A 71405-nucleotide genomic window follows, 5' to 3' on the forward strand; every position below is an offset into this window, starting at 1 on the left:
AGGGTAGATTTGAAGGGAAAGGGCCAGTAGTACATACCCTAAGTCTCTAAAGGAGTACTGGGGTTGTACACACAGCCTGGCCACTGCAGTGGTTTGACACGTCACACTTTTTGTCCAGGATTGAGTGTGCTACATAACCTAAGTCTGGAAAGTACTGGGGTTGTGTACACACACAGCTTGGCTTACCACACCGTTGGTAACTCCACCATGGCCGGTCCCAAGTCCGTGCTGAGAAATGAGGAGGGTAGATTTGAAGGGAAAGGGCCAGTAGTACATACCCTAAGTCTCTAAAGGAGTACTGGGGTTGTACACACAGCCTGGCCACTGTAGTGGTTTGGCACTTGTCAATTTTTTTGTCCAGGATTGAGCGTGCTACATAGCCTAAGTCTGGAAAGTACTGGGGTTGTACACACACAGCCTGGCTTACCACACCGTTGGTAACTCCACCATGGCCGGTCCCAAGTCCATGCTGAGAAAGGAGGAGGGTAGATTTGAAGGGAAAGGGCCAGTAGTACATACCCTAAGTCTCTAAAGGAGTACTGGGGTTGTACACACAGCCTGGCCACTGCAGTGGTTTGACACGTCACACTTTTTGTCCAGGATTGAGTGTGCTACATAACCTAAGTCTGGAAAGTACTGGGGTTGTGTACACACACAGCTTGGCTTACCACACCGTTGGTAACTCCACCATGGCCGGTCCCAAATCCGTGCTGAGAAAGGAGGAGTGTCAATAACCATTGTTCAATGAGCTTTTAGGCAGTTATCTGTGCAAAGGGCTAAAAAGAGATTGTACAGTCCACTTTAGGACTACATTACATGACAGTAATGTTTACTGTACATCTTTTCTCTGCTGTCCTGTCTGGTGTGCGTAGTCTCTACTGTAAAGTGTGGGAAGAGGGTATACCCCTTTACAGAGGACAGACAGCAGTACCTGTTCGCTCAGTGTGATGAATTGTCTGGAAGACCTTACAGTTAGAAAACATACACATGAGGGAACACAAACTTATTTTTTTTGTCCAGGATTGAGTGTGCTACATAACCTAAGTCTGGAAAGTACTGGGGTTGTGTACACACACAGCCTGGCTTACCACACCGTTGGTAACTCCACCATGGCCGGTCCCAAGTCCGTGCTGAGAAAGGAGGAGGGTAGATTTGAAGGGAAAGGGCCAGTAGTACATACCCTAAGTCTCTAAAGGAGTACTGGGGTTGTACACACAGCCTGGCCACTGTAGTGGTTTGGCACTTGTCAATTTTTTTGTCCAGGATTGAGCGTGCTACATAGTCTAAGTCTGGAAAGTACTGGGGTTGTGTACACACACAGCCTGGCTTACCACGCCGTTGGTAACTCCACCATGGCCGGTCCCAAGTCCGTGCTGAGAAAGGAGGTATGTACCCTAAGTCTCTAAAGGAGTACTGGGGTTGTACACACAGCCTGGCCACTGCAGTGGTTTGACACTTGTCAATTTTTTTTGTCCATGATTGAGTGTGCTACATAGCCTAAGTCTGGAAAGTACTGGGGTTGTGTACACACACAGCCTGGCATACCACACCGTTGGTAACTCCACCATGGCCGGTCCCAAGTCTGTGCTGAGAAAGGAGGAGGGTAGATTTGAAGGGAAAGGGCCAGTAGTACATACCCTAAGTCTGGAAAGGAGTACTGGGGTTGTACACACAGCCTGGCCACTGCAGTGGTTTGACACTTGTCAAACCCTTTGTCCAGGATTGAGTGTGCTACATAACATAACAGTAGGATCTTATAGGCCATTGGACATTTACATTTTTGTCACGTTTATTCCTGGTCAGCTTGGCACGGGAATCTAAGTAAAAAAAGGGAACATGTTCCTTCCAGGCCATGTAATATATATAGCTCAGCCGTCTGCCTGCCTTCCTTATATACAGCCTGAGCGGACCTGATGGAAACCTTCCGGTGATAGAGTCATACCCATTTATTATTAAAAAACAAAAGAGAGGGAATGTCATTCATTTATAAGGCTCCTATATATTCTATTGCACGGAGAATGCGAATCTTTAACACTTCATAACAGAAAAAAACAATCAGCAGTTCCAATTGTTCATAGTAATTTTATATTTCTAAAACATAATTTTGAAAACGAAACAAAGAAACACATTGCTTCTGACGTCTCTCCTTCCTAAGGATGAGCGGACCTGATGGGAGACAGGAGGAGAATGGGCGGGTCTAGTCATTTATTACCCAGCATAGAATTTCATTTAATTAGAAGCTTTTCAATAGTTTGCTGAATGGAAACTGATGTGATCCATCAGACGCACAACATTATCTTAATTGATTAATTGTACATATTTGTCTGGCATGTCATGATTATTACCTATTTTTATCAATAATATCATATTTATCGATCTTTGTATAGGAAGTGTAAAATATGTGCAATTTGCTATATGTATAAATTATATATCAGACAGTGAGAGAAGGAAAAAAAAAAAAAAAAAATATATATATATATATATATATATATATATATTACAGTTCCCCATTTAGTTTTCTGAATTCTGAGGACTTGGAATAAAAGAGCACATATGGAAATGTTTTATATTATTATTCAATAATCTTCGGACTCCATTTTTATTTATTCCGGACTAATGGATGAAAATAAAGCTGTGTTAAGTTTTTTTGCAGCCTATGAGTCAAGGCATGTTTAGGCTTTAGGTGGATGGTCAGGGGGCGCTAAAATGGTGGCTCAGCTGCCTGTTTTTACCACCTCTGTAAAATGCCCATAGGAAGGAAGGGCTGGGGTACAGGATGTCCAAAAACAGCAGAAAATGCCCCTCCACTCAGTAGTATCCACTTGTATAGCCATTCTCAGCCAAGGTTCCTCCAGAGGTTGCTAGGGGTTCTAGGAGCCATAGCTGATCGACCTCCCATTTGATGGTACAGTTCCAGGACCAACGTCACTCTGTAGAGTCAGTGGCATGATATCAATTTTTTTAGGGTGGCATTCTGGCCACCACTGTAAGGGGGTAATTTTTCCCACTGACCAACAATGTAAAGGGCATTGTTTAAGTCATTTTCACAGGTGTTCCCCAAGACCTGGAAATAAGCTTAAAGTGGGGTGCCCCCTAAAAAAATAAATAAAAAAAATAAAGTCAGCAGCTACAAATACTGCAGTTGCTGACTTTTAATAATCGGACACTTACCTGTCCTAGGGTCCAGCGATGCGGGGGAACGAAGCCCCCCTCCACTCGCGGCGTCGGCATTCTTACTGTGAAGCCACAGCCGGGCACCCACTGCGCATGCACGAGCAGCACCGCGTGCCGTGATACACCACACAGTCATCTGGGACACATGACAGATCCCAGATGACTGTGCGGCGCTGAGGGGAAATGTTACTAGCCTGGGCACTGAAGGAGGCAGACTACGAGGGACCCCCTAGCAACAGGCATTTAGAGAGTGAGTAATTTTTTTTCCCAATTATTTTTTTTTTTACATTTTGTTTATGAATTTTAAGCTTTTTTTTTTTTTGGGTGGCAACACCACTTCAAGGATTCAAAGGTTTAGTTAGGGCAGTGGTTTCCAAACTGCAGCACTTTGTTTGCTTTTATCCAGCCCTTGGGGCACTATTCCCCCCACTGACACCAACATTGGGGCGTCATTTCTGCCACTGACACCAACAATGATGGACTAACCATTTCTCCCACTGACAACAAGAATGGGGCACTATTCCTTCCACTCACACCAACAAAGGGGCATTTTTTACTTCCACATTTTCATAGTTGCCAACATTGGGAAAAAAATGTAAAGGGATGCTTTATTTGTTTGTAGGCGGAGTCTTATAATAAATAGGGAGTTAGGCATTTGTGTGTAGGTGTGACGTAGTGGGAATAGAAAAATATGGTGTGCAGGGAAATGGGCATGGTTGGGCTTGGAGGGGGCGTGACTCAAAGGGGTATGGTTAGAGTCTTAGCTGAATGAGGGATGGAGGGAGAAAACAAAGGGAGAAAGAGAGGAAGTGAGAGAAGGAAGGAAAGAAAAAGGGATGGAGGGACAGCAGGCCAGATCCTATAACACAATAGAAATATGTGTATTCCAGAATTTAACAATCAGCAGATAAAGATACTCCAAACCTGATGTTAGTGTTTCAATCATCACGGCACCATGGTTCTATTGGTGTCCGGGTGATTGAAGCGCATTATTACATTGTAATATAAAATGAAATAGTTCAACTCACCATAATGTAGAATCAGTGGGAGCTCTGAGTGTGTCACTTTTTACATCACTTCATCAGGTGTTCCCAGCAAAGTCCCTCCTTACATCAGGTGTCCCCAGAAGTCTCTCCTTACATCAGCAGTCCCCCAGCAGAGTCTCTCCTTACATCAGGAGTCCCCCAGCAGAGTCCCTCCTTACATCAGGTGTCCCCAGCAGAACCTCTTCTTACATCAGGTGTCCACCCAGCAGAGTCTCTCTTTACATTAGGTGTCCCCCGGCAGAGTCTCTCCTTACATCAGGTGCCCCCCCTGCAGAGTCCCTCCTTACATCAAGTTTCCCCAGCAGAGTCTCTCCTTACATCAAGTATCCCCCAGCGGTGTGTGTCCCCTTACATCAGGTATGCCCCAGCGGTGTGTGTCCCCTTACATCAGGTATGCCCCAGAAGTGTGTGTCCCTTTTACATCAGGCATGCCCCAGCGGTGTGTGTCCCTTTTACATCAGGTATGCCCCAGCGGTGTGTGTCCCCTTACATCAGGTATACCCCAGCGGTGTGTGTCCCCTTACATCAGGTATGCCCCAGTGGTGTGTGTCCCCTTACATCAGGTATTCCCCAGCGGTGCGGCATCCCCCTCTTAAACAAAGAGAACTACCAAGAATGTTACCTTTCTGGAAGGTCAAGACTACAGCATCTAAAAAGAAGGAACCAGCACTTTTTAAATATTTTTTGTACGTTATATTATGTGATTGGGGACATGTGTCAAATATAAAGTAGGTGTTCTCTCAATTTGGCTGAAAAAGTGGACATACATTTTAAGATCTTTAGTAATGATTATTCTTCACCGAAGTGGTCATCCTTATCCCTAAAGTGCAACAGCTGCAATAGATTATAGATCTATTGCAGCTGTTGCACTTTAGTAATATATTTATTTTGTTGTTTGGGTAGCGCCGCATCTATTTATTTATTTATTTATTTTTTTTCAAAATAGTTTATTGTGGTTTTGAAATATAACAAACAGAGCATACATAAGCAAAAAGATAAACATCAATGTATCATCTCAGAGACATACAATGCAAATACATAGTCAATGTAATACCTAAGCCTAGAGATTTGGTGAGGAAGCATACCTGGAACAATTATTGTTTATAAAAGGGGAGAGAACAAATAATTGAGCAATATAAGTGGGGTAATGAATTACATGGGGTCCACTACTGTCTATCATGTTGCTTAGAAGACTGGGACATAAGAGTAGTGGGCGTAATAGTGATGGATATGAATACCCCAAACAGCAGTAGCTACTAAAACCCATTACAGGTCAAAAAGGATAAAATGTAAACCTAGAAACGTGCATCAAGTCTCTGGTAACAGCATCCACCCCATATGGGAACTAACTGTGGATGAGAGTAACACACCCGGTAGAACAACCGAGGAGTTTGTGTGGAGACTTGATGGAAAACAGTGTAAGGGCCGGTTCACACTGCGAGCCGCGGCGAGGCGTCTCCGACTTCCTCGCCGCGACTTGCAGGGGGGGTCAGCGGCGACTTGCAGAGGACTTCTGCATAGAAGTCAATGCAAGTCGCCCCCGAAGTCGCCCCGAAGTAGTACAGGAACCTTTTTTCTGAGTCGGAGCGACTCGAGTCGCTCCTCTCAGAACGGTTCCATAGCACTGTATGGGGGCGACTTGCGGGAGCGAGGCGAGGCGAGCCGTGTCGCCTCGCCTCGCGTCGCAGTGTGAACCGGCCCTAACTGAACAAACCATTTTTGTTTTTAAAAGAAAGATTTAAAGGATAACAAAAGTTAGAGCCCATGCATCTATTTATTTTACCTATATTGTTTTGGTGTAGAGATCACTATTTTTTGCTGGCTGCTTCCTTATTAATATATTTTATTAATATATTTTTTTGAGATACTTAGTAGTAGTTAGGTGGAGCGCATTAGTACCTTTCGTTCATCCTTATCCCTGCTTTACCATCCAGTGAGTCCCTAACCTGGAACAAGCATTCATACACCGACATCTGAAAAGCCATCCTTCAAGGTTGTACCAGCTCAGCAACTCACTGAATAGTGAACTAGGATCAGGATGACAGTCAGCAATGGCCGCACCCATATTTCTGCACTGACAAGTCCTTTTAACTACTTGCCTACTGGGCACTTAAACACCCCTCCTGCCCAGACCAATTTTCAGCTTTTAGTGCTCTCACAATTTGAATGACAATTACTCAGTCATGCAACACTGTACCCAAATGAATTTTTTGACCTTTTTTTCCCAAAAATAGAGCTTTCTTTTGGTGGTATTTGATCACCTCTGGGGTTTTTATTTTTTGCGCTATAAATAAAAAAAGACCCAAAACTTCGAAAAAAAACCCTGCATATTTCTTTGTTTCTGTGACAAAATTATGCAAATTATTAATTTTTCTTCATAAATTTTGGCCACAATTTATACTGCTACATGTCTTTGGTAAACATAGTGGATATTAGATAATAGTGGCAAAAATTAGTGGATATTATTTGGTCTTTGGGAAAATTAGAGAGTCTACAAGCTATGGTGCGAATCATACAAAATTGATCACATCTGATGTACTGGTGGCCTATCTCACTGCTTGCGAGCCAAACAAGTCAGGGAAGTACAAATACCCTCCAAATGACCCCTTTTTGGAAAGTAGACATTCCAAGGTATTTAGTAAGAGGCATAGTGAGCTTTTTGATGCTGTCATTTTTTCCCACAATTCTTTGCAAAATTAAGATTTTTTTTTTCCCCACAAATTGTCATTGTAATAGGTTATTTCTCTCACATGGCATGTGTATACCACAAATGACACCCCCCCCCCCCCAAAAAAAATTCTGCTACTCCTCCTGAGTATTACAATACCACATGTGTGGGACTAGGAGCATAAATTACACATCTAACTTGTTGACTACCTATTACACTTTTGAAGGCCCTGGAGCACCAGGACAATGACACGTGACACTGATGACAGATGGCACTGATACGTGGCACTGATGACAGATGGCACTTATACGTGGCACTGATGACAGATGGCACTTATACGTGGCACTGATGACACGTGGCACTAATACGTGGCACTGATGACAGATGGCACTAATACGTGGCACTAATACATGGCACCGATGACAGATGGCACTAATACGTGGCACCGATGAGTCGTGACACTGATGACAGATGGCACTGATAAGTGGCATTGATGACACGTGACACTGACAACAGATGGCACGTTACACTGACAGGTGACACTGATGACAAATGCACTGATACATGGCACTGATGACAGGTGGCACTATGTGGCACTGATGACACGTGGCACTGATGACAGATGGCACTTATACGTGGAACTGATGACAGATGGCACTGGGGACAAATGGCACTGACAACAGGTGGCACTGGGGACAGATAGCACTAACAGGTGGCACTGGGGGCAGGTGGAACTGGTCAAGGATGGCACTGGGGGCAGGTGGAACTGGTCAAGGATGGCACTGGGGCGGATGGCCCTGTGGGAGGATGGCACTGGGATGGATGGCACTTTTTTTTTACTTTTTTACTTACGGCTACTGCAGCCGTTGATCTCTCCCTTCTCACACGCTCTGTGTGAGGAGGGAGAGCGGCGCTGAGAGATGATCTCATATGTTAACATATGAGATCATCTCTCATTGGACACGCCGATCACGCAGTAAACGGCCGCTGTGATTGGCCGTTTACAGCGATCTGTGACTGGCTGTGTCCAAGGGACACGGCCAGCACAGAACTTCCCCGATGCGCACCCGCGGCGGCGCGCAAAGGGGAAGTAAATAGGAGGGCGTCCGGGGACACCCTCCCAGCAGTTAGCATCCGTGCTGTAGCCGTCTTTCGGATATAGCGCAGGCGGGAAGTGGTTAAAGGATATGTTCACCTTTCATAATATGTTACACCTATATTTGGGATGTACCATGTTATAAATATACATCACCCCCCCCCCCTCCTCCCCCACTGTGATCGCAACCAGGGAATCTTCTCCACCCGCTAGCTGTCAAATGTTTTTTTTTTAATGTGTCTGTGCATGGCTCCACCCACCCAGACTCGTCAGTAAAGTACCGGGTATTGATGTGGTTAATCGCCACGGTTATAATTGTGGTAGTTCATTGATTCTTCCGGGAAGAATGAATCAGCTTCTCTCATACGAGGTACAAGCAAGCCGATACACTGACAGGTTTGCAGGAAACCTGCATGGCATCAGCGATCTTCTGATCATTATTACAATGCTTTCCAGGATCCTGCAACAAAAAATAATAAATGCACATTTTTTTACCTGCAGAAAAAATTTGTATTTATAATTTTTTGTGAAAAGGTGAACTTATCCTTAAACCACATCCTGCCCGGCATATAGCAAAATGATAGCCAGGTGGTGGCTCTCCCGTTCTGACTGGACAACATATGACGTCCTTCAGAACGAGCCACTGCAGCCTATGACGTAGGCTCTTTACCATGTGATCAGCTGTGTCCAATCACCTAACCAGGAAGTGCCAGTGATCGGCATTCCTCTGTTCACACTGACAGGACGTGAGAAGGAGTACCGATAAGTGGCTCTCCTGACAGGGGGGTCTGTACTGATAATCAGTGAAGCCCCATCAGCGATCCATATCAGTGATTCTCATTCTGAAGGGCATCATATGTTGTCCAGTTAGAACGGGAGAGCCACTACCTGGCCATCATTTTACTATAGGCTGGGAAGGATGTGGTTAAAGGATAAGTTCACCTATTCACAAAAAAATAATAAAATGCAAATTTTTTTGCATTTATTCTTTTTTGTTGCAGGCCCACCAGTGATGCCAATCAGTGCTGCATATTAGTGCTACCTCATCAGTGATGGAGAAAAAAAAAAAATATAACCAAAACAAAGAAAACTTTTTTTTCAAGAATTTTCAGTCTTTTTTTCATTTTTTTAGCGAAAATTAAAAATAAAATCGTGGGGATTAACCACAGCAATACCGGGCACTTTCGCCCCCTTCCTTCCCAGACCAATTTTCAGCTTTCAGCGTTCTCGCAAATTCAATGATAATTGCGCGTTCATGCTGCGCTGTACCCAAATTAAATTTTTATCATTTTGTTCACACAAATATAGCTTTCTTTTGGTGGTATTTATTCACAACTCTGTTTTTTTTTTTTTTGTATTTTTTTTCAATATAAGCACAAAAAGAGTGGAAATTTGGACCAAAAAAATATATATTTTCTTTTTTCTATTTTAAAAGAAATCCAATAAAATCAAATTTTGTCATAAATTTAAGCCAAAATGTATTCTGCTACATGTCTTTGTTAAAAAAAAATCCCATTAAGTGTATAATAATTGGTATGTGTGATCACGGGCAGATGTTCGCAGATGATCATGGACATTTGTGTGCAGATAATCATTGAGACATGTGATTTTATTGCTACGTATGTGAGGACATGTGTTTTTACTGTGTAGGGACGTGTGTGGGGACACTATGTGTTTGCATTGTGTGGGGACACAAATTTGGGGACATTGTGTGGGCACTAGGGATGAGCAGAACACCCCCCGGTTCGGTTCGCATCAGAACGGACCGCAAATTCGTACAAACTTTAGAACCCCATTGAAGTCTATGGGACTCGAACGTTCGAACTAAAAAGTGCTAATTTTAATGGCTAATATGCAAGATACTGTCCTAAAAAGGGTTTGAGGACCTGGCTCCTGCCCCAGGTGACATGGGTCAATGCCTAAAATGTTTTTAAAATAGCCGTTTTGGCGGGAGCACTGATTTTAATGATGATTAAAGTGAAAAAACAAAAACAAAACTGAAAAATTCCTTTAAATGTCGTGCCTGGGGGTGTCTATAGCATGCCTGTGAAGTGCCACGTGTTTCCCGTGTTTAGAACAGTCCCTGCACAAAATGACATTTTAAGGAAAAAAAGTCATTTAAAACTGCTTGCGTTTTTAATGTAATATCTGGTTCCGGCAATATGGATGAAAATCATTGAGGAAATGGCATGGGTAGCCCCCCTGCCCATTACCACCCCCTTTGGGTCTTGTACGGATATTCAGGGGAACCCCGTACCCATATTAAAGATGTGGGGCCCCCAGGCCCTATATACTCAGAACAGCAGTATACAGGCGGTGCAAACAAGACAGGGACTGTGTAGGTTTGTTGTGTTAAGTGGAATCTGTATGTAATTTTGAACTGGTACATTTTTAAAGTGTAGCTCCAGTCAAAAAATCTATTTTTAAGCATTTTGGAAAACATAGGGAAGGGTTATCACCCCTGTATAATTTGTTTTGCCGTCCGTCTTTTTTCATCTCACTTCCTGTTGTCTCCTTCCGTTTGCAAGTAGGAGACATTTGTAAGTTGGATGTTTGAAAGTGGGGGCCTGTCCTATATGCTCTGCAGAAATGGCGGAACAAGGTGTTGGTTTTGCCACAACATTGTAAGCCCTCAAAGTGACTCTTGGTGGACGCTGGAGCGCCCTGCTGTGAACGATTATATCAAGAATTGTAATTACATGCCATTGTTGAACAGTGGTAGAAAAATTGGGCCTTTGGTGGTTGTGGTGCTGGTGCCACAACACTACAAGTCCCCACAGTTACTCTCGGTGGGCACAGGAACGGGCCCTGCTGTGAAATATCATATCAAGAATTGTAATTACATGCCCCTGTTATACAGGGGCTGAAAAATTGGGCCTTAGGCACTGTTGCTGGTGCCACAACACTGCAACCTCTCCCATATACTCTAGTTGTAGTGCAGGAATGAGCCCTGCTGCAAAGCATTGCATCAAAAATTGTAAATAAACGCCCCTGTTAAACAGGGGCTGAAAAATTGGGCTGGTGGCATCACCCAGAACCAAAAAATGTTCTTCCAACATATCAGTGGAGGAGGAAGAGGACAATCAACATAACAGGACAGTCACTCAGCATCATCATAGGCAGTCTTGAAGGGATGTGATATTTAAAAAATAAATAAAAATATTCGGTTACATCAGCTTCAGGTGCTTGGTAGCTGTGGGTGATCCAAGACTGATTCATCTTTATGAAGGTCAGTCGATCAACCGAGTCAGTGGACAGGCGCACCCTGTGATCGGTAACAAAACCACCAGCAGCACTGAAGGAGTGTTCCGAAAGAACGCTGTATGCAGGACAGGCCAGTAGCTCATTGCATACTGTGCAAGCTCTGGCCAGTGATCCATCCTCAAGACCCAGTAAGCCAGAGGATTTTCGGTGGGAAAGGTGTCCAAGTCTGACCTTGCCCCTAGGTATTCCAGCACCATGTAAATCAGACGCTGGCCATGGTTGCTGGAACCGATCATACCTTGGGGCTGCGGACTAAAAAATTGTCTGAATGCATCAGTCAGACGGCCACCTTCTCCACCGCTCCTTCTGACCGATGCCTCAGCAACACGTTGTCCAGGACCAGGAGTTTGTAACCTCCCAGTCTCTGGGAATGCGTTGCACAGACCTTTCTGCAAGGCCTCCCGGAGATGTCTCATCCTCTGCGACGGCAAGATAAGGTCGGCAACCTTACCCTTGTAGGGTGGATCAAGGAGAGTGGCCAGCCAGTAATGGTCCCTCTCCTTGATCCGAAGAATACGAGGATCCTTCTGCAGGCTTTGCAGGATCAGGGAGGCCATGCAGCGTAGGTTAGCTGAGACATTCAGTCCGGAATCCCCTGGGTCACTAAGGACAACATGATCCGCAGCTATGCCCCACTGGCGTGGTGAGAAAAAACCCAGCTCCCCTGACCCTGTCCTGGTGCCGTAGTAGCACAGGTACTCATCTGATGGCCCTCTGTTGCGTGTGCAGCTGCTACATCATGGCCAACGTTGAGTTCCACCTGGTGGGCATGTCAATATGCACCTTACCGCTGACCGCCCTGTCCAGCGAGGCAAGGACATTGCCTTCCACATGCCGGTAGAGAGCCAGAATCGCCTTCCGTGAGAAAAAGTGGCGCTTGGGGACCTGCCACTGAGGAACCGCACATTGTACAAACTCACGGAAGGGGGCCGAGTCTACCAACCGAAAAGGCAGCAGTTGAAGTGCTAGCAATTTAGCCAAGCTAACATTCAACTGCTGGGCATGTGGATGGCTGGGAGTGAACTTCTTTCGACAGTCCAGCAGCAGGGGCAGGGAAATTTGCCTGCTATAATTGGACGTTGGTGTACTGCTAGCAGAGTGCCTGCAAGCACTTGGCTGTGACACACCTAATTCTACACCTTCATTCCTCTCAGAGCAGGTTTCAGAGAGGAATGAAGGTCTAGTGGGGTTGAAGATCCCAGCTGATGAGGAGCAAGGAGAGGTCCGCTTTGTTTTTTGGTGTGGGTCTTTGAGGTACGCTTGCCAACGAGCTGCATGGCAGGTCAACATATGTCTGGTCAAGCATGTGGTGCCCAAGAGGCTGATGTTTTGGCCACGCGAGATACGCTTGAGACATATGTTGCAAATAGCAGCGGTGCGATCTGATGCACTCGTCTCAAAAAAGGCCCACACCAAAGAACTTTTAGAATAATGCGCAGCTCCCTGAACAGGCGGAGGTCTGCAGTGTGGGTGTGCTGCCCCTAAGCTGGCCCCCGGAGGGCATCCTGCCTCGTTGGACATGTGCCGCCTTCTCCTCCCTCCTACCAGGCACCCACATGGAGTCAGTGCCCTCATAACCCCCTCCCTCTTCATTGCTGGAGAAAACCTGGCAGTATGCTGCAGCTTGTGGAACATGACTGCCAGATTGCTGTCCTTCTTGAGCATCCCCTCTCTACTGCCTTCCTCTAGCTGAGTGTCATCATCAGAGCCTACAAAACACTGGGCATCCTCCTGGAGCATGTACCCAACACTGTGCTCAAAGAGTTCAGGGGACTCCTCAGGAGGACGTGGTGGGTCTAGGGAAGGAGTCACTGATGATGACATTGAGACGAGGGAAGACAATGCGTTGGCAGCTGCTTTGCTAGTACACTGAGCCTGGGTGACAGAGGATGAGGAGGGTGAAGAGGGCTGGGTCATCCACTCTACCAAGTCTTCGACATGATGCGGCTCAACAAGTCCAGCTGCCGAAAAGAAGGACAAGCATGTCCCATGGCCACATGCTGATGATGACGAAGCACCGCGTCCACGACCAGCACTGGTGTCTCTAGACACAGAGCCTGCTTGCCCTCTTTTATCGGCTCGCGCCTGTCTGCCTCTCCTTGTTGGCCTACCAGACATGGTAATGGCCTGAAGGGAGATGGGAAAACCAGCAATTGGGTAGTGTATATTGTGCTAGAGGCACACAACACCCACTAACTCCTGCAGATGGCTCAATTAGAGAAGAGGTATATAGGTGGATATAATGGTGTATACTGTGGTCATGGCACGCAGACAACACGCACAATCTCCTACAACTGACTGCAAGCTCTATTACAGAAGAGCATATTGCTAGCTATATAGGTGGATATAATGGTGTATACTGCGGTCAGGGCACGCAGACAACACCCACAAACTCCTGCAGATTGCTAACAGCTCAATTACACAAGAGCAAGAATGCAAAATTGGCCGATAACGAACGGTGTATACTGTGTTGAAGGCACACAGAGAACACCCACTAACTCCTACAGACGCCAACACACTACACAAGGCTGTCGCGCTGGCGGCCTTATATAGTGTGGGTCGTGAACTACACAGCCTGAGCTATGATTGGCCACTGGCATCCTGCCTGTGGCCAATCATGGCTCTCCTTGCTGCTGGCGCTGTGATTGGCCAAGCATGCGGGGTCATAGTGCATGCTTGCCCAATCATGAGCCAGCAAAGCACTGCGATGGCGCAGTGCATTGTGGGCAGTGAGTGCCACACGAATTTGGCGCGAATGGCCCATAACGTTCGGTATTCGCCGAACATGCAAACAACCGATGTTCGAGTCGAATGTCTGGAACTGGAGAAAGTGCAGAGAAGGGCAACCAAACTGATAAGAGGCATGGAGGAACTCAGCTATGAGGAGAGATTAGAGGAACTAAATTTATACACTCTTGAGAAGAGGAGATTAAGGGGGGATATGATCAACATGTTCAAATACATTAGGGGTCCATATAGTGAACTTGGTGTTGAGTTGTTCTCTGTACGGTCAACCCAGAGGACACGGGGGCACTCTTTACGTCTAGAGGAAAAGAGATTTCATCTTCAAGTACGGAAAGGTTTCTTCACAGTTAGAGCTGTGAAAATGTGGAATAGACTCCCGCCAGAGGTGGTTCTGGCCAGTTCAGTAGATTGCTTTAAGAAAGGCCTGGATACTTTCCTGATGGTACATAATATAACTAGGTAACTAACATAGGTAAAGTTGATCCAGGGAAAATCCGATCGCCTCTTGGGGGATCAGGAAGGAATTTTTTTCCCCTGCTGTAGCAAATTGGAGTATGCTCTGCTGGGTTTTTTTTTCGCCTTCCTCTGGATCAATTGTGGGCATAAAATTGGGTATCTGGATTGTACGATTATTTTTTATTTTATTTATTTGTTTTTAAGGTTGAACTGGATGGACTTGTGTCTTTTTTCAACCTGACTAACTATGTAACTATGTAACTATGAATGTATGTTCGACTCGAACATGAAGGTCATCCCTATCGATCACATCACACAAGGTTCTCATGGCACCGGCTGATGTTTTTGTTCCCGGCTCCTTCTACTCAGCTATAGATGAGCAGAGTTCTGTATTAGAGGGAAATGTTCCCTGATCTTCACTCATCTAATGTGAAGACAATTGTAGTGGGAGATGTGAGAAGATTGTTTTCTGATGAGAATGTGTGTAGAAAAGCAGGTAGAAGGAAGAATGGGACACACACTCAGGAGGATGGATGTGTTTGCAGCCTTTGTGTGCAGCCTCCTGAGCAGATCATGAGAGCGGTAAGTGACAGATCGGTAAGTGACAGTCCAGTGAGCAGATCGGGTCCCCGATTAAGATTGGACATCCTTTTATTTCTTATTATAATAATTTTTCTGTCTGCCAGAGAAACACAACAAGCGAGAGAAGATTCCCCAACACTGGAGTGACAGTCAGTGGGCGTGTTTCTAACGTGTAACCAATAGCAGTGCAGAAAGCAAGTTCTATATCAACCAATAGAAGTGCAGAACGTCTCTATATAAGCCAGAGCACCACACATACACTGTGTTGTAGTGATGGGAAGTCCGGATTTTTAAAGAGGAGGGCCGGTTAAAAAAAAAAAAAGTCAGCAGCTGAAAACACTGCAGCTGCTGACTTAATAAACACACTTACCTGTCCAGGGCGCCCGCGATGTCGGCCGCCCGAGGCCAACCCGTCCCTCGGCTCTCGGGTCCCGGCGCCGCCATTCCCTCTAAGGGAAACAGGCAGCGGAGCCTTATGGCTTCACTGCCCGTTTCCTACTGCGCATGCGCGAGTCCCGCAGCGCTTTCTGAATGGGACGCGCTGTGTTCTGGAACACACAGTTCCCAGAACACAGCACGACCCATTACCCAAAAGACGCCGCGACGAAGAGAGAAGACAGAAGATCTCCACGGAGGAGGAAGATTAGGATAAAGTGCCTAGCAACAGGCATTTCTGGTAAGTAAAAAAAAAAAAAATTCATTTTTTTTTTTTTTTTGATTTTTTTGTAATTTTTTACATTTTTTGGTTTTCAGGTCGGCCCTCCACTTTAAAGTGAATCGGTTCATTTCGAACTGCTCACTGAAATGAACCGATTCAATGAATCGATTCTTCGGTTCTTCGGTTCACTTGCTGAGTCTACTGACAAGCAAGTGAACTGAAGCTCTGATTCAACCTTCCTAAATGATTAGAATCAGAAGACTGATTCACACAGAAGGTTGGCAGGTCCTGGGGATGTTTACTTTGATTTTGTTCATCGGCGCAGAGCACAATTGTTGTCAATTGACAATTGTTCTATTGTCAGATTAGCGCAGTGTCATGAATTTTGGTGATGCACAAACAGCTGTGTTAGGGTGGGTTCACACTTGTGCGATGCGGGAACCCTGCAATTCCACTACGGGTTCCTGCATCGCACCCGACTCGCACGACAGTTCACAACGACATATGCGAACTGCTGGGGAGTGTCATACAATGTTAATGACATCCCCATTTCAGCTCGCATGTTGCACTGCAAAGTGTCAGTTTGGACATGAATCGGATCACATGGGTGCTATGCGATCCGATTCTGGTGCGGACCAAAAAAAGGGTCCTGTTGCGAGTTTAGTCCGAATGCGATACGATTTCAGCCATACTATCTGTATGGATGAAATCGCATTGCACGGACATTGCATGCGATTTTGCACTATGCAGCAGTGTGAACTGGCCCTGAGCCTAGGTTTCTGCAAATTTGATGGATAGCAATGTTACCTGTGAAGTTGCCCCAGAATGCAGTTCACATGCACACAAACCCCCCTTTTCATGTAGGCTCTGTTTCCACGTGTGCAACTTGTCCTGCGACTTGGGACTGCATAGTTGCATGACAAGAAGTACCCGATTTCCAATGAGTACCATTCATATCTGTGCGACTTCAAGTCACAGCGACTTCAAAGTAGTCCCTGCACTACTTTGGTCCCATTTTAATGTGACTTGAGGTCCATAAACCTCCAGAATACACAGGCATGGCTTCAAGTCGTGGCAGAATCGTGCAACTTTCAGGCTTTTCAGGCTAACGCAGCCTGAAAGTTGCACAATTCTGCTGCAATTTTGATGCAACTTTAAAGCAATGCCTGTGTATTCCGGAGGTCTATGGATCTCAAATTGCATCAAAGTGGGACCAAAGTAGTGCAGGGACTACTTTTAAGTCGCACAGATACGAATAATACTCATTGGAAATCATAGAGTACAAAGTCGCAGGCCAAGTTGCACAAGTGGAAATGGAGCCTAAATGAAAAGCGGGTTTTTGTGCATGTGAACTGCATTCTGATGGGCCAACTTCACAGGTAACATTGCTAGCCATCATATTTTCCCATAGTCTTTACAGCGCATGCGCAGGAATGATGATCAGATTTTACTACCACTACCATGGGCGAAGTACCCCTGGTAGTAAAATTCAATCGTTATGGCTATTTTCACACTTGTGCGACTTGAAAGTCAAGTGCTTTTGCCATGATTTTTGCCACGACTTGAAGCAATGTCTGTGTAATCTGGAGGTCTCTGCCACAAGTCGCATCAAAGTCGGACAAAAGTAGTACAAAAACTACTTTGAAGTCACACAGATATGAACTGAACTCATTGGAAATCACGGGTTATGACTTGTCATGTGACTTTGCAGTCTCAAGTCGCAGGACAAGTCGCACGAGTGTGAAAGGGACTTAGGCTGTCCGTACCACCTGATCACTGCTGCTACCTCATTGGTTTAGTGTATTGTTTTACTGGTGGTGACTTGTGGTTCTTTCAGTGTACTGGGTTCTAAAAACTGATCTGATTCTTTAACTCGGTAACTTGTACGATTCTTTAACTCGGTAACTTGTACGATTCTTTAACTCGGTAACTTGTACGATTCTTTAACTCGGTGTACTGTGTACTCCTTGCTCTTGTTTTAAGTTTGTATCCAGTTCCTGAGTGTCACTGTGCTTGGAGTCAGCTGATTGGTTGCAGGGAGGGGCGGATTACCACTGCCAGCTCTTCTATGTACTGAGTGCAGAGTGAACTGTTTCAAACGAATCAGTTCACTGAAAAGAATCGATTCATCCAGTTCACTAAAAAGAACCGATTCATAAGAACGATTCGTTCATGAACTGGACATCACTACTGTGTTGATCTATTTTCAAAACCTCATCATTGAGAATCATGACTGAGACTGAGACTGCCCCAGCCGCCGCTCCTCCAGCGGAGCCCGCCACCAAGAAGAAGGCGACTAAGAAGGCGGCAGCCGGAGGAGCCAAGAAAGGCAGCAAGAAGCCGCCCGGTCCCAGCGTGTCCGACCTCATCGTCACAGCCGTGGCCGCTTCCAAGGAGCGCAGCGGGGTCTCCCTGGCCGCCCTCAAGTAGCTCCTGGCCACCGGAGGATACGATGTGGACAAGAACAACAGCCGCCTGAAGATCGCCATCAGGGCGCTGGTGACTAAGGGGAGCCTCGTCCAGGTCAAAGGACATGGAGCCTCCGGATCCTTCAAGATCAACAAGAAGCAGCAAGAGGGCGACAAGGCCAAGAAAGTCACCATCAAGAAGAAGCCATCGGCTGCGGCCAAGCCCAAGAAACCTGCAGCCGCCAAGAAGCCAGCCAAGTCCCCCAAGAAGAAAGTCCCCAGCAAAGCCGCCAAGAGCCCCAAGAAGGCCACCAAGAAACCGGCAAAGGCTGCAGCTGCTCCCGCCAAGAAGGCGACAAAGAGCCCCAAGAAGCCCAAAGCTGCAGCCAAGCCGAAAAAAGCCGCCAAGAGTCCGGCTAAGAAGGCGGCTAAAGCCAAGACAGCAGCCAAGCCCAAGAAGGCCGCTCCGAAGAAGAAATAAGAATACCTCCCTCATCTCCACCCCCTCAAAGGCTCTTCTCAGAGCCATCCACCTCCTCCTAACAGAGCTATACCTACCTACACCCACCTCCTCCTAACCGAGCCACAGCTACCTACCAACACCCACCTCCTCCTAACAGAGCCACACCTACCTACCAACACCCACCTCCTTCTAACAGAGCCACACCTACCTACCTACACCCACCTCCTCCTAACAGAGCTACACCTACCTACCTACAGCCACCTCCTCCTAACAGAGCCACACCTGACTACCTACAGCCACCTCCTCCTAACAGAGCCACACCTGCCTACCTACAGCCACCAGGGGCCGCATAGCTTTTACACACGTGAGATGTTCCCATCACACATTGTACATTTGTCCCTTGCAGGGAATCCCCGATTACATTTTATGATAAATCCCACAAATGATCACTAGAGATCCTGTAGATCGGAAATCCCTCCTGCTATAAAGGATCGTTTCAGGGGCCCCATCCCACCCACATCTGTCATGTGAAGATAGGAGACCTGGAGGTTTTCCCGCACACTGGCTGTGGGGTCTCCCCGGGGGAGAGACATTCACACTACAATATGTCATCTGATCGGTAGAAGGGAAATCATTGTACTGATCGGGAATGTTAGAATGATCAGCAACAAGAACATTGTGTTATGCGGAGAATGGACTCTCCACTGTCATAGAATTCCATATTTTTTACCCAAATTATGAAGAGGATTAGCAGCCCCGATGTCACATTCAGGTTAGAAATTTTATCTCCCGGCTCCACTTTTAGAAAGTTCCCCGTATGATGATAATAGTCTTATTGGCTGATCGGAATATATGTAATTTGTCGCAACAGATAGTGGAGGGTGTTTCGCACACACTATCTGCTGATTGGCTGACATAAAATAATTTGACGCTTGCAATGAGAAATGTACAAATCTCTGCAGGGTGCCAATAATTGTCTTCTGTAGATAATGAATGAGAATAAAGAAGAGAGTGTAAGATGTGCTGATGGGAAGGTGTAACAATGTGATCGGTGTGTGTGTGGGGGGAAGAGATTGGAGAAAGTTGTAGAATAGCAGAGGAGAGGTTCCTGATAGATCGGGGAGAGGAAATGTCTTCTTCCTACAGAAGAATGAATAGTGAGTGAGATTTCTTACTAGTCATTTGTATGATTTATACACCGGAGTGGAGAAAGAGGTGATCCTGGGATCTGTGTACAGGAGGGAGGAGGTGACTTCTTATTTATCTTGAACACATTTCCTTTCCCCGATCTGGTAATGAGATAAGTATAGAGAATCTTTCTAGGAACTTGTCTTCCTCTCCTATATATTATTACATTGTATTATGGTGGGAAAAGATCGGCAGGAGAAAAGCTCTTCTTCCTAGAGAAGTGAGAATTGTTACTTTGTAATCGTCTTAGAAATGTTAGAGATCAGCGTGCAGAGAAGAGTGAGAAGAATGAAGAGATGTGGTGGGAAGGATTTGTATGATGTAGTGGCGATGAGATAGTATGGAGCTCTCTGAGGAGGATGTGGTGGCTCTGAGAAGAGCCTTTGTTGTGTGGGGTGGGGTGGCGATGAGGAGGTCGGTGGGGGGTGTATTAGGCCCTCTCTCCGCGGATGCGGCGTGCCAGCTGGATGTCTTTGGACATGATGGTGACCCTCTTGGCATGGATGGCGCAGAGGTTGGTGTCCTCGAAGAGTCCTACGAGATAAGCCTCAGAGGCTTCCTGCAGAGCCATGACGGCGGAGCTCTGGAAGCGCAGGTCGGTCTTGAAGTCCTGGGCGATCTCTCGGACGAGGCGCTGGAAGGGCAGCTTGCGGATGAGCAGCTCGGTGGATTTCTGGTAGCGGCGGATCTCTCGGAGAGCCACGGTGCCGGGCCTGTAGTGGTGAGGCTTCTTCACTCCGCCGGTGGCCGGGGCGCTCTTGCGGGCGGCTTTGGTGGCCAGCTGCTTGCGGGGAGCTTTCCCTCCGGTGGACTTACGAGCGGTCTGCTTGGTCCTTGCCATGGCCGATCAATGCTTCCAATTTCCACAAGGAATACATTACAAGTGTGAGAACACAGGCTGTGCGGCGTCTATATACATCACTGCCTTCTGATTGGACAACTAAAACACACCCCTTTTCATGATTGGTTTACTTTTTTTTTTAAAGCGGCATTTTTAAAATGTCCGCCATGATCTGTCTGTTATCTGTGTTAGTAGAGTTACCTTCTTTGTGTGGGGTGGGGGAGGGGAGTTCCTCCACATCATACAATGTGTAAGAATTAGGAGCTCTGACATTGGACTGCTTGTCTCCATAATAAATGAGATGACAGAAAATTCTCACTGATCGGATTATTCCGTTCTTAGTGAATAACAAGTAGAAAGGTGACTTGTACAGCTTGTTCCGTCCAGCACAATTCTGTACTAACATGAAGGGACAGATCGCTGAGCAGACAATGAATCGTGTCCCCGCAGCACATCTTGGATCGGTCGGTGTTCCCATTGGTTTCCATCAGATCCATGTGGATACAATTCAACTAATCGGCTCCAATGTATCCTCTATGGAAGAGCAACACTGACATCTGCTGGTGACAAGAGAAATGGCTTCTGTGCTGGGATCTAGAAAGCGCTACAATAAGATTTCATTATTTTCTTTCCGAATCCCACTTATAGGAAAAATAGATGATTACAACGTGATCTTTGGGAACAGAATTAGAACTCATACCGGGAAATTGGAGGGAATGGACACGGGCGACATCTAGATTGCATAATTAATCTGATGAATTTGCATTAAGGTTTTGTCAGAAAATTCACTAAAAACATTATTTGAACCATATTGCTCACCATATCTTCATCATGTTTACTTTACAATGAAATCGCAGCTCTGATATGGTGTATGTGTTCTACAAGAACCTTTTTGTCCTGTTGGGATGATGGGGGGTGTCGGGGAATTACTTGGCGCTGGTGTGTTCGACTTTAATACGAATTATTCTAACATTAATATAATACAGAATATATATATATATATATATATATATATATATATATATATATATAATGCCAACTGTTTACACAACTCTTTACAATAAAAATGGTGATAGTTCAATCACAATAGATTTCAATACACAAGTAATAGGAGGGACCCTGCTCATGGAGTTTACAATCTAAAGAAATGTTTTTATAATGAAAGATTAGAAATCCTTATCAGTGTAAGCTTTAGAAACATTGAGATTGCATTATGTTTGCCCATATCTCAGCAAATTAGATGACAGAGGGAGGGAGTTAAGAGGGTTAAATGTTCCCTGTAACCGTCACTTTCCAATCTGAGTATTGTAATCTGAGGCACCTGATATTTACCAAATACTCCTTTTTTTTTTTATTAGAGAAAAGACACACACACACACACACACACACACACTTATATACATAGAGAGATACACAACAGGAAAGTCAATGTGTGCCCAGCTGATGATCTAAATCCCCCACCCATCTAAGGTGAGATGATCATGTATAATAGTTGGACTCCCATGAAGAAAATAAATGCTATATGACACATTTGAATCAAACACAATGTGATGTATAAGTAATATTTCTAAGCAGATGATCCCTAAACGATGTCGTAAAAGTAAGCATCCCCTTTTATGTGTCTCTGCAGACATTAGCATGCCTTGTACAGTCTTACATAGTCCATAAAACAAAAAAGTAAACGTGTAGGTGAAAATGATGTATACAAAACGGAAAATTGTATACTCACCTTTCCGTAATTTTCCTTTCCTGTTGCATCTCATGGCAGCATACACCTATGGGTTGTGGCTCCGCCCCCGCAACCTGATAGGACCGTTTAACTATTAAATCTTGAGAGGGCCCCTGCTTCAGCATTCTCAATATATAGATACCTCACCTTAGACGGGTGGGCATCTGTATGCTGCCATGAGATGCAACAGGAAAGGAAAATTACGGAAAGGTGAGTATACAATTTTCCGTTTTCCTGTCGCATCATGGCAGCATACACCTATGGGGAATAACTCGCAAAACTGGGTGGGTCTAAGCAGAAAAAGTTTATTTACAAGGAATGGAGGAATTGGACTGAATAATCGCTCTACCAAAATCCACCGTGGACAACCTAGCGGAGTCCACTTTGTAGTGGGATATAAAAGTACTTTTTGAAGACCATGTGGCTGCCTTGCAGATGGTTTCTGAGGACACTTTGCAGAAGGCTGCCCAGGAGGTTGCCATTGCCCTTGTAGAGTGCGCCTTTAAGCCCTCAGGTATCTGAGCTTGATTAGAAGAGTAGGATTTCTTTATGATTTTCACAAGCCATGCTGCGATGGTGCGGGAAGTAGCTGCCTGTCCTCTTCTGGAGCCATGAGGGATGACTAGGAGGTTTTCCACTTTCCTGAAGTCACTGGTCTTCGAGAGGTAGGCCAGTAAGTTAGATTTTACATCCAGTGGATGAGGGCCGCCCTGCTCTGTAGAAAGAGTGGGAAGGCATATTTCCTGATTAAAATGAAAGGAGGAAGCCACTTTGGGGACGAAGCGGTCTGAAGGTTTCAGAACTACCTTGTCTGGGTAGATGGTAAGGTATGGTTCCTTTGCCATTAGTGCATGCATTTCCGACACCCTCTTGGCTGATGTAATCGCTATCAGAAAGGTGATTTTGAGGGTTAGATTCCAAAGGGAAGCTTTTTCAACTGGAAAGAATGGGTCATGGGATAGGAAGTCCAGTACTATCGAAAGATCCCAAGTTGGAAATGAGGGCTTTCTGGGAGGTCTCAATCTTAGACAAGCCTAATTGAGAAATTGAGAAATTGAGAAATTGAGAAATAAGAGGTTCTTGAGCCCATTTCACCCCCGTAATGGCAGATAGAGCTGATACGTGTACTTTCAAGGTGCTTGAACCAAGACCTTTGTCAAGACCTAGCTGAAGGAACTCTAGGACCTGAGCAAATGTAGGGGATGAAGGGTCCCAGGCTTGTTGTTGTGCGACCGAGAGGAACTTATCCCAGATTCTCTTGTAAGTGTTATTAGTGGTAAACCTTCTGGCTTGGAGAAGGGTGTTTATCACTTTGTGGGAACATCCGTGAGCTATGAACCTAGCCCTTTCAGTCTCCATGCTGTTAGGTGTAACTTCTCTGGGCATGGATGGAGGAATTGACCTTGAGAGAGTAGATCCGCTGTCACAGGGAGCGGCAATGGTTCTGCTGTACTCAATTGGAGTAGGGTCGTGAACCACGGCCTCCTCTGCCAAAAGGGCAGGACTGCTAAAACTGTGGCACTTGATTTCCTGAGTCTGAGTAGAAGCCTCGATATGATTGGAGTTGGTGGAAACATGTAACCTAGGTGGAAATTCCAGTTGTGTTGTAAACAATCCGTGCCTTCCGCCGAAGGAAAGGGAACTCTCGCCAGGTACCTCTGACACTTTGCGTTGTTTGGAGTTGCTGCCAGATCGATATCCGGAACCCCCCAAGTCTTTGTTATCAGAGAAAAGGCCTGACTGCTTAGGGCCCATTCGTGGTTGCATACGAACTGTCGACTCAAGGTGTCTGCTATCTAATTCTGGACACCTGGTACGTATGTTGCCCTGAGACTGGTTAAATTCAGTTGCGCCCATTGGAAGACTGGTTGGACTTCTTGCAACATGGAGCGACTCCTGGTGCCTCCTTGCCTGTTGATATAGGCCACAGCCACTCGATTGTCCATCTTTAGCAGGACATCTTTTCCCTCCAGAAATGGGCTGAAGGCTAGTAGTGCCTGGAATGCTGCTTTCATCTCCAATAAGTTGGAAACCACATCGTGTGTCCTGAATGGCCAACAACCTTGGGCTGCGTGGTGACGATAGTGTGCTCCCCATCCTTCCATGCTGGCATCCGAGGTGATTACTTCTTGAGAGAGAAGGACTAAGCGTTTACACCTCTTCAGATTGTGTGGTTTTGTCCACCATGATAGCGATTGCTTCACCTCTTCCCGGATCACTATCGGCTGGGTCATTGACACGCCGTTCCATTGTTTGAGGAATGATATTTGAAGAGGCCTGGCATTCCACTGGGCCCATTGTACCATTGGGATAGTCGCCGAGAATGACCCTAAAATACTGAGACATTCCCTGGCGGGGATGGTAGTGGCCACGAGTAACCTCTTTACTTTCTGGATTAGGATGGGAACTTTCTCCTCCGGGAGTTCTACTGTATTGAGTCGGGTATCCAGCTCTGCCCCCAGAAAAATCATTCGCTGTGTGGGATTTAGACTGCTCTTCCCCCAATTTATCAGCCACCCAAATTTTTGCAGGGTGGAAATTAGGATTGCGCGGTGAAGTAGGAGGGAATCTCGGTTGTCGGCCAGGAGAAGGATATCGTCTAGGTAGTGGTGCACCCTCAGGCCTTGCTCCCTTAATAGGGCAATTACTGGCAGTAACACTTTTGTAAATGTTCTTGGAGCAGTGGATATTCCGAACGGGAAACTTTGGAATTGGAAATGTTGATGACCTACAACAAAACTGAGAAATTTCTGAAATGAGGTGTGAATGGGAACGTGCAGGTAGGCGTCTTGTAAATCGATGGAGAGCATCCAATCTCCTATGTTGATGGCCTGGAGGATTGTCTGCAGACTCTCCATTTTGAATGCCTCCACCAGGATTCGGTGATTGAGTTTCTTTAAGTCCATGACAGGACGTAAGTCTCCTGTCTTCTTTTTTACCAGAAATAGAGGAGAATAGAATCCTCTCCCTCTCTGTGGTAGAGGAACTTCCCTTATAGCTTGCTTCTGGATTAGGTCCTGAACATATCCGTTCAGTAGTACTCTCTTTTGGTGAGATGATGGTATCCTTGTTATTCGGAAATGGTCCCTTGGGTGCTTTCGGAACCTCCATCCGTGTCCGAATTGGACAGTCGCCACTGCCCATGGATCCTTTATTGTCCCCGCCCATACCTGCTTGAACAACCTTAGCCTGGCTCCTACTACAGCTGGTTGGGCGGGCGCACCTTCAAAAAGACTTTTGATCCCCTGAAGTAGGGGTCTTGGCTTTCTGGAGCTTGAGGAAGGATGATTGAGGGTTCTTCCAGTTTCTCCTGTACTCCTTGCCAGGTCTATAGGATCTTGCCTCCCTATATTTGTCTGGGAGGTTACGTCTGGGGGCTGACGGTCTTTGCTGTTTAGATCTTCTATCTGAAGGGATCAGACCCGATTTTCCCCCGGTAACTTTAGAAATCGCAGAATCTAGCTTTTCTCCAAAGAGATTTGCTCCGTCAAAGGGAATCTTGCACCAGTTTGTCTTCGAGGATGGGTCTGCAGACCAGGGTTTCAGCCAAAGTGCCCTTCTGGCCATTACTGAGCTCAGCATTGCTCTAGATGTAGATTTAATTATATCTACAGAGGCTTCTGCGACAAAGTCGCCTGCGAGAGATCCTGTAGGGCTGAGATTACCTTCTCTTGTTCCCCTCCTTCTGACACCAGTCTCTCGGTATTGGCGGACCAGATGGAAATGGCTCTACCCACAGCTGCTAGGGCCACAGCTGGTCTGCATGCGCCTCCTGCTGATAGGTAAGATCTTTTCAGATCTAGGTCAATTTTCCTATCTAGTACATCTTTAAATGTAACCGCATCTTCGATTGGAAGTGTCACATGTCTGGCAAGACGCATCAGAGAAGAATCCACCACTGGCGGGGTCACTAATGGAGTGACACTAGGCTCCTTCAGGGGATAAAGTTTTGCTAACCTGTTAGTTAGACTGATCTTCTTATCCGGCTTTTGCCATTCCTCTTTAATCAAATCCTCTAGTTCCTCAATAAATGGGAAGGTCTCAGGATCTTTCTTGAGATTTGGAAAATATTTCCTCAGCTTCTGAGGAGTTTGTTTTTCTTCCACCCAATTGATCGCTTCCTTCACTGATTTAATGAAGGGTTCAACTAGTGCAAAGTCGAAGCCGTTAGAGGCGTCAATGTCATCATTATCTGACAAAGGATCTGACATCCTTGAAGTGGAGGGAACAGCAGATGTGGTGCCTTGCAAAGGTCTGCTAGTTTCCGGTCCTGCGATTTGGAGGGGCAATTCAGTAGCTGGAGTACTAGGATCTAATTCCCTGTCTTTTGTTGCTTCATTGAAGCATGAACGACAGGCCAGCTTATCTGGGAGTGCTATTGCGCCACAAACCCAGCATGAGTTTCCAGAGGGATGGAGACTTTGAGCGCGAGAAGAGTGTCTGCTAGTAGGGGATCTTCTGTGGTAGGAGTGTCCATGTCGGGAGTAGGACCTTGATCGCCTCCTCCTGTGATCTCCGCTCTCTCTGCGCCTTGAGCGGCTTCTGCTATGGTCTCGGTCCCGTCTATGACTTGAGCGGCTTCTTCTTGAGCGCCTTGAGTGCGACGATCTGGATGACCTGATAGGGCTGTGCAATTTAGACAGCGTTAGTGACAGGCTCTCTTTTTCCTCTTCGTACTTACCATGTTGACCCCACTTACCTAATAGGCTGGCGATGGTCTGCTGGGGCAGCGGCCTCCAAGAAGAGTGAATCCTAAAAACTAACGGAAATCAGTGTGCAAAGACAGGTAGGGAGATATGCCAGTTGCAGAAAAATAACTTTAGAAACGAAGAGACTGACCTGAGATCCGAAGGAAACGATATGTAAGAAACGATCGGAATGACGAAGACGATCTTGGTCGTGAAGCAGCAGCCACGGTACACAAAGCAAAAATGCAATTTTTAAACCCCGCGCTAATGCCGTCGTAACGCCGACGTCATCCCGCACATGCGCAGAAATGTCCCACGACGTTCGGCTCCATTTTGGAAAGTGGCGAACCGGCAATACAACGAGGCACTGAACGCCAGCGCATGCGTAGAGGAGATCAATCATCGGCGCCCGAGGAGCGAGGTTCTACAGAGCTTGACAGGAAAGGAACAGAAAATACCTAGAAAGCACAGGTTAGAGGCCGCTGCATAATAAATCTGTTTAAGATTTGTAAAGATAAATAACGATACCCCTGAGACCATCAGAGTGGGGATTCCTCCATTAAGCTCATTTAGAGGCTGTACAGGTAGGACTTCCACCCAGGAGAGGCTTGAACCTGGCTGGGGCGATAGCGGTAAGGGGTGATGTCCGGTCTTCTCAGGTGAGGAAAAAAAGGAGAATGCTGAAGCAGGGGCCCTCTCAAGATTTAATAGTTAAACGGTCCTATCAGGTTGCGGGGGCGGAGCCACAACCCATAGGTGTATGCTGCCATGATGCGACAGGAAAATAAGATTATATACGCATCATCCTTATATAAATAGATATCCGCTTTCAATTTACGAAAAAAAAAAAAAAGTTCCCATGTGTTCTCTACGTCTCTTCTATGTCTTCTATACGGAGCTATGGAAAGATATGCAATGTGATTGGATGGAAATAAAATGTCAGGAATTTCTGAATAAAGGGAATCTGCAACACCAGTTTGTACTGGGATTATTATTATATATAGTATATATAGTATTTCTTACTATAACACAGCTTCAAATGTCCAAATTCATTAGATTTTACAATCGGTATAATCGGTTGATTTTTCATTTAATGTATTTAGAATTTTTAATTGCGATAAAATGTGATGAGAGCTCATTGATGGAAATGGTGGGCGGCTCTTAGAAGAGCCTTTGTGTCTTGTGTTGGGATGATGATGATGGGGGATTACTTGGCGCTGGTGTACTTGGTGACGGCCTTGGTGCCCTCGGAGACGGCGTGCTTGGCCAGCTCTCCGGGCAGGAGGAGGCGGACGGCGGTCTGGATCTCCCGGGAGGTGATGGTGCGGCGCTTGTTGTAATGAGCCAGGCGGGAAGATTCGCCGGCGATGCGCTCGAAGATGTCATTGACGAAGGAGTTCATGATGCCCATGGCCTTGGACGAGATGCCGGTGTCGGGGTGGACCTGCTTGAGCACCTTGTACACGTAGATGGCATAACTCTCCTTCCTGCTCTTCCTCCGCTTCTTGCCGTCCTTCTTCTGGCTCTTGGTCACGGCTTTCTTGGAGCCCTTCTTGGGTGCTGGGGCGGACTTGGCTGGTTCAGGCATGATAAGGGTTAATGTGATCTCCGCTGTGTGGAGGGAATGTGTGCTGGAGCCGCCCTCATGTGCTGCTTTTATAGGCGTCCTATGCAAATGAAGTCTCTTCCCTCCTCACGCTTCTATTGGAGGATTCAGTCATGTGGTGGGGAGGAGTGTTTTGCTTCCCTTGCTCGTTTACTGATTGGTGTAGAAACAAGTCAGAACATAATTGGCTGGCTTGGAAATTAACCAACCACAGTGTATGATGTCAGAGCATTGACTGTATAAACATAAGGAAGCTGCAGAAATGAGCGATCTTTAGCAGAGTAACAGAAGAATCTCACAATGTCTGGCCGTGGAAAACAAGGAGGCAAGGTTCGGGCTAAGGCCAAGACCCGATCATCCCGGGCTGGTCTGCAGTTCCCAGTTGGTCGTGTTCACCGTCTGCTCAGGAAGGGCAACTATGCGGAGCGGGTCGGGGCCGGAGCTCCCGTCTATCTGGCCGCCGTCCTCGAGTATCTCACGGCTGAGATCCTCGAGCTGGCCGGCAACGCCGCCCGCGACAACAAGAAGACCCGCATCATCCCCCGACACCTCCAGCTGGCCGTCCGCAACGACGAGGAGCTCAACAAGCTGCTGGGCGGCGTCACCATCGCCCAGGGAGGAGTCCTGCCCAACATCCAGGCCGTGCTGCTGCCCAAGAAGACCGAGAGCCACAAGGCCGCCGCCAAATCCAAGTAATCCCGACAACTCCTTTCTACTCCCAAATCCATTCATTTCTACAACACAAAGGCTCTTCTCAGAGCCCCCCACATCTCTCTACAAAGAGCCCCCCACACACCCCTCATTGTGTCTACCACATCGCATGCAATCAGCCCTCAATTGTCTGCATAGCTTTACACGGGAAATACATTCTTATTTATTCACACTTCTAGTACAGGAGATCTGTACAGGGAGGACAATTACTACATATAAAGAGCCTGCAATGTATTATTGGAGGACCTGGTTCTCTTATAGGGACTGATCGGCATTGTCCTTCAAACTAGTTCTGCTGAATCTAATACAGATCAGAAAATTGTAGTAAAACAATCATCCTCCGACTGATCGGGAACACAGATCTCAGAATGTTCCTATTATGCCGGGCGGGGTATGGAACGGATTTCACTTCATTTTAAATAGAACCTCACAATCATCTCAGATCGGCTAACCTGACACAGAAATGTAATGAAACAAAATTTAAATTCTTCCGGGGAACATTCCAGACACTTGATAAACGTGCTGACATATTATATTTCCCGGGGTTTACAGAATCCTAGAGAATGTTTTCTATAGAGATCAATGAAAAGTCTACAGAACAAGCATTTTCTGGGCTGAAAACGGAGAAAGATCAGAACACATTTCTTTGGATTCCTCATCAAAAACATCATTGGCTGATGAAGGAAACGCCGACAGTTCTGATTGGCTCATATTTCAAACTGCTACATTCCCCATTTGCCCGCTAGAATTCTTTAGAACGTTACAGACAAATAATCGGTCATTTTATACCGCCAAATCCGACACTGAGACCATCAGATGAGACAATTATCTGAGAAATATCATCAGCGCTTTGTTCCCAAACTGATTCATCGATTAGTCTGGAATAGAAATCGATTCAGAAGATTGTTGAATGATGTAAAATATGTTCTCTGTTACTAGATTTCTAAAAAGTGAAAGGACTGGTAGAAAACATGACACTCCCAGATACATATTTACAATGAATCAATAAAACAAACAGATCGTTATCCACTGTAACGAGAAATCAGCAAAATATTAACAATGTTTCTAAGTAATTATCTTAGAAACATTTCTTTACTAATCTTTTATAAATATTAACAATAGTAACTGTTGATTTGTGTTCTCTCCGAAAAAGAATTGGAAGAATAGGTTTGTCATGAGATCTGTATAGGATCATGGGATTGGCCTCTATCAGATGTAGCAGTAACAGATTTCCCCCATATTACATTTAGAGAATATATATATAATGTGAATGGACTGGTAGAAATCATGACACTGCCAGATATATAACAGTATGTACAATACATAATCAGATCTGCATAGGATTATGTACCGGTAACTGAAAAAAAGATACAAATATGTACTATGAATCAATACAGACAATATTGCGCTTCTGATGAATTACATCGGTTTCCATTCAGCAAAATATTTAAAAGCTTCTAAAATGAATAGAGCCGCCCTTCTCATCTCCGCTCAGCTTTACACCCAGGAAGGAGAGATGTAGGAATAAAATACATTTCTTTGTTTCCTTTTCAAAATAATCTTTATAAATATGAAATATTGGAACTGGTGTTAGGGAGTGTTAAAGATTCATGTTTTCCATGTAATCTCCAGGTACACGTGAGATCTGCTTTACCAAAGAGTCGTAAGAACACAACAAAATGATCTATCCAATGTTGTATCCAATTGGGTAGAGAGTTGATCTTCAAGACTGTACAATCTGTACTCCGGATGAAATATGAAAACTTCTTCCACCCTAACAAATGAACGAATCCGATGATAATTGTACAGAAATCCTCCATCCGTTTCCTGCTGAGATTTGGCGCTACAATAGATCTGGTTCTCTGGATGGAACGTTCTTAGGAGCCATACACGCTATTCGATTGTTTATCAAAACCATATAATAAGAGATTCAACCTCAAGTTTCAATTTGTAAACAATCAGGCAGGCCCTTACACTGCGTGGTTTAGGTAAATCTGAAGAGAAATATCTGCAGAAAATCGAATCGTGTGTATGGGGCTTTAGACTTAGGGGAGAAATGTCCAGCTAAAGCTGATCCGATCCCAGTTCTGGACGTTTCCCAACAAACCCAAACGGCTGTTTGCGTTGAATCTTTAATAGGCCAATTAAAAGCAATCACCCCTTTCATCTCCTAGTGTGATCACACTTAGATCGCCTATATAGGGCGAATGTCACGTGTCCAAACCCCAGAACAAACCCTCCCGCTACAGAAGTGTGTACGACGCGTCATTTAGATTTCATTTACTTCTCCTGATAACGTAAATAGCGGTATGTAGTTCTTTGTACGAGAAGGTGGGTGGCCCTGAGAAGGGCCTTTGTGTAGATGAAGTAGGTAGGTGTCTATGAGGGTTTAGCCTCCGAATCCATAAAGCGTGCGCCCCTGGCGTTTGAGAGCATAGACGACATCCATGGCGGTGACGGTCTTCCTCTTGGCGTGCTCGGTGTAGGTGACGGCATCGCGGATGACATTCTCCAGGAAAACCTTCAGCACTCCGCGGGTCTCCTCATAGATGAGTCCGGAGATGCGCTTGACACCCCCTCTGCGGGCCAAACGTCGGATGGCGGGTTTGGTGATGCCCTGGATGTTGTCCCGGAGCACCTTCCTGTGCCGCTTGGCGCCTCCTTTCCCCAGACCCTTCCCTCCTTTACCGCGACCAGACATGACGACTATTTCCTGCACAAACAGAAACGGAGCTCAGCCGTCTGCCTGCCCTCCTTATATACAGCCTGAGCGGACCTGATGGAAACCTTCCGGTGATAGAGTCATTCCCATTTATTATTAAAAAACAAAAGAGAGGGAATGTCATTCATTTATAAGGCTCCTATATATTCTATTGCACGGAGAATGCGAATCTTTAACACTTCATAACAGAAAAACAATCAGCAGTTCCAATTGTTCATAGTAATTTTATATTTCTAAAACATAATTTTGAAAACGAAACAAAGAAACACATTGCTTCTGACGTCTCTCCTTCCTAAGGATGAGCGGACCTGATGGGAGACAGGAGGAGAATGGGCGGGTCTAGTCATTTATTACCCAGCATAGAATTTCATTTAATTAGAAGCTTTTCAATAGTTTGCTGAATGGAAACTGATGTGATCCATCAGACGCACAACATTATCTTTATTGATTAATTGTACATATTTGTCTGGCATGTCATGATTATTACCTATTTTTATCAATAATATCATATTTATCGATCTTTGGATAGGAAGTGTAAAATATGTGCAATCTGCTATATGTATAAATTATATATCAGACAGTGAGAGAAGGAAAAAAAAATATATATATATATATATATATATATATATATATATATATATATATATATATATTACAGTTCCCCATTTAGTTTTCTGAATTCTGAGGACTTGGAATAAAAGAGCACATATGGAAATGTTTTATATTATTATTCAATAATCTTCGGACTCCATTTTTATTTATTCCGGACTAATGGATGAAAATAAAGCTGTGTTAAGGGGGGCGTGGCGAACGAGCGCTAAGATGGACGCTTAAGTCTACTGCTCCGCTCGTCCACCGGAGAGATTCGCTTACAACCGAGCGCACCGACACATACTGCGACCGTACACCCCTCGATCGAATCACCGATCGTCGCAGGAATGTCGCGGAGGAGAAAAAACACGCCGCAACCGCACAAACTTAAAGATTTCTTCTCAACGAGGCCTCGTGATCAGCCACAAGATGGCGGCGGCGCGCGCAAACAACAGCCAGCTAACCAGGCCGTGAGGCACAGCGCAGGCCAGGAAGATCAGGGCTCGTCAGTCACGCTACCGGGGGGACACAGCGGATCCTCTTCTGGAACCTCTAGCCCTTCCACTCGGAGCCCGGCCAAGTCGAAGCCACGAATGCATTCCCCGGATGGTCACACAGAGATGGAGGTAAGCGGAAGGCAACACACTCCAGCCGCTCAGGCCTCACACTCCCCGGACCCCATAGCGGATTTCCCCACAGCGGATAGGCCTGTGTCTGACACTACACTAAAAGAGATGCTGATTTCTCTCAGATCTGCCTTACATAAGGATATGGTACAGGAGATTAACCTCTGCCGCTCAGAAGTACATGCTATGGGATCTAGAGTGGATAGGATAGAATGTGCATTGGAGGAACATGCGGCCTCATACAATCTAATGGTAGACACACAAAGGGCTCAGGAGGAGGAACTGACATGGCTAAAAGACAAGATCTCTGACCTCGAGGACAGGTCTAGGCGTAACAACTTGAAGCTGAGGGGTATCCCTGAATCGATTCCCCCGCAACAACTTTTACAATATGCCCAAACAATGTTCTCCACCCTAGTGCCGGACCTAACAGCACAAGATTTGCTCATTGACAGAATCCACAGGATTCCCAAGCCCTCCTTTCTACCAGAAGGAACCCCGAGAGACACACTAATGAGAATACACTTCTTTCATGTTAAGGAACGCATCCTTCAGGCTGCACGAGGTTCTGTCAATCTACCCTCACAATACGCTGATATAATTCTGCTGCCTGACCTCTCTAGACATACTCTAGAAAGACGGCGTAATTTGGCTACCGTAACTAAGGCCCTGAGAAACCATAAAATTCTCCATAAATGGAAATATCCAGCTACGCTGGTCATAACCCACAATGGCGTTTCCAAAACTGTTACCAAGCTTGAGGAGGGTATCAGTGTGCTCCGGGAATGGGGGATTTTGCCCGCCCAACAGCCTCAGCGCTCTCCTACACAGACCCCCACACCGATCCCTCCAGAATGGCAGGTGGTATCTCGCAAACGCCACAGCAAACTAAACACTGGTGGCAGCTCATAATACTACTACAATGACACTGATCTCTCTCCGGAGATAGGAGCCTATATCTGGTCTTCTTCTACCCCCGTTCCTAAGTTAGCAGCTACGTCTGCACTTGGATCAGCTATGAGATCCCTTTTTATGACTGTTTGTCTAACGTTTTTTGTTCCGGTTTGTTTTTCCTTTTTAATTGACGCACGCAATATCCAGCCTTTCCATCACCCATCTATAACTGCCATCTCTCCAAGCTACAACAGCCGCCCAGAGGTTCACTCCAGCAGGATTGAAGCAATTATTGTGAGTACTTCCGCCACGCCTTGCACACTCATATTTTTTTTTGTCTATAGCAGATGACCATTAAGTGTCTATCACTGAATGTTAAGGGCTTGAACCATCCTGCTAAGCGTTTCTCTATGTGGAAGGAAGCCCGCAAACATGGAGCTGACATACTTTCCATACAAGAGACCCACTTCCAACAACAAAAGACCCCCACATGCACTCATAGAGATTACCCACATATCTTTCTTGCTTGCAATCCGAACGGCAAAAGAGGAGGAGTGATGCTAGCACTGAGAAACACTATCTCTTTTCAACTAAAAGAGTCCTTCATTGATGACGGAGGAAGATACCTCATAATAGCTGGAGACATTAATTCTAAACCATACACTATTGTTACTTTATATGCTCCAAACACGCACCAAATCCGCTTTCTAAAAAAAGTGTTCAAAAAGACCGCCTCCATGTTGTATGGTCAGCTCCTTGTTAGCGGAGACTTCAACTTAATAGTAGACCCTAAATTGGATACTACGTCCAACATGTCTAAGAGGATGTCCTTTTTACAAGCTCTTTTACACGCTCATGATCTATTCGATGCCTGGAGGTGTCTACACGCTAATGAGAGGAACTACACTTTTTTTTCTCCAAGACATTGCTCATACTCACGTATAGACATGTTCTTAACCGATAAATGGTTGCTACAGCGAGTCCAGGAAGCTCGAATTCATGATATTACTTGGTCCGACCACGCTGCTATCACTTTGTCTATTGCGGAACAGGGTGTCTCCCCCTCCTCCCCCATCTGGCGTTGTAATGTAAGGATTTTACAGGAACCCACACTTACCCATGTGGTCTCTCAGCATATCAAGGAATTCTTTCACTTTAATGCATCTCCTGATACAGACCCATTTACACTCTGGAACGCCCATAAAGCATACATGAGAGGTATTTTAATCCAACTAGGAGCTAGGGAGAAAAAGAAGCATAGGCTTAAACTCCAATCTACTTTAGATGAATTACACACACTAGAGAATCAGAATAAACTTGCACCAACACCAGATCTAGCCGGTAAGATTTCTACGACAAGGGAGACCCTGAGGGAACTTCTTACACAACAATACGATACGCATCTTAGGAGATTGAGACTTCAATCATATGCGAATGCCAATAGAGCTGGGAAATACCTAGCTAATAGAATTAAAGCGGCCCGCTCCAAAACTAAAATAGCATATCTTTTGCACCCCACGGACCACCATAAAAATACCAACCCGCAAGACATAGCCAACCAATTTGCTGATTACTATGAGTCCCTGTATAATTTACATACTGATACATCTATTACACAACCCAAACATGCCGATATACAAAAGTTTTTACACAGTATTAATCTCCCCTCGCTAACCGAGGACCAGCTCCTCTTATTAAATGCTCCACTTTCTAGCCAGGAACTACACCACACTATAAAATCCTCACCTACCGGTAAATCCCCAGGACCGGACGGATTCAGTAATGAGTACTATAAGATTTTCAATGAAGCTCTAGTCCCTCACATGTTAGAAACCTTTTTGAAGGCCATAGAATTATCCTCTTTTCCTCCTGATATGTTGAGAGCCCACATTGTGACACTACCTAAACCGGGAAAGGATCCCACTACTCCAGCCAACTTCAGGCCTATCTCGTTGCTCAACTCAGATATAAAATTCTACGCGAAGATATTGGCCAAACGATTGATGCATATCATTCCACACCTCATAAATAGAGACCAGATGGGCTTTGTGAGAGGGAGACAGACCTCCGATGCTACTCGTCGCATTATTAATATCATTCACCATGCTGTTAAATCCAGAACGCCTTCTCTGCTTCTCTCTATAGATGCAGAGAAGGCGTTCGACCGGGTTCATTGGACTTATATGGAATCGGTGTTGAGTAGATTTGGTTTTGGAGGCCCAATCTTGACGGCTATAATGGCTCTGTATTCATGCCCTTCGGCTCAGGTATACTCCTCGGGCATGTTGTCCAAAACATTTGGCATCTCTAACGGCACGAGACAAGGCTGCCCCTTATCACCCACGGTTTTTAATCTCATGATGGAACCTCTAGCCGAAGCTATACGTGTACACTCTCATATTAAAGGGTTCAACCTAGGGCATCAGAAACACGTCATTAATTTATTTGCCGATGATGTCATACTTATGTTGTCCGACCCGCAATCTTCTCTTCCTCATGCTCACAAAATGCTGACATCCTTCGGGGATATTTCCTATTATAAGGTTAACTTTCACAAATCTACGATTCTGGACATGGGGATTTCTCAGCCTATTAAATCTAGTCTCCAAAAAACCTTGCCATACTCATGGAGTACACATGGTATTAAATATTTAGGTATAAACTTAACCAACAATATTGCCTCACTAGCAGCAGCTAATCTTGGGCCGTTCGTATGTCACTTGACACGCCAACTCAATGAGTTTGCAAAAAAGGAACTGTCATGGTTGGGCAGGATGGCTGCCTTCAAAATGGCCATCCTACCACAAATTCTGTACCTATTTAGATCATTGCCTATCCCAATACCCATACGTTACATTCGAGATATATCCAACCTAACTTGGAAATTTACATGGGGGGGTAAAAGAGCCAGATGTAAACGTTCTAATCTTAACCCACATAAAAGAGTAGGGGGAATAGGATACCCTGACTTAATGGACTACTTATGGGCAACCAGACTCGACCAACTCCGACATTGGTTTGTACCAACAGATAATCCATTATGGGTAGATCTAGAAAAGTCACTACTACCAATAGCTGATACCCGACTAATCCTAGTGAGTGACTTGTGGGAGCAATGGAAGGAGGGAGATATGCCACCCTCAGCACAGGTATCTCTACATGCCTGGAGGTATCTACTCCAACACGATTGCTGCAATGCGCAAAGTATCGCATATGACTTTCCTATAGAAGTATTAGAAGCAAAGATTCCTCAGTTTCCAGAGATTCCTCGACCAGCTGGCTGAAAACAAGAGGAATCGCATCCATGAAAGATTTGTTTATAGGCCAGAAACCGAAATCGGCAGCACTCCTGATGTCTGACTTTTTACTGCCAAGCAATATGTGGTATTGTTGTTTACGTATCTCCCACTTCTTGAGCTCTCATCCACTTCCCGAACTGAAAATACCTGTTCAGGCGTGGAACTTTTACTCTACTACCTCCCAGCCTAGCAAAGGAATCTCTCTATTTTATAATTTACTCAATAACAAAAACACTTTCCACAAAACAGCGTCCCATATCAGCTGGGAAAGGGATTTGTCCTCCACCTTCTCCGATAAACAATGGTCACAAGCGTTTCAATCCATCCACCATGCATCCCACTGTGTGAATCACTGGGAAATGACTCTCAAAATTGTTAACAGATGGCACTATACACCGTATAGGATCGCCATTTATTTTCCCGGCTCGTCGCCACTTTGTTGGAGAAGGTGTGGTAAAACAGGCAACCTAATTCATATGCTATGGGAATGCCCGAGTCTTACCAGCCTGTGGAACACAGTTTTCACTCTCATTTCCTCTATCACAGGAATGTTGACACCCCCGAACCCTGCTTTGGCCATACTGCAGATAGGTATAGAAAAATTTCAACCAGGAGATAGACCGGTTGTTACACATATCTTGTTGGCAACAAGAAATCTCATTCTACGCAACTGGAAAGACACATCGGCTATTAATATATCTGATGTCCATAAGCTAGTTAATAGGAATCACGCTTTTGAGCGTCTATTGGCAATAAACAACCTCACTTGCCATAGGTTCGATAATACTTGGAAAACATGGTGCCAGCGTTTCAAACCCAGCTAAAAGTGCAACTTACTCATTTACTGACTATCTTTATAGGGTCCTACCCCTTAATGTAGTGTTTTGTTACAACTGATATGTATACTACTAGTTCTCACCCTGATGTGTAAGGTATATTGCGTGTAACCGTTACTTGCTTTTTGTTCCAACAATGTTCCACTTACTTTTCTTTTTCCTTTTTGTTATGTACTGTGAACCAGTATTGTTTCAACATGTGAAATTTAATAAAAATTTATTGAAACAAAAAAATAAATAAAGCTGTGTTAAGTTTTTTTGCAGCCTATGAGTTAAGGCATGTTTAGGCTTTAGGTGGATGGTCAGGGGGCGCTAAAATGGTGGCTCAGCTGCCTGTTTTTACCACCTCTGTAAAATGCCCATAGGAAGGAAGGGCTGGGGTACAGGATGTCCAAAAACAGCAGAAAATGCCCCTCCACTCAGTAGTATCCACTTGTATAGCCATTCTCAGCCAAGGTTCCTCCAGAGGTTGCTAGGGGTTCTAGGAGCCATAGCTGATCGACCTCCCATTTGATGGTACAGTTCCAGGACCAACGTCACTCTGTAGAGTCAGTGGCATGATATCAATTTTTTTAGGGTGGCATTCTGGCCACCACTGTAAGGGGGTAATTTTTCCCACTGACCAACAATGTAAAGGGCATTGTTTAAGTCATTTTCACAGGTGTTCCCCAAGACCTGGAAATAAGCTTAAAGTGGGGTGCCCCCTAAAAAAATAAATAAAAAAAATAAAGTCAGCAGCTACAAATACTGCAGTTGCTGACTTTTAATAATCGGACACTTACCTGTCCTAGGGTCCAGCGATGCGGGGGAACGAAGCCCCCCTCCACTCGCGGCGTCGGCATTCTTACTGTGAAGCCACAGCCGGGCACCCACTGCGCATGCACGAGCAGCACCGCGTGCCGTGATACACCACACAGTCATCTGGGACACATGACAGATCCCAGATGACTGTGCGGCGCTGAGGGGAAATGTTACTAGCCTGGGCACTGAAGGAGGCAGACTACGAGGGACCCCCTAGCAACAGGCATTTAGAGAGTGAGTAATTTTTTTTCCCAATTATTTTTTTTTTTACATTTTGTTTATGAATTTTAAGCTTTTTTTTTTTTGGGTGGCAACACCACTTCAAGGATTCAAAGGTTTAGTTAGGGCAGTGGTTTCCAAACTGCAGCACTTTGTTTGCTTTTATCCAGCCCTTGGGGCACTATTCCCCCCACTGACACCAACATTGGGGCGTCATTTCTGCCACTGACACCAACAATGATGGACTAACCATTTCTCCCACTGACAACAAGAATGGGGCACTATTCCTTCCACTCACACCAACAAAGGGGCATTTTTTACTTCCACATTTTCATAGTTGCCAACATTGGGAAAAAAATGTAAAGGGATGCTTTATTTGTTTGTAGGCGGAGTCTTATAATAAATAGGGAGTTAGGCATTTGTGTGTAGGTGTGACGTAGTGGGAATAGAAAAATATGGTGTGCAGGGAAATGGGCATGGTTGGGCTTGGAGGGGGCGTGACTCAAAGGGGTATGGTTAGAGTCTTAGCTGAATGAGGGATGGAGGGAGAAAACAAAGGGAGAAAGAGAGGAAGTGAGAGAAGGAAGGAAAGAAAAAGGGATGGAGGGACAGCAGGCCAGATCCTATAACAAGTTTCCCCAGCAGAGTCTCTCCTTACATCAAGTATCCCCCAGCGGTGTGTGTCCCCTTACATCAGGTATGCCCCAGCGGTGTGTGTCCCCTTACATCAGGTATGCCCCAGAAGTGTGTGTCCCTTTTACATCAGGCATGCCCCAGCGGTGTGTGTCCCTTTTACATCAGGTATGCCCCAGCGGTGTGTGTCCCCTTACATCAGGTATACCCCAGCGGTGTGTGTCCCCTTACATCAGGTATGCCCCAGTGGTGTGTGTCCCCTTACATCAGGTATTCCCCAGCGGTGCGGCATCCCCCTCTTAAACAAAGAGAACTACCAAGAATGTTACCTTTCTGGAAGGTCAAGACTACAGCATCTAAAAAGAAGGAACCAGCACTTTTTAAATATTTTTTGTACGTTATATTATGTGATTGGGGACATGTGTCAAATATAAAGTAGGTGTTCTCTCAATTTGGCTGAAAAAGTGGACATACATTTTAAGATCTTTAGTAATGATTATTCTTCACCGAAGTGGTCATCCTTATCCCTAAAGTGCAACAGCTGCAATAGATTATAGATCTATTGCAGCTGTTGCACTTTAGTAATATATTTATTTTGTTGTTTGGGTAGCGCCGCATCTATTTATTTATTTATTTATTTTTTTTCAAAATAGTTTATTGTGGTTTTGAAATATAACAAACAGAGCATACATAAGCAAAAAGATAAACATCAATGTATCATCTCAGAGACATACAATGCAAATACATAGTCAATGTAATACCTAAGCCTAGAGATTTGGTGAGGAAGCATACCTGGAACAATTATTGTTTATAAAAGGGGAGAGAACAAATAATTGAGCAATATAAGTGGGGTAATGAATTACATGGGGTCCACTACTGTCTATCATGTTGCTTAGAAGACTGGGACATAAGAGTAGTGGGCGTAATAGTGATGGATATGAATACCCCAAACAGCAGTAGCTACTAAAACCCATTACAGGTCAAAAAGGATAAAATGTAAACCTAGAAACGTGCATCAAGTCTCTGGTAACAGCATCCACCCCATATGGGAACTAACTGTGGATGAGAGTAACACACCCGGTAGAACAACCGAGGAGTTTGTGTGGAGACTTGATGGAAAACAGTGTAACTGAACAAACCATTTTTGTTTTTAAAAGAAAGATTTAAAGGATAACAAAAGTTAGAGCCCATGCATCTATTTATTTTACCTATATTGTTTTGGTGTAGAGATCACTATTTTTTGCTGGCTGCTTCCTTATTAATATATTTTATTAATATATTTTTTTGAGATACTTAGTAGTAGTTAGGTGGAGCGCATTAGTACCTTTCGTTCATCCTTATCCCTGCTTTACCATCCAGTGAGTCCCTAACCTGGAACAAGCATTCATACACCGACATCTGAAAAGCCATCCTTCAAGGTTGTACCAGCTCAGCAACTCACTGAATAGTGAACTAGGATCAGGATGACAGTCAGCAATGGCCGCAGCCATATTTCTGCACTGACAAGTCCTTTTAACTACTTGCCTACTGGGCACTTAAACACCCCTCCTGCCCAGACCAATTTTCAGCTTTTAGTGCTCTCACAATTTGAATGACAATTACTCAGTCATGCAACACTGTACCCAAATGAATTTTTTGACCTTTTTTTCCCAAAAATAGAGCTTTCTTTTGGTGGTATTTGATCACCTCTGGGGTTTTTATTTTTTGCGCTATAAATAAAAAAAGACCCAAAACTTCGAAAAAAAAAACCCGCATATTTCTTTGTTTCTGTGACAAAATTATGCAAATTATTAATTTTTCTTCATAAATTTTGGCCACAATTTATACTGCTACATGTCTTTGGTAAACATAGTGGATATTAGATAATAGTGGCAAAAATTAGTGGATATTATTTGGTCTTTGGGAAAATTAGAGAGTCTACAAGCTATGGTGCGAATCATACAAAATTGATCACATCTGATGTACTGGTGGCCTATCTCACTGCTTGCGACCCAAACAAGTCAGGGAAGTACAAATACCCTCCAAATGACCCCTTTTTGGAAAGTAGACATTCCAAGGTATTTAGTAAGAGGCATAGTGAGCTTTTTGATGCTGTCATTTTTTCCCACAATTCTTTGCAAAATTAAGATTTTTTTTTTCCCCACAAATTGTCATTGTAATAGGTTATTTCTCTCACATGGCATGTGTATACCACAAATGACACCCCCCCCCCAAAAAAAATTCTGCTACTCCTCCTGAGTATTACAATACCACATGTGTGGGACTTTTTCACAGCCTGGCCACATAGAGAGGTCCAACATGCAGGGAGCGCCATCACGTGTTCTAGGAGCATAAATTACACATCTAACTTGTTGACTACCTATTACACTTTTGAAGGCCCTGGAGCACCAGGACAATGACACGTGACACTGATGACAGATGGCACTGATACGTGGCACTGATGACAGATGGCACTTATACGTGGCACTGATGACAGATGGCACTTATACGTGGCACTGATGACACGTGGCACTAATACGTGGCACTGATGACAGATGGCACTAATACGTGGCACTAATACATGGCACCGATGACAGATGGCACTAATACGTGGCACCGATGAGTCGTGACACTGATGACAGATGGCACTGATAAGTGGCATTGATGACACGTGACACTGACAACAGATGGCACGTTACACTGACAGGTGACACTGATGACAAATGCACTGATACATGGCACTGATGACAGGTGGCACTATGTGGCACTGATGACACGTGGCACTGATGACAGATGGCACTTATACGTGGAACTGATGACAGATGGCACTGGGGACAAATGGCACTGACAACAGGTGGCACTGGGGACAGATAGTACTAACAGGTGGCACTGGGGGCAGGTGGAACTGGTCAAGGATGGCACTGGGGGCAGGTGGAACTGGTCAAGGATGGCACTGGGGCGGATGGCCCTGTGGGAGGATGGCACTGGGATGGATGGCACTTTTTTTTTACTTTTTTACTTACGGCTGCTGCAGCCGTTGATCTCTCCCTTCTCACACGCTCTGTGTGAGGAGGGAGAGCGGCGCTAAGAGATGATCTCATATGTTAACATATGAGATCATCTCTCATTGGACACGCCGATCACGCAGTAAACGGCCGCTGTGATTGGCCGTTTACAGCGATCTGTGACTGGCTGTGTCCAAGGGACACGGCCAGCACAGAACTTCCCCGATGCGCACCCGCGGCGGCGCGCAAAGGGGAAGTAAATAGGAGGGCGTCCGGGGACACCCTCCCAGCAGTTAGCATCCGTGCTGTAGCCGTCTTTCGGATATAGCGCAGGCGGGAAGTGGTTAAAGGATATGTTCACCTTTCATAATATGTTACACCTATATTTGGGATGTACCATGTTATAAATATACATCGCCCCCCCCCCCCTCCTCCCCCACTGTGATCGCAACCAGGGAATCTTCTCCACCCGCTAGCTGTCAAATGTTTTTTTTTTTAATGTGTCTGTGCATGGCTCCACCCACCCGGACTCGTCAGTAAAGTACCGGGTATTGATGTGGTTAATCGCCACGGTTATAATTGTGGTAGTTCATTGATTCTTCCGGGAAGAATGAATCAGCTTCTCTCATACGAGGTACAAGCAAGCCGATACACTGACAGGTTTGCAGGAAACCTGCATGGCATCAGCGATCTTCTGATCATTATTACAATGCTTTCCAGGATCCTGCAACAAAAAATAATAAATGCACATTTTTTTACCTGCAGAAAAAATTAGTATTTATAATTTTTTGTGAAAAGGTGAACTTATCCTTAAACCACATCCTGCCCGGCATATAGCAAAATGATAGCCAGGTGGTGGCTCTCCCGTTCTGACTGGACAACATATGACGTCCTTCAGAACGAGCCACTGCAGCCTATGACGTAGGCTCTTTACCATGTGATCAGCTGTGTCCAATCACCTAACCAGGAAGTGCCAGTGATCGGCATTCCTCTGTTCACACTGACAGGACGTGAGAAGGAGTACCGATAAGTGGCTCTCCTGACAGGGGGGTCTGTACTGATAATCAGTGAAGCCCCATCAGCGATCCATATCAGTGATTCTCATTCTGAAGGGCATCATATGTTGTCCTGTTAGTACGGGAGAGCCACTACCTGGCCATCATTTTACTATAGGCTGGGAAGGATGTGGTTAAAGGATAAGTTCACCTATTCACAAAAAAATAATAAAATGCACATTTTTTTGCATTTATTCTTTTTTGTTGCAGGCCCACCAGTGATGCCAATCAGTGCTGCATATTAGTGCTACCTCATCAGTGATGGAGAAAAAAAAAAATATAACCAAAACAAAGAAAACTTTTTTTTCAAGAATTTTCAGTCTTTTTTTCATTTTTTTAGCGAAAATTAAAAATAAAATCGTGGGGATTAACCACAGCAATACCGGGCACTTTCGCCCCCTTCCTTCCCAGACCAATTTTCAGCTTTCAGCGTTCTCGCAAATTCAATGATAATTGCGCGTTCATGCTGCGCTGTACCCAAATTAAATTTTTATCATTTTGTTCACACAAATATAGCTTTCTTTTGGTGGTATTTATTCACAACTCTGTTTTTTTTTTTTTTTTTTTTGTATTTTTTTTCAATATAAGCGCAAAAAGAGTGGAAATTTGGACCAAAAAAATATATATTTTCTTCTTTCTATTTTAAAAGAAATCCAATAAAATCAAATTTTGTCATAAATTTAAGCCAAAATGTATTCTGCTACATGTCTTTGTTAAAAAAAAATCCCATTAAGTGTATAATAATTGGTATGTGTGATCACGGGCAGATGTTCGCAGATGATCATGGACATTTGTGTGCAGATAATCATTGAGACATGTGATTTTATTGCTACGTATGTGAGGACATGTGTTTTTACTGTGTAGGGACGTGTGTGGGGACACTATGTGTTTGCATTGTGTGGGGACACAAATTTGGGGACATTGTGTGGGCACTAGGGATGAGCAGAACACCCCCCGGTTCGGTTCGCATCAGAACGGACCGCAAATTCGTACAAACTTTAGAACCCCATTGAAGTCTATGGGACTCGAACGTTCGAACTAAAAAGTGCTAATTTTAATGGCTAATATGCAAGATACTGTCCTAAAAAGGGTTTGAGGACCTGGCTCCTGCCCCAGGTGACATGGGTCAATGCCTAAAATGTTTTTAAAATAGCCGTTTTGGCGGGAGCACTGATTTTAATGATGATTAAAGTGAAAAAACAAAAACAAAACTGAAAAATTCCTTTAAATGTCGTGCCTGGGGGTGTCTATAGCATGCCTGTGAAGTGCCACATGTTTCCCGTGTTTAGAACAGTCCCTGCACAAAATGACATTTTAAGGAAAAAAAGTCATTTAAAACTGCTTGCGTTTTTAATGTAATATCTGGTTCCGGCAATATGGATGAAAATCATTGAGGAAATGGCATGGGTAGCCCCCCTGCCCATTACCACCCCCTTTGGGTCTTGTACGGATATTCAGGGGAACCCCGTACCCATATTAAAGATGTGGGGCCCCCAGGCCCTATATACTCAGAACAGCAGTATACAGGCGGTGCAAACAAGACAGGGACTGTGTAGGTTTGTTGTGTTAAGTGGAATCTGTATGTAATTTTGAACTGGTACATTTTTAAAGTGTAGCTCCAGTCAAAAAATCTATTTTTAAGCATTTTGGAAAACATAGGGAAGGGTTATCACCCCTGTATAATTTGTTTTGCCGTCCGTCTTTTTTCATCTCACTTCCTGTTGTCTCCTTCCGTTTGCAAGTAGGAGACGTTTGTAAGTTGGATGTTTGAAAGTAGGGGCCTGTCCTATATGCTCTGCAGAAATGGCGGAACAAGGTGTTGGTTTTGCCACAACATTGTAAGCCCTCAAAGTGACTCTTGGTGGACGCTGGAGCGCCCTGCTGTGAACGATTATATCAAGAATTGTAATTACATGCCATTGTTGAACAGTGGTAGAAAAATTGGGCCTTTGGTGGTTGTGGTGCTGGTGCCACAACACTACAAGTCCCCACAGTTACTCTCGGTGGGCACAGGAACGGGCCCTGCTGTGAAATATCATATCAAGAATTGTAATTACATGCCCCTGTTATACAGGGGCTGAAAAATTGGGCCTTAGGCACTGTTGCTGGTGCCACAACACTGCAACCTCTCCCATATACTCTAGTTGTAGTGCAGGAATGAGCCCTGCTGCAAAGCATTGCATCAAAAATTGTAAATAAACGCCCCTGTTAAACAGGGGCTGAAAAATTGGGCTGGTGGCATCACCCAGAACCAAAAAATGTTCTTCCAACATATCAGTGGAGGAGGAAGAGGACAATCAACATAACAGGACAGTCACTCAGCATCATCATAGGCAGTCTTGAAGGGATGTGATATTTAAAAAAAAAAAAAAATATTCGGTTACATCAGCTTCAGGTGCTTGGTAGCTGTGGGTGATCCAAGACTGATTCATCTTTATGAAGGTCAGTCGATCAACCGAGTCAGTGGACAGGCGCACCCTGTGATCGGTAACAAAACCACCAGCAGCACTGAAGGAGCGTTCCGAAAGAACGCTGTATGCAGGACAGGCCAGTAGCTCATTGCATACTGTGCAAGCTCTGGCCAGTGATCCATCCTCAAGACCCAGTAAGCCAGAGGATTTTCGGTGGGAAAGGTGTCCAAGTCTGACCTTGCCCCTAGGTATTCCAGCACCATGTAAATCAGACGCTGGCCATGGTTGCTGGAACCGATCATACCTTGGGGCTGCGGACTAAAAAATTGTCTGAATGCATCAGTCAGACGGCCACCTTCTCCACCGCTCCTTCTGACCGATGCCTCAGCAACACGTTGTCCAGGACCAGGAGTTTGTAACCTCCCAGTCTCTGGGAATGCGTTGCACAGACCTTTCTGCAAGGCCTCCCGGAGATGTCTCATCCTCTGCGACGGCAAGATAAGGTCGGCAACCTTACCCTTGTAGGGTGGATCAAGGAGAGTGGCCAGCCAGTAATGGTCCCTCTCCTTGATCCGAAGAATACGAGGATCCTTCTGCAGGCTTTGCAGGATCAGGGAGGCCATGCAGCGTAGGTTAGCTGAGACATTCAGTCCGGAATCCCCTGGGTCACTAAGGACAACATGATCCGCAGCTATGCCCCACTGGCGTGGTGAGAAAAAACCCAGCTCCCCTGACCCTGTCCTGGTGCCGTAGTAGCACAGGTACTCATCTGATGGCCCTCTGTTGCGTGTGCAGCTGCTACATCATGGCCAACGTTGAGTTCCACCTGGTGGGCATGTCAATATGCACCTTACCGCTGACCGCCCTGTCCAGCGAGGCAAGGACATTGCCTTCCACATGCCGGTAGAGAGCCAGAATCGCCTTCCGTGAGAAAAAGTGGCGCTTGGGGACCTGCCACTGAGGAACCGCACATTGTACAAACTCACGGAAGGGGGCCGAGTCTACCAACCGAAAAGGCAGCAGTTGAAGTGCTAGCAATTTAGCCAAGCTAACATTCAACTGCTGGGCATGTGGATGGCTGGGAGTGAACTTCTTTCGACAGTCCAGCAGCAGGGGCAGGGAAATTTGCCTGCTATAATTGGACGTTGGTGTACTGCTAGCAGAGTGCCTGCAAGCACTTGGCTGTGACACACCTAATTCTACACCTTCATTCCTCTCAGAGCAGGTTTCAGAGAGGAATGAAGGTCTAGTGGGGTTGAAGATCCCAGCTGATGAGAAGCAAGGAGAGGTCCGCTTTGTTTTTTGGTGTGGGTCTTTGAGGTACGCTTGCCAACGAGCTGCATGGCAGGTCAACATATGTCTGGTCAAGCATGTGGTGCCCAAGAGGCTGATGTTTTGGCCACGCGAGATACGCTTGAGACATATGTTGCAAATAGCAGCGGTGCGATCTGATGCACTCGTCTCAAAAAAGGCCCACACCAAAGAACTTTTAGAATAATGCGCAGCTCCCTGAACAGGCGGAGGTCTGCAGTGTGGGTGTGCTGCCCCTAAGCTGGCCCCCGGAGGGCATCCTGCCTCGTTGGACATGTGCCGCCTCCTCCTCCCTCCTACCAGGCACCCACATGGAGTCAGTGCCCTCATAACCCCCTCCCTCTTCATCGCTGGAGAAAACCTGGCAGTATGCTGCAGCTTGTGGAACATGACTGCCAGATTGCTGTCCTTCTTGAGCATCCCCTCTCTCTGCGCTCACGCTACTGCCTTCCTCTAGCTGAGTGTCATCATCAGAGCCTACAAAACACTGGGCATCCTCCTGGAGCATGTACCCAACACTGTGCTCAAAGAGTTCAGGGGACTCCTCAGGAGGACGTGGTGGGTCTAGGGAAGGAGTCACTGATGATGACATTGAGACGAGGGAAGACAATGCGTTGGCAGCTGCTTTGCTAGTACACTGAGCCTGGGTGACAGAGGATGAGGAGGGTGAAGAGGGCTGGGTCATCCACTCTACCAAGTCTTCGACATGATGCGGCTCAACAAGTCCAGCTGCCGAAAAGAAGGACAAGCATGTCCCATGGCCACATGCTGATGATGACGAAGCACCGCGTCCACGACCAGCACTGGTGTCTCTAGACACAGAGCCTGCTTGCCCTCTTTTATCGGCTCGCGCCTGTCTGCCTCTCCTTGTTGGCCTACCAGACATGGTAATGGCCTGAAGGGAGATGGGAAAACCAGCAATTGGGTAGTGTATATTGTGCTAGAGGCACACAACACCCACTAACTCCTGCAGATGGCTCAATTAGAGAAGAGGTATATAGGTGGATATAATGGTGTATACTGTGGTCAGGGCACGCAGACAACACGCACAATCTCCTACAACTGACTGCAAGCTCTATTACAGAAGAGCATATTGCTAGCTATATAGGTGGATATAATGGTGTATACTGCGGTCAGGGCACGCAGACAACACCCACAAACTCCTGCAGATTGCTAACAGCTCAATTACACAAGAGCAAGAATGCAAAATTGGCCGATAACGAACGGTGTATACTGTGTTGAAGGCACACAGAGAACACCCACTAACTCCTACAGACGCCAACACACTACACAAGGCTGTCGCGCTGGCGGCCTTATATAGTGTGGGTCGTGAACTACACAGCCTGAGCTATGATTGGCCACTGGCATCCTGCCTGTGGCCAATCATGGCTCTCCTTGCTGCTGGCGCTGTGATTGGCCAAGCATGCGGGGTCATAGTGCATGCTTGCCCAATCATGAGCCAGCAAAGCACTGCGATGGCGCAGTGCATTGTGGGCCGTGAGTGCCACACGAATTTGGCGCGAATGGCCCATAACGTTCGGTATTCGCCGAACATGCAAACAACCGATGTTCGAGTCGAATGTCTGGAACTGGAGAAAGTGCAGAGAAGGGCAACCAAACTGATAAGAGGCATGGAGGAACTCAGCTATGAGGAGAGATTAGAGGAACTAAATTTATTCACTCTTGAGAAGAGGAGATTAAGGGGGGATATGATCAACATGTTCAAATACATTAGGGGTCCATATAGTGAACTTGGTGTTGAGTTGTTCTCTGTACGGTCAACCCAGAGGACACGGGGGCACTCTTTACGTCTAGAGGAAAAGAGATTTCATCTTCAAGTACGGAAAGGTTTCTTCACAGTTAGAGCTGTGAAAATGTGGAATAGACTCCCGCCAGAGGTGGTTCTGGCCAGTTCAGTAGATTGCTTTAAGAAAGGCCTGGATACTTTCCTGATGGTACATAATATAACTAGGTAACTAACATAGGTAAAGTTGATCCAGGGAAAATCCGATCGCCTCTTGGGGGATCAGGAAGGAATTTTTTTCCCCTGCTGTAGCAAATTGGAGTATGCTCTGCTGGGTTTTTTTTTCGCCTTCCTCTGGATCAATTGTGGGCATAAAATTGGGTATCTGGATTGTACGATTATTTTTTATTTTATTTATTTGTTTTTAAGGTTGAACTGGATGGACTTGTGTCTTTTTTCAACCTGACTAACTATGTAACTATGTAACTATGAATGTATGTTCGACTCGAACATGAAGGTCATCCCTATCGATCACATCACACAAGGTTCTCATGGCACCGGCTGATGTTTTTGTTCCCGGCTCCTTCTACTCAGCTATAGATGAGCAGAGTTCTGTATTAGAGGGAAATGTTCCCTGATCTTCACTCATCTAATGTGAAGACAATTGTAGTGGGAGATGTGAGAAGATTGTTTTCTGATGAGAATGTGTGTAGAAAAGCAGGTAGAAGGAAGAATGGGACACACACTCAGGAGGATGGATGTGTTTGCAGCCTTTGTGTGCAGCCTCCTGAGCAGATCATGAGAGCGGTAAGTGACAGATCGGTAAGTGACAGTCCAGTGAGCAGATCGGGTCCCCGATTAAGATTGGACATCCTTTTATTTCTTATTATAATAATTTTTCTGTCTGCCAGAGAAACACAACAAGCGAGAGAAGATTCCCCAACACTGGAGTGACAGTCAGTGGGCGTGTTTCTAACGTGTAACCAATAGCAGTGCAGAAAGCAAGTTCTATATCAACCAATAGAAGTGCAGAACGTCTCTATATAAGCCAGAGCACCACACATACACTGTGTTGTAGTGATGGGAAGTCCGGATTTTTAAAGAGGAGGGCCGGTTAAAAAAAAAAAAAAGTCAGCAGCTGAAAACACTGCAGCTGCTGACTTAATAAACACACTTACCTGTCCAGGGCGCCCGCGATGTCGGCCGCCCGAGGCCGACCCGTCCCTCGGCTCTCGGGTCCCGGCGCCGCCATTCCCTCTAAGGGAAACAGGCAGCGGAGCCTTATGGCTTCACTGCCCGTTTCCTACTGCGCATGCGCGAGTCCCGCAGCTACTGCGCATACGCGCGTCCCGCAGCGCTTTCTGAATGGGACGCGCTGTGTTCTGGAACACACAGTTCCCAGAACACAGCACGACCCATTACCCAAAAGACGCCGCGACGAAGAGAGAAGACAGAAGATCTCCACGGAGGAGGAAGATTAGGATAAAGTGCCTAGCAACAGGCATTTCTGGTAAGTAAAAAAAAAAAAAATTTCATTTTTTTTTTTTTTTTTTTTTTTTTTGTAATTTTTTACATTTTTTGGTTTTCAGGGTGGCCCTCCACTTTAAAGTGAATCGGTTCATTTCGAACTGCTCACTGAAATGAACCGATTCAATGAATCGATTCTTCGGTTCTTCGGTTCACTTGCTGAGTCTACTGACAAGCAAGTGAACTGAAGCTCTGATTCAACCTTCCTAAATGATTAGTATCAGAAGACTGATTCACACAGAAGGTTGGCAGGTCCTGGGGATGTTTACTTTGATTTTGTTCATCGGCGCAGAGCACAATTGTTGTCAATTGACAATTGTTCTATTGTCAGATTAGCGCAGTGTCATGAATTTTGGTGATGCACAAACAGCTGTGTTAGGGTGGGTTCACACTTGTGCAATGCGGGAACCCTGCAATTCCACTACGGGTTCCTGCATCGCACCCGACTCGCACGACAGTTCACAACGACATATGCGAACTGCTGGGGAGTGTCATACAATGTTAATGACATCCCCATTTCAGCTCGCATGTTGCACTGCAAAGTGTCAGTTTGGACATGAATCGGATCACATGGGTGCTATGCGATCCGATTCTGGTGCGGACCAAAAAAAGGGTCCTGTTGCGAGTTTAGTCCGAATGCGATACGATTTCAGCCATACTATCTGTATGGATGAAATCGCATTGCACGGACATTGCATGCGATTTTGCACTATGCAGCAGTGTGAACTGGCCCTGAGCCTAGGTTTCTGCAAATTTGATGGATAGCAATGTTACCTGTGAAGTTGCCCCAGAATGCAGTTCACATGCACACAAACCCCCCTTTTCATGTAGGCTCTGTTTCCACGTGTGCAACTTGTCCTGCGACTTGGGACTGCAAAGTTGCATGACAAGAAGTACCCGATTTCCAATGAGTACCATTCATATCTGTGCGACTTCAAGTCACAGCGACTTCAAAGTAGTCCCTGCACTACTTTGGTCCCATTTTAATGTGACTTGAGGTCCATAAACCTCCAGAATACACAGGCATGGCTTCAAGTCGTGGCAGAATCGTGCAACTTTCAGGCTTTTCAGGCTAACGCAGCCTGAAAGTTGCACAATTCTGCTGCAATTTTGATGCAACTTTAAAGCAATGCCTGTGTATTCCGGAGGTCTATGGATCTCAAATTGCATCAAAGTGGGACCAAAGTAGTGCAGGGACTACTTTTAAGTCGCACAGATACGAATAATACTCATTGGAAATCATAGAGTACAAAGTCGCAGGCCAAGTTGCACAAGTGGAAATGGAGCCTAAATGAAAAGCGGGTTTTTGTGCATGTGAACTGCATTCTGATGGGCCAACTTCACAGGTAACATTGCTAGCCATCATATTTTCCCATAGTCTTTACAGCGCATGCGCAGGAATGATGATCAGATTTTACTACCACTACCATGGGCGAAGTACCCCTGGTAGTAAAATTCAATCGTTATGGCTATTTTCACACTTGTGCGACTTGAAAGTCAAGTGCTTTTGCCATGATTTTTGCCACGACTTGAAGCAATGTCTGTGTAATCTGGAGGTCTCTGCCACAAGTCGCATCAAAGTCGGACAAAAGTAGTACAAAAACTACTTTGAAGTCACACAGATATGAACTGAACTCATTGGAAATCACGGGTTATGACTTGTCATGTGACTTTGCACTCTCAAGTCGCAGGACAAGTCGCACGAGTGTGAAAGGGACTTAGGCTGTCCGTACCACCTGATCACTGCTGCTACCTCATTGGTTTAGTGTATTGTTTTACTGGTGGTGACTTGTGGTTCTTTCAGTGTACTGGGTTCTAAAAACTGATCTGATTCTTTAACTCGGTAACTTGTACGATTCTTTAACTCGGTAACTTGTACGATTCTTTAACTCGGTAACTTGTACGATTCTTTAACTCGGTGTACTGTGTACTCCTTGCTCTTGTTTTAAGTTTGTATCCAGTTCCTGAGTGTCACTGTGCTTGGAGTCAGCTGATTGGTTGCAGGGAGGGGCGGATTACCACTGCCAGCTCTGCTATGTACTGAGTGCAGAGTGAACTGTTTCAAACGAATCAGTTCACTGAAAAGAATCGATTCATCCAGTTCACTAAAAAGAACCGATTCATAAGAACGATTCGTTCATGAACTGGACATCACTACTGTGTTGATCTATTTTCAAAACCTCATCATTGAGAATCATGACTGAGACTGAGACTGCCCCAGCCGCCGCTCCTCCAGCGGAGCCCGCCGCCAAGAAGAAGGCGACTAAGAAGGCGGCAGCTGGAGGAGCCAAGAAAGGCAGCAAGAAGCCGCCCGGTCCCAGCGTGTCCGACCTCATCGTCACAGCCGTGGCCGCTTCCAAGGAGCGCAGCGGGGTCTCCCTGGCCGCCCTCAAGTAGCTCCTGGCCACCGGAGGATACGATGTGGACAAGAACAACAGCCGCCTGAAGATCGCCATCAGGGCGCTGGTGACTAAGGGGAGCCTCGTCCAGGTCAAAGGACATGGAGCCTCCGGATCCTTCAAGATCAACAAGAAGCAGCAAGAGGGCGACAAGGCCAAGAAAGTCACCATCAAGAAGAAGCCATCGGCTGCGGCCAAGCCCAAGAAACCTGCAGCCGCCAAGAAGCCAGCCAAGTCCCCCAAGAAGAAAGTCCCCAGCAAAGCCGCCAAGAGCCCCAAGAAGGCCACCAAGAAACCGGCAAAGGCTGCAGCTGCTCCCGCCAAGAAGGCGACAAAGAGCCCCAAGAAGCCCAAAGCTGCAGCCAAGCCGAAAAAAGCCGCCAAGAGTCCGGCTAAGAAGGCGGCTAAAGCCAAGACAGCAGCCAAGCCCAAGAAGGCCGCTCCGAAGAAGAAATAAGAATACCTCCCTCATCTCCACCCCCCCAAAGGCTCTTCTCAGAGCCATCCACCTCCTCCTAACAGAGCTATACCTACCTACACCCACCTCCTCCTAACCGAGCCACAGCTACCTACCAACACCCACCTCCTCCTAACAGAGCCACACCTACCTACCAACACCCACCTCCTTCTAACAGAGCCACACCTACCTACCTACACCCACCTCCTCCTAACAGAGCTACACCTACCTACCTACAGCCACCTCCTCCTAACAGAGCCACACCTGACTACCTACAGCCACCTCCTCCTAACAGAGCCACACCTGCCTACCTACAGCCACCAGGGGCCGCATAGCTTTTACACACGTGAGATGTTCCCATCACACATTGTACATTTGTCCCTTGCAGGGAATCCCCGATTACATTTTATGATAAATCCCACAAATGATCACTAGAGATCCTGTAGATCGGAAATCCCTCCTGCTATAAAGGATCGTTTCAGGGGCCCCATCCCACCCACATCTGTCATGTGAAGATAGGAGACCTGGAGGTTTTCCCGCACACTGGCTGTGGGGTCTCCCCGGGGGAGAGACATTCACACTACAATATGTCATCTGATCGGTAGAAGGGAAATCATTGTACTGATCGGGAATGTTAGAATGATCAGCAACAAGAACATTGTGTTATGCGGAGAATGGACTCTCCACTGTCATAGAATTCCATATTTTTTACCCAAATTATGAAGAGGATTAGCAGCCCCGATGTCACATTCAGGTTAGAAATTTTATCTCCCGGCTCCACTTTTAGAAAGTTCCCCGTATGATGATAATAGTCTTATTGGCTGATCGGAATATATGTAATTTGTCGCAACAGATAGTGGAGGGTGTTTCGCACACACTATCTGCTGATTGGCTGACATAAAATAATTTGACGCTTGCAATGAGAAATGTACAAATCTCTGCAGGGTGCCAATAATTGTCTTCTGTAGATAATGAATGAGAATAAAGAAGAGAGTGTAAGATGTGCTGATGGGAAGGTGTAACAATGTGATCGGTGTGTGTGTGGGGGGAAGAGATTGGAGAAAGTTGTAGAATAGCAGAGGAGAGGTTCCTGATAGATCGGGGAGAGGAAATGTCTTCTTCCTACAGAAGAATGAATAGTGAGTGAGATTTCTTACTAGTCATTTGTATGATTTATACACCGGAGTGGAGAAAGAGGTGATCCTGGGATCTGTGTACAGGAGGGAGGAGGTGACTTCTTATTTATCTTGAACACATTTCCTTTCCCCGATCTGGTAATGAGATAAGTATAGAGAATCTTTCTAGGAACTTGTCTTCCTCTCCTATATATTATTACATTGTATTATGGTGGGAAAAGATCGGCAGGAGAAAAGCTCTTCTTCCTAGAGAAGTGAGAATTGTTACTTTGTAATCGTCTTAGAAATGTTAGAGATCAGCGTGCAGAGAAGAGTGAGAAGAATGAAGAGATGTGGTGGGAAGGATTTGTATGATGTAGTGGCGATGAGATAGTATGGAGCTCTCTGAGGAGGATGTGGTGGCTCTGAGAAGAGCCTTTGTTGTGTGGGGTGGGGTGGCGATGAGGAGGTCGGTGGGGGGTGTATTAGGCCCTCTCTCCGCGGATGCGGCGTGCCAGCTGGATGTCTTTGGACATGATGGTGACCCTCTTGGCATGGATGGCGCAGAGGTTGGTGTCCTCGAAGAGTCCTACGAGATAAGCCTCAGAGGCTTCCTGCAGAGCCATGACGGCGGAGCTCTGGAAGCGCAGGTCGGTCTTGAAGTCCTGGGCGATCTCTCGGACGAGGCGCTGGAAGGGCAGCTTGCGGATGAGCAGCTCGGTGGATTTCTGGTAGCGGCGGATCTCTCGGAGAGCCACGGTGCCGGGCCTGTAGTGGTGAGGCTTCTTCACTCCGCCGGTGGCCGGGGCGCTCTTGCGGGCGGCTTTGGTGGCCAGCTGCTTGCGGGGAGCTTTCCCTCCGGTGGACTTACGAGCGGTCTGCTTGGTCCTTGCCATGGCCGATCAATGCTTCCAATTTCCACAAGGAATACATTACAAGTGTGAGAACACAGGCTGTGCGGCGTCTATATACATCACTGCCTTCTGATTGGACAACTAAAACACACCCCTTTTCATGATTGGTTTACTTTTTTTTTTAAAGCGGCATTTTTAAAATGTCCGCCATGATCTGTCTGTTATCTGTGTTAGTAGAGTTACCTTCTTTGTGTGGGGTGGGGGAGGGGAGTTCCTCCACATCATACAATGTGTAAGAATTAGGAGCTCTGACATTGGACTGCTTGTCTCCATAATAAATGAGATGACAGAAAATTCTCACTGATCGGATTATTCCGTTCTTAGTGAATAACAAGTAGAAAGGTGACTTGTACAGCTTGTTCCGTCCAGCACAATTCTGTACTAACATGAAGGGACAGATCGCTGAGCAGACAATGAATCGTGTCCCCGCAGCACATCTTGGATCGGTCGGTGTTCCCATTGGTTTCCATCAGATCCATGTGGATACAATTCAACTAATCGGCTCCAATGTATCCTCTATGGAAGAGCAACACTGACATCTGCTGGTGACAAGAGAAATGGCTTCTGTGCTGGGATCTAGAAAGCGCTACAATAAGATTTCATTATTTTCTTTCCGAATCCCACTTATAGGAAAAATAGATGATTACAACGTGATCTTTGGGAACAGAATTAGAACTCATACCGGGAAATTGGAGGGAATGGACACGGGCGACATCTAGATTGCATAATTAATCTGATGAATTTGCATTAAGGTTTTGTCAGAAAATTCACTAAAAACATTATTTGAACCATATTGCTCACCATATCTTCATCATGTTTACTTTACAATGAAATCGCAGCTCTGATATGGTGTATGTGTTCTACAAGAACCTTTTTGTCCTGTTGGGATGATGGGGGGTGTCGGGGAATTACTTGGCGCTGGTGTGTTCGACTTTAATACGAATTATTCTAACATTAATATAATACAGAATATATATATATATATATATATATATATATATATATATATATATATATATAATGCCAACTGTTTACACAACTCTTTACAATAAAAATGGTGATAGTTCAATCACAATAGATTTCAATACACAAGTAATAGGAGGGACCCTGCTCATGGAGTTTACAATCGAAAGAAATGTTTTTATAATGAAAGATTAGAAATCCTTATCAGTGTAAGCTTTAGAAACATTGAGATTGCATTATGTTTGCCCATATCTCAGCAAATTAGATGACAGAGGGAGGGAGTTAAGAGGGTTAAATGTTCCCTGTAACCGTCACTTTCCAATCTGAGTATTGTAATCTGAGGCACCTGATATTTACCAAATACTCCTTTTTTTTTTTATTAGAGAAAAGACACACACACACACACACACACACACACACTTATATACATAGAGAGATACACAACAGGAAAGTCAATGTGTGCCCAGCTGATGATCTAAATCCCCCACCCATCTAAGGTGAGATGATCATGTATAATAGTTGGACTCCCACGAAGAAAATAAATGCTATATGACACATTTGAATCAAACACAATGTGATGTATACGTAATATTTCTAAGCAGATGATCCCTAAACGATGTCGTAAAAGTAAGCATCCCCTTTTATGTGTCTCTGCAGACATTAGCATGCCTTGTAGTCTTACATAGTCCATAAAACAAAAAAGTAAACGTGTAGGTGAAAATGATGTATACAAAACGGAAAATTGTATACTCACCTTTCCGTAATTTTCCTTTCCTGTTGCATCTCATGGCAGCATACACCTATGGGTTGTGGCTCCGCCCCCGCAACCTGATAGGTCCGTTTAACTATTAAATCTTGAGAGGGCCCCTGCTTCAGCATTCTCAATATATAGATACCTCACCTTAGACGGGTGGGCATCTGTATGCTGCCATGAGATGCAACAGGAAAGGAAAATTACGGAAAGGTGAGTATACAATTTTCCGTTTTCCTGTCGCATCATGGCAGCATACACCTATGGGGAATAACTCGCAAAACTGGGTGGGTCTAAGCAGAAAAAGTTTATTTACAAGGAATGGAGGAATTGGACTGAATAATCGCTCTACCAAAATCCACCGTGGACAACCTAGCGGAGTCCACTTTGTAGTGGGATATAAAAGTACTTTTTGAAGACCATGTGGCTGCCTTGCAGATGGTTTCTGAGGACACTTTGCAGAAGGCTGCCCAGGAGGTTGCCATTGCCCTTGTAGAGTGCGCCTTTAAGCCCTCAGGTATCTGAGCTTGATTAGAAGAGTAGGATTTCTTTATGATTTTCACAAGCCATGCTGCGATGGTGCGGGAAGTAGCTGCCTGTCCTCTTCTGGAGCCATGAGGGATGACTAGGAGGTTTTCCACTTTCCTGAAGTCACTGGTCTTCGAGAGGTAGGCCAGTAAGTTAGATTTTACATCCAGTGGATGAGGGCCGCCCTGCTCTGTAGAAAGAGTGTGAAGGCATATTTCCTGATTAAAATGAAAGGAGGAAGCCACTTTGGGGACGAAGCGGTCTGAAGGTTTCAGAACTACCTTGTCTGGGTAGATGGTAAGGTATGGTTCCTTTGCCATTAGTGCATGCATTTCCGACACCCTCTTGGCTGATGTAATCGCTATCAGAAAGGTGATTTTGAGGGTTAGATTCCAAAGGGAAGCTTTTTCAACTGGAAAGAATGGGTCATGGGATAGGAAGTCCAGTACTATCGAAAGATCCCAAGTTGGAAATGAGGGCTTTCTGGGAGGTCTCAATCTTAGACAAGCCTTCTGGAATTGAGAAATAAGAGGTTCTTGAGCCCATTTCACCCCCGTAATGGCAGATAGAGCTGATACGTGTACTTTCAAGGTGCTTGAACCAAGACCTTTGTCAAGACCTAGCTGAAGGAACTCTAGGACCTGAGCAAATGTAGGGGATGAAGGGTCCCAGGCTTGTTGTTGTGCGACCGAGAGGAACTTATCCCAGATTCTCTTGTAAGTGTTATTAGTGGTAAACCTTCTGGCTTGGAGAAGGGTGTTTATCACTTTGTGGGAACATCCGTGAGCTATGAACCTAGCCCTTTCAGTCTCTATGCTGTTAGGTGTAACTTCTCTGGGCATGGATAGAGGAATTGACCTTGAGAGAGTAGATCCGCTGTCACAGGGAGCGGCAATGGTTCTGCTGTACTCAATTGGAGTAGGGTCGTGAACCACGGTCTCCTCTGCCAAAAGGGCAGGACTGCTAAAACTGTGGCACTTGATTTCCTGAGTCTGAGTAGAAGCCTCGATATGATTGGAGTTGGTGGAAACACGTAACCTAGGTGGAAATTCCAGTTGTGTTGTAAACAATCCGTGCCTTCCGCCGAAGGAAAGGGAACTCTCGCCAGGTACCTCTGACACTTTGCGTTGTTTGGAGTTGCTGCCAGATCGATATCCGGAACCCCCCAAGTCTTCGTTATCAGAGAAAAGGCCTGACTGCTTAGGGCCCATTCGTGGTTGCATACGAACTGTCGACTCAAGGTGTCTGCTATCTAATTCTGGACACCTGGTACGTATGTTGCCCTGAGACTGGTTAAATTCAGTTGCGCCCATTGGAAGACTGGTTGGACTTCTTGCAACATGGAGCGACTCCTGGTGCCTCCTTGCCTGTTGATATAGGCCACAGCCACTCGATTGTCCATCTTTAGCAGGACATCTTTTCCCTCCAGAAATGGGCTGAAGGCTAGTAGTGCCTGGAATGCTGCTTTCATCTCCAATAAGTTGGAAACCACATCGTGTGTCCTGAATGGCCAACAACCTTGGGCTGCGTGGTGACGATAGTGTGCTCCCCATCCTTCCATGCTGGCATCCGAGGTGATTACTTCTTGAGAGAGAAGGACTAAGCGTTTACACCTCTTCAGATTGTGTGGTTTTGTCCACCATGATAGCGATTGCTTCACCTCGTCCCGGATCACTATCGGCTGGGTCATTGACACGCCGTTCCATTGTTTGAGGAATGATATTTGAAGAGGCCTGGCATTCCACTGGGCCCATTGTACCATTGGGATAGTCGCCGAGAATGACCCTAAAATACTGAGACATTCCCTGGCGGGGATGGTAGTGGCCACGAGTAACCTCTTTACTTTCTGGATTAGGATGGGAACTTTCTCCTCCGGGAGTTCTACTGTATTGAGTCGGGTATCCAGCTCTGCCCCCAGAAAAATCATTCGCTGTGTGGGATTTAGACTGCTCTTCCCCCAATTTATCAGCCACCCAAATTTTTGCAGGGTGGAAATTAGGATTGCGCGGTGAAGTAGGAGGGAATCTCGGTTGTCGGCCAGGAGAAGGATATCGTCTAGGTAGTGGTGCACCCTCAGGCCTTGCTCCCTTAATAGGGCAATTACTGGCAGTAACACTTTTGTAAATGTTCTTGGAGCAGTGGATATTCCGAACGGGAAACTTTGGAATTGGAAATGTTGATGACCTACAACAAAACTGAGAAATTTCTGAAATGAGGTGTGAATGGGAACGTGCAGGTAGGCGTCTTGTAAATCGATGGAGAGCATCCAATCTCCTATGTTGATGGCCTGGAGGATTGTCTGCAGACTCTCCATTTTGAATGCCTCCACCAGGATTCGGTGATTGAGTTTCTTTAAGTCCATGACAGGACGTAAGTCTCCTGTCTTCTTTTTTACCAGAAATAGAGGAGAATAGAATCCTCTCCCTCTCTGTGGTAGAGGAACTTCCCTTATAGCTTGCTTCTGGATTAGGTCCTGAACATATCCGTTCAGTAGTACTCTCTTTTGGTGAGATGATGGTATCCTTGTTATTCGGAAATGGTCCCTTGGGTGCTTTCGGAACCTCCATCCGTGTCCGAATTGGACAGTCGCCACTGCCCATGGATCCTTTATTGTCCCCGCCCATACCTGCTTGAACAACCTTAGCCTGGCTCCTACTACAGCTGGTTGGGCGGGCGCACCTTCAAAAAGACTTTTGATCCCCTGAAGTAGGGGTCTTGGCTTTCTGGAGCTTGAGGAAGGATGATTGAGGGTTCTTCCAGTTTCTCCTGTACTCCTTGCCAGGTCTATAGGATCTTGCCTCCCTATATTTGTCTGGGAGGTTACGTCTGGGGGCTGACGGTCTTTGCTGTTTAGATCTTCTATCTGAAGGGATCAGACCCGATTTTCCCCCGGTAACTTTAGAAATCGCAGAATCTAGCTTTTCTCCAAAGAGATTTGCTCCGTCAAAGGGAATCTTGCACCAGTTTGTCTTCGAGGATGGGTCTGCAGACCAGGGTTTCAGCCAAAGTGCCCTTCTGGCCATTACTGAGCTCAGCATTGCTCTAGATGTAGATTTAATTATATCTACAGAGGCTTCTGCGACAAAGTCGCCTGCGAGAGATCCTGTAGGGCTGAGATTACCTTCTCTTGTTCCCCTCCTTCTGACACCAGTCTCTCGGTATTGGCGGACCAGTTGGAAATGGCTCTACCCACAGCTGCTAGGGCCACAGCTGGTCTGCATGCGCCTCCTGCTGATAGGTAAGATCTTTTCAGATCTAGGTCAATTTTCCTATCTAGTACATCTTTAAATGTAACCGCATCTTCGATTGGAAGTGTCACATGTCTGGCAAGACGCATCAGAGAAGAATCCACCACTGGCGGGGTCACTAATGGAGTGACACTAGGCTCCTTCAGGGGATAAAGTTTTGCTAACCTGTTAGTTAGACTGATCTTCTTATCCGGCTTTTGCCATTCCTCTTTAATCAAATCCTCTAGTTCCTCAATAAATGGGAAGGTCTCAGGATCTTTCTTGAGATTTGGAAAATATTTCCTCAGCTTCTGAGGAGTTTGTTTTTCTTCCACCCAATTGATCGCTTCCTTCACTGATTTAATGAAGGGTTCAACTAGTGCAAAGTCGAAGCCGTTAGAGGCGTCAATGTCATCATTATCTGACAAAGGATCTGACATCCTTGAAGTGGAGGGAACAGCAGATGTGGTGCCTTGCAAAGGTCTGCTAGTTTCCGGTCCTGCGATTTGGAGGGGCAATTCAGTAGCTGGAGTACTAGGATCTAATTCCCTGTCTTTTGTTGCTTCATTGAAGCATGAACGACAGGCCAGCTTATCTGGGAGTGCTATTGCGCCACAAACCCAGCATGAGTTTCCAGAGGGATGGAGACTTTGAGCGCGAGAAGAGTGTCTGCTAGTAGGGGATCTTCTGTGGTAGGAGTGTCCATGTCGGGAGTAGGACCTTGATCGCCTCCTCCTGTGATCTCCGCTCTCTCTGCGCCTTGAGCGGCTTCTGCTATGGTCTCGGTCCCGTCTATGACTTGAGCGGCTTCTTCTTGAGCGCCTTGAGTGCGACGATCTGGATGACCTGATAGGGCTGTGCAATTTAGACAGCGTTAGTGACAGGCTCTCTTTTTCCTCTTCGTACTTACCATGTTGACCCCACTTACCTAATAGGCTGGCGATGGTCTGCTGGGGCAGCGGCCTCCAAGAAGAGTGAATCCTAAAAACTAACGGAAATCAGTGTGCAAAGACAGGTAGGGAGATATGCCAGTTGCAGAAAAATAACTTTAGAAACGAAGAGACTGACCTGAGATCCGAAGGAAACGATATGTAAGAAACGATCGGAATGACGAAGACGATCTTGGTCGTGAAGCAGCAGCCACGGTACACAAAGCAAAAATGCAATTTTTAAACCCCGCGCTAATGCCGTCGTAACGCCGACGTCATCCCGCACATGCGCAGAAATGTCCCACGACGTTCGGCTCCATTTTGGAAAGTGGCGAACCGGCAATACAACGAGGCACTGAACGCCAGCGCATGCGTAGAGGAGATCAATCATCGGCGCCCGAGGAGCGAGGTTCTACAGAGCTTGACAGGAAAGGAACAGAAAATACCTAGAAAGCACAGGTTAGAGGCCGCTGCATAATAAATCTGTTTAAGATTTGTAAAGATAAATAACGATACCCCTGAGACCATCAGAGTGGGGATTCCTCCATTAAGCTCATTTAGAGGCTGTACAGGTAGGACTTCCACCCAGGAGAGGCTTGAACCTGGCTGGGGCGATAGCGGTAAGGGGTGATGTCCGGTCTTCTCAGGTGAGGAAAAAAAGGAGAATGCTGAAGCAGGGGCCCTCTCAAGATTTAATAGTTAAACGGTCCTATCAGGTTGCGGGGGCGGAGCCACAACCCATAGGTGTATGCTGCCATGATGCGACAGGAAAATAAGATTATATACGCATCATCCTTATATAAATAGATATCCGCTTTCAATTTACGAAAAAAAAAAAAAAGTTCCCATGTGTTCTCTACGTCTCTTCTATGTCTTCTATACGGAGCTATGGAAAGATATGCAATGTGATTGGATGGAAATAAAATGTCAGGAATTTCTGAATAAAGGGAATCTGCAACACCAGTTTGTACTGGGATTATTATTATATATAGTATATATAGTATTTCTTACTATAACACAGCTTCAAATGTCCAAATTCATTAGATTTTACAATCGGTATAATCGGTTGATTTTTCATTTAATGTATTTAGAATTTTTAATTGCGATAAAATGTGATGAGAGCTCATTGATGGAAATGGTGGGCGGCTCTTAGAAGAGCATTTGTGTCTTGTGTTGGGATGATGATGATGGGGGATTACTTGGCGCTGGTGTACTTGGTGACGGCCTTGGTGCCCTCGGAGACGGCGTGCTTGGCCAGCTCTCCGGGCAGGAGGAGGCGGACGGCGGTCTGGATCTCCCGGGAGGTGATGGTGCGGCGCTTGTTGTAATGAGCCAGGCGGGAAGATTCGCCGGCGATGCGCTCGAAGATGTCATTGACGAAGGAGTTCATGATGCCCATGGCCTTGGACGAGATGCCGGTGTCGGGGTGGACCTGCTTGAGCACCTTGTACACGTAGATGGCATAACTCTCCTTCCTGCTCTTCCTCCGCTTCTTGCCGTCCTTCTTCTGGCTCTTGGTCACGGCTTTCTTGGAGCCCTTCTTGGGTGCCGGGGCGGACTTGGCTGGTTCAGGCATGATAAGGGTTAATGTGATCTCCGCTGTGTGGAGGGAATGTGTGCTGGAGCCGCCCTCATGTGCTGCTTTTATAGGCGTCCTATGCAAATGAAGTCTCTTCCCTCCTCACGCTTCTATTGGAGGATTCAGTCATGTGGTGGGGAGGAGTGTTTTGCTTCCCTTGCTCGTTTACTGATTGGTGTAGAAACAAGTCAGAACATAATTGGCTGGCTTGGAAATTAACCAACCACAGTGTATGATGTCAGAGCATTGACTGTATAAACATAAGGAAGCTGCAGAAATGAGCGATCTTTAGCAGAGTAACAGAAGAATCTCACAATGTCTGGCCGTGGAAAACAAGGAGGCAAGGTTCGGGCTAAGGCCAAGACCCGATCATCCCGGGCTGGTCTGCAGTTCCCAGTTGGTCGTGTTCACCGTCTGCTCAGGAAGGGCAACTATGCGGAGCGGGTCGGGGCCGGAGCTCCCGTCTATCTGGCCGCCGTCCTCGAGTATCTCACGGCTGAGATCCTCGAGCTGGCCGGCAACGCCGCCCGCGACAACAAGAAGACCCGCATCATCCCCCGACACCTCCAGCTGGCCGTCCGCAACGACGAGGAGCTCAACAAGCTGCTGGGCGGCGTCACCATCGCCCAGGGAGGAGTCCTGCCCAACATCCAGGCCGTGCTGCTGCCCAAGAAGACCGAGAGCCACAAGGCCGCCGCCAAATCCAAGTAATCCCGACAACTCCTTTCTACTCCCAAATCCATTCATTTCTACAACACAAAGGCTCTTCTCAGAGCCCCCCACATCTCTCTACAAAGAGCCCCCCACACACCCCTCATTGTGTCTACCACATCGCATGCAATCAGCCCTCAATTGTCTGCATAGCTTTACACGGGAAATACATTCTTATTTATTCACACTTCTAGTACAGGAGATCTGTACAGGGAGGACAATTACTACATATAAAGAGCCTGCAATGTATTATTGGAGGACCTGGTTCTCTTATAGGGACTGATCGGCATTGTCCTTCAAACTAGTTGTGCTGAATCTAATACAGATCAGAAAATTGTAGTAAAACAATCATCCTCCGACTGATCGGGAACACAGATCTCAGAATGTTCCTATTATGCCGGGCGGGGTATGGAACGGATTTCACTTCATTTTAAATAGAACCTCACAATCATCTCAGATTGGCTAACCTGACACAGAAATGTAATGAAACAAAATTTAAATTCTTCCGGGGAACATTCCAGACACTTGATAAACGCGCTGACATATTATATTTCCCGGGGTTTACAGAATCCTAGAGAATGTTTTCTATAGAGATCAATGAAAAGTCTACAGAACAAGCATTTTCTGGGCTGAAAACGGAGAAAGATCAGAACACATTTCTTTGGATTCCTCATCAAAAACATCATTGGCTGATGAAGGAAACGCCGACAGTTCTGATTGGCTCATATTTCAAACTGCTACATTCCCCATTTGCCCGCCAGAATTCTTTAGAACGTTACAGACAAATAATCGGTCATTTTATACCGCCAAATCCGACACTGAGACCATCAGATGAGACAATTATCTGAGAAATATCATCAGCGCTTTGTTCCCAAACTGATTCATCGATTAGTCTGGAATAGAAATCGATTCAGAAGATTGTTGAATGATGTAAAATATGTTCTCTGTTACTAGATTTCTAAAAAGTGAAAGGACTGGTAGAAAACATGACACTCCCAGATACATATGTACAATGAATCAATAAAACAAACAGATCGTTATCCACTGTAACGAGAAATCAGCAAAATATTAACAATGTTTCTAAGTAATTATCTTAGAAACATTTCTTTACTAATCTTTTATAAATATTAACAATAGTAACTGTTGATTTGTGTTCTCTCCGAAAAAGAATTGGAAGAATAGGTTTGTCATGAGATCTGTATAGGATCATGGGATTGGCCTCTATCAGATGTAGCAGTAACAGATTTCCCCCATATTACATTTAGAGAATATATATATAATGTGAATGGACTGGTAGAAATCATGACACTGCCAGATATATAACAGTATGTACAATACATAATCAGATCTGCATAGGATTATGTAACTGAAAAAAAGATACAAATATGTACTATGAATCAATACAGACAATATTGCGCTTCTGATGAATTACATCGGTTTCCATTCAGCAAAATATTTAAAAGCTTCTAAAATGAATAGAGCCGCCCTTCTCATCTCCGCTCAGCTTTACACCCAGGAAGGAGAGATGTAGGAATAAAATACATTTCTTTGTTTCCTTTTCAAAATAATCTTTATAAATATGAAATATTGGAACTGGTGTTAGGGAGTGTTAAAGATTCATGTTTTCCATGTAATCTCCAGGTACACGTGAGATCTGCTTTACCAAAGAGTCGTAAGAACACAACAAAATGATCTATCCAATGTTGTATCCAATTGGGTAGAGAGTTGATCTTCAAGACTGTACAATCTGTACTCCGGATGAAATATGAAAACTTCTTCCACCCTAACAAATGAACGAATCCGATGATAATTGTACAGAAATCCTCCATCCGTTTCCTGCTGAGATTTGGTGCTACAATAGATCTGGTTCTCTGGATGGAACGTTCTTAGGAGCCATACACGCTATTCGATTGTTTATCAAAACCATATAATAAGAGATTCAACCTCAAGTTTCAATTTGTAAACAATCAGGCAGGCCCTTACACTGCGTGGTTTAGGTAAATCTGAAGAGAAATATCTGCAGAAAATCGAATCGTGTGTATGGGGCTTTAGACTTAGGGGAGAAATGTCCAGCTAAAGCTGATCCGATCCCAGTTCTGGACGTTTCCCAACAAACCCAAACGGCTGTTTGCGTTGAATCTTTAATAGGCCAATTAAAAGCAATCACCCCTTTCATCTCCTAGTGTGATCACACTTAGATCGCCTATATAGGGCGAATGTCACGTGTCCAACCCCCAGAACAAACCCTCCCGCTACAGAAGTGTGTACGACGCGTCATTTAGATTTCATTTACTTCTCCTGATAACGTAAATAGCGGTATGTAGTTCTTTGTACGAGAAGGTGGGTGGCCCTGAGAAGGGCCTTTGTGTAGATGAAGTAGGTAGGTGTCTATGAGGGTTTAGCCTCCGAATCCATAAAGCGTGCGCCCCTGGCGTTTGAGAGCATAGACGACATCCATGGCGGTGACGGTCTTCCTCTTGGCGTGCTCGGTGTAGGTGACGGCATCGCGGATGACATTCTCCAGGAAAACCTTCAGCACTCCACGGGTCTCCTCATAGATGAGTCCGGAGATGCGCTTGACACCCCCTCTGCGGGCCAAACGTCGGATGGCGGGTTTGGTGATGCCCTGGATGTTGTCCCGGAGCACCTTCCTGTGCCGCTTGGCGCCTCCTTTCCCCAGACCCTTCCCTCCTTTACCGCGACCAGACATGACGACTATTTCCTGCACAAACAGAAACGGAGCTCAGCCGTCTGCCTGCCCTCCTTATATACAGCCTGAGCGGACCTGATGGAAACCTTCCGGTGATAGAGTCATTCCCATTTATTATTAAAAAACAAAAGAGAGGGAATGTCATTCATTTATAAGGCTCCTATATATTCTATTGCACGGAGAATGTGAATCTTTAACACTTCATAACAGAAAAACAATCAGCAGTTCCAATTGTTCATAGTAATTTTATATTTCTAAAACATAATTTTGAAAACGAAACAAAGAAACACATTGCTTCTGACGTCTCTCCTTCCTAAGGATGAGCGGACCTGATGGGAGACAGGAGGAGAATGGGCGGGTCTAGTCATTTATTACCCAGCATAGAATTTCATTTAATTAGAAGCTTTTCAATAGTTTGCTGAATGGAAACTGATGTGATCCATCAGACGCACAACATTATCTTTATTGATTAATTGTACATATTTGTCTGGCATGTCATGATTATTACCTATTTTTATCAATAATATCATATTTATCGATCTTTGGATAGGAAGTGTAAAATATGTGCAATCTGCTATATGTATAAATTATATATCAGACAGTGAGAGAAGGAAAAAAAATAAATAAATAAATAAATAAAAAATTATATATATATATATATATATATATATATATATATATATATATAGATAGATAGATATATTACAGTTCCCCATTTAGTTTTCTGAATTCTGAGGACTTGGAATAAAAGAGCACATATGGAAATGTTTTATATTATTATTCAATAATCTTCGGACTCCATTTTTATTTATTCCGGACTAATGGATGAAAATAAAGCATCGATGATATCTCTTGGATAAATGTCTCATCTGATGATCTCAGTGTCGGATTTGGCGGTATAATAGGGCTGATTATTTGTCTGTAACATTCTAAAGAATTCTGGCGGGCAAGTTTGAATGTAGCAGTTTGAAATATGAGCCAATTAAAGCTGTTGGGCATTTCCTTCATCAGCCATTAATGTCTTTCTGATGAAAATTTCAAAGAAATGTGTTCTGAGATCTTTTTTGGTTTTCAACCCAGAAAATACTTGTTCTATAGACTTTTCATTGATTTCTATAGAAAACATTCTCTAGCAGGGCGGATTCTCTATTGTGAAGTACGAGAAAAAGATTAGAAGAAATGGTAACATTCATATTTCTAATTGATTTATTATTCTTGGTTAGATAAACTGCCCGACAATTCAGAGAAGCGTTGATCGATGTTCCCGAAGGAAGAGATATCAGGTTTTAGTGTCGGATTATTCCATCTGAGATCATTGGAAGGTTCCATGATATTCTGGCGGGACAATTGAATGAATCAGTTTAATAGTTGCATCAATCACAGATCTGGGCAATTTCTTCAGATAATAAAATGCATTTTCCTCCCAAAGAGTGTGAAGGAGGATCTGAGATCTGTGTTCCTTTCAGCTGGGGGATGTTTGTTTGGTATTGAATATTGAATGATCTCTGAGCCCCAGAAGATATTCAGCAGATTTAAAGGACAATAAAAAGCAGTCCCTGTAAGGAGATCACATCGTTCCTTCACATGAAATACGTTCTAATAAATGATACAAATCATAGAAACTCTGAATTACTGTCAGGACGGACGGGTAAGGAGGGGTGGATGGTTTTGGTTGGAGGGTTTAGCGGTGAGTAGACAATCAGCATAGAAAGATTGGAATGAAAAGAGATGAGAGAATGATGTACTGTGATCACATTTCCTGTCATTACTCCTCACCTCTATTACAAGCCTGAGTGTGATAAGAAGACAAAGGCTTTGCCTTTACAGGGAACTTTATCTGACAGTATTAATAATATATAACTTAATTGAAGAATAGGAATAGAAACCAGGAATGTCCCGCTCTATATAGAGCATGTTTGTGAGGCAATGCTAAAATAATAATAATATTGATCTTTAGACGCGGAGTAGATCGCTCAGACTGGGGAGGGGGTGAATAAACCTCCCTTCTATTCCCATCCTTATTCTAGATTTATCGCGGAGATCATCTCCACTTTCTGTCTGTATATACATCCCCTATTCACCTCCTTGTACTGCGCACACACACCCCAGTGTTCTATCAGAAATGACCACAAGGTGGCAGAGCTGAATAACACTTATGCCGCACTCACACATTGTTACAATAAAAGATCCTCCACAATATCCCGCCTTATATTGTTACTTTACATGAAGTCACAAAAAGAGAAGATCGTGGAGTTCTTAACCCTCAACACAATGGAGGAAAGAAGCAAGAACAACAAAACATTGTATCTACTCAATCAGCCCAGACAAATCTTTGTCTATTTGTATCTATTTCAATCAACAGCAGATCAATGTACAGGGGGGGGGGGGGGGTTGAGCTCATTCTGTGTACTTATAGTTCTAATTAACAATAATAATAATAAACATAATTCACATGTATAAAGTATCAGATACATACAAATCTGATCACAATATCACCCCGGGCAGCACACAGTCCTAAAAAAAAAAATGTTTCCTAAATCATTGGACGTGTTTATCACCATAATGAGTTTACACATGATCTCCAATCCAAATCTGCGAACCATTTTATTCCCAATCATTCCAGTGTCTGAATGTCTTAGTATATATATATATATATATATATATATATATATATATATTCAATACATTTCTATGTATTACATCCTAAATGACTATATACCAGTAATGGCGAACCTTGGCACCCCAGATGTTTTAAAACTACATTTCCCATGATGCTCCACTACACTGCAGAGTGGATGAGCATCATGGGAAATGTAGTTCCAAAACATCTGGGGTGCCAAGGTTCGCCATCACTGCTATATACCATACAGAAGGGATGAGCCGAACACCCCCGGTTCGGTTCGCACCAGAACTTTCGAACGGAACAAAAATTCGTACGAACTTCAGAACCCCATTGAAGTCTATGGGACTCGAATGTTTGAAATACAAAGTGCTAATTTTAATGGATAATATGTAAGATACAGTCCTAAAAAGGGTTTGGAGACCTGTCTCCTGCCCCTGGGGACATGGGTCAATGCTTAAAATGTTTTTAAAAATGGGCGTTTGGCAGGAGCACTGATTTTAATGATGATTAACCACTTGAGATCTGCGCTATAGCCAAATGACGGCTACAGCGCGGATCTCCTTTTCCGGGACTACGTCGTCCCGTGCACGAGTGGCCTGCGCGCCCCCCCGAGGGGCGTGCGCGGCGCGCTCTGTGATCGGCGAGTCCATGAGACTCACCTGATCACCGATCCGTGCAAGGGGTCGATCCCGACCCCTTATCACGTGATCAGCTGTCAGCCAATGACAGCTGATCATGTGATATAACGGAGCCGGTAATCGGCTATTATTCCTCCTCGCGCTGTCAGCGCGAGGAGAAAAAAAAAGCCGATCCAGCCCTGCTAGTGCCCATCTGCCCCCTGCCAGTGCCCACCTGCCCCCTGCCAGTGCCACATGTATAAAAAGTAAGTGCCCCCTGTCAGTGCCACCCAGCAGTGCCCATAGTGCCACCCAGCAGTGCCACCCAGCAGTGCCCACAGTGCCACCCAGCAGTGCCCACAATCTGTCTCAAAGGTGCTGCACCCCAGTGCCACATATCCGTGCCCATCAGTGTCATCTACCAGTGCCCAGCAGTGCCGCCCATCAGTGCCCAGCAGTGCCACCTATCAGAGCCACCTATCAGTGCCACCTATCAGTGCCCATCAGTCCCATCTATCAGTGGTACCTATCAGTGCCCATCCATGCCACCCATCCGTGCCACCCATCTGTGCCACTCATCCATGTCATCTTATCTGTGCCCATCTTTGCCCATCAGTGCCGCCTTATCTGTGCCCATCGGTGCCGCCTTATCTGTGCCTATTAGTGCCACCTTAACTATGCCTATCAGTGCCCACCAGTGCAGCCTATCAGTGCCCACCAATGCAGCCCATCAGTGCCCACCAGTGCAGCCTATCAGTGCCGCCTAATCAGCGCACTTCAATGAAGGAGAAAAATGACCCGTTTGCAAAATTTTATAACAAACTATTAAACATGATTTTTTATTATTTTTTTTGCATCTTTTTTTGTTTGTTTAGCAAAAAATAAAACTCCGAGCTGTAACTAAAT

At 45.3% G+C, this 71405-nt stretch overlaps 8 protein-coding genes and 2 pseudogenes across 8 annotated transcripts; 4 read left to right on the forward strand and 6 right to left on the reverse strand.

Moving 5' to 3' along the window:
- The first annotated feature begins 17918 nt into the window (after positions 1-17918).
- LOC143957043 (histone H1B-like) lies at positions 17919-18598 on the forward strand (annotated as a pseudogene).
- A 1558-nt stretch (positions 18599-20156) lies between these two features.
- LOC143957044 (histone H3-like) lies at positions 20157-20589 on the reverse strand. Its single transcript, XM_077467180.1, has one exon. It carries the CDS (start codon positions 20587-20589, stop codon positions 20179-20181), a length of 411 nt encoding a protein of 136 aa, XP_077323306.1. The 3' UTR covers positions 20157-20178.
- A 7541-nt stretch (positions 20590-28130) lies between these two features.
- Positions 28131-28609, reverse strand: LOC143957083 (histone H2B 1.1-like). Its single transcript, XM_077467219.1, has one exon. The coding sequence runs from the start codon at positions 28592-28594 to the stop codon at positions 28214-28216; it is 381 nt and encodes a 126-aa protein (XP_077323345.1). The 5' UTR covers positions 28595-28609; the 3' UTR covers positions 28131-28213.
- Positions 28610-28895: 286 nt separating this feature from the next.
- Positions 28896-29379, forward strand: LOC143957082 (histone H2A.J). Its single transcript, XM_077467218.1, has one exon. The coding sequence runs from the start codon at positions 28913-28915 to the stop codon at positions 29306-29308; it is 396 nt and encodes a 131-aa protein (XP_077323344.1). The 5' UTR covers positions 28896-28912; the 3' UTR covers positions 29309-29379.
- A 2280-nt stretch (positions 29380-31659) lies between these two features.
- Positions 31660-32039, reverse strand: LOC143957085 (histone H4). The gene has a single exon (XM_077467220.1). It carries the CDS (start codon positions 32022-32024, stop codon positions 31713-31715), a length of 312 nt encoding a protein of 103 aa, XP_077323346.1. The 5' UTR covers positions 32025-32039; the 3' UTR covers positions 31660-31712.
- Positions 32040-53172: 21133 nt separating this feature from the next.
- LOC143957046 (histone H1B-like) lies at positions 53173-53896 on the forward strand (annotated as a pseudogene).
- A 1514-nt stretch (positions 53897-55410) lies between these two features.
- On the reverse strand, positions 55411-55843 carry LOC143957047 (histone H3-like). Its single transcript, XM_077467181.1, has one exon. It carries the CDS (start codon positions 55841-55843, stop codon positions 55433-55435), a length of 411 nt encoding a protein of 136 aa, XP_077323307.1. The 3' UTR covers positions 55411-55432.
- A 7582-nt stretch (positions 55844-63425) lies between these two features.
- On the reverse strand, positions 63426-63875 carry LOC143957087 (histone H2B 1.1-like). Its single transcript, XM_077467222.1, has one exon. The coding sequence runs from the start codon at positions 63833-63835 to the stop codon at positions 63455-63457; it is 381 nt and encodes a 126-aa protein (XP_077323348.1). The 5' UTR covers positions 63836-63875; the 3' UTR covers positions 63426-63454.
- A 261-nt stretch (positions 63876-64136) lies between these two features.
- Positions 64137-64620, forward strand: LOC143957086 (histone H2A.J). The gene has a single exon (XM_077467221.1). The coding sequence runs from the start codon at positions 64154-64156 to the stop codon at positions 64547-64549; it is 396 nt and encodes a 131-aa protein (XP_077323347.1). The 5' UTR covers positions 64137-64153; the 3' UTR covers positions 64550-64620.
- A 1806-nt stretch (positions 64621-66426) lies between these two features.
- Positions 66427-67274, reverse strand: LOC143957048 (histone H4). The gene has a single exon (XM_077467182.1). It carries the CDS (start codon positions 67257-67259, stop codon positions 66948-66950), a length of 312 nt encoding a protein of 103 aa, XP_077323308.1. The 5' UTR covers positions 67260-67274; the 3' UTR covers positions 66427-66947.
- Positions 67275-71405: the final 4131 nt, after the last annotated feature.

The sequence above is a fragment of the Lithobates pipiens genome, unplaced genomic scaffold, assembly GCF_037356315.1.
Source record: "Lithobates pipiens isolate NorthernLeopardFrog02 unplaced genomic scaffold, aLitPip1_a1.2 Scaffold_51, whole genome shotgun sequence".
In the NCBI taxonomy this organism is placed as follows: Eukaryota; Metazoa; Chordata; class Amphibia; order Anura; family Ranidae; genus Lithobates; species Lithobates pipiens.

Coding starts and splice junctions, on each gene's coding strand:
- LOC143957044 (XM_077467180.1), bottom strand. CDS start 20,589: ATGGCAAGGACCAAGCAGACCGCTCGTAAGTCCACCGGAGGGAAAGCT.
- LOC143957083 (XM_077467219.1), bottom strand. CDS start 28,594: ATGCCTGAACCAGCCAAGTCCGCCCCAGCACCCAAGAAGGGCTCCAAG.
- LOC143957082 (XM_077467218.1), top strand. CDS start 28,913: ATGTCTGGCCGTGGAAAACAAGGAGGCAAGGTTCGGGCTAAGGCCAAG.
- LOC143957085 (XM_077467220.1), bottom strand. CDS start 32,024: ATGTCTGGTCGCGGTAAAGGAGGGAAGGGTCTGGGGAAAGGAGGCGCC.
- LOC143957047 (XM_077467181.1), bottom strand. CDS start 55,843: ATGGCAAGGACCAAGCAGACCGCTCGTAAGTCCACCGGAGGGAAAGCT.
- LOC143957087 (XM_077467222.1), bottom strand. CDS start 63,835: ATGCCTGAACCAGCCAAGTCCGCCCCGGCACCCAAGAAGGGCTCCAAG.
- LOC143957086 (XM_077467221.1), top strand. CDS start 64,154: ATGTCTGGCCGTGGAAAACAAGGAGGCAAGGTTCGGGCTAAGGCCAAG.
- LOC143957048 (XM_077467182.1), bottom strand. CDS start 67,259: ATGTCTGGTCGCGGTAAAGGAGGGAAGGGTCTGGGGAAAGGAGGCGCC.